Below are 72,089 nucleotides of genomic sequence, written 5' to 3'. Positions count from 1 at the left end.
ATGTTTGCTGCCAGCATCTCTAAGCTTTCCTACCCAAATATCTGATGTAAAATAGATGCAGAGAAAAACACTCTGGATCCACATCAGATTCCTGGGTAGAAACGACTGTGTCCGCACGTCTGATCAGAATGATATTTCCAAAGCTTGTAGGCAATAAACAAAGTGTCATTTTTCTTCTTACTGGATTGGTTTTCCCACATTTGACCTGTGTCAACATGTCTTGTGAACATTATTCATACACAGCCCGTATAAATAAACTGCACTGCAGCCCTTTGGCAGCTCAAATATTAGACACTAGTTTGAATGCAGTCATATCCAGCAATTCCTTATCATAGCTATTCCTATATCATATATTATTTTTATGTGACCGTGATATGAAATCAAAGATGAATTGCGTCCCTCATCTGCTTAAAGATGTGGCCAATTGGAAACATAGTCAGTCAGTCATACTTTTATTCATAATTTAGCTCATTTCAGGTATGTCATGTAAACTGAAAACTGAAATTAATAAACAAATAACTATATTTTATTCTTGGAAAAAAAATACACTTAACAGACTGCTTTAGTTCTATTTTATCTATAAAGCTCCACATCACAACAACAGTCGTCTCAAGGCTCCAGCCTGATAGGAAGGCAGCAGTAAGGTAGCAGTTAAATAACCAAGGTATGTAAAAGAACATCTCTGAAGGCACAATAGGTCAAAGCATGAAGCAGATGGGCTACAGCAGCAGAAAACTACACAGGGTACCAATCCTATCATCTAAGAAAGGAAATTTGTCCACAGTTTTCAGCTGGTTTGATGAATCTTGATTTCTGCTTCCACATTTGATATTGTGTAAACAATATCAAAGTATGGATCCGTCCTGGTTTGTATCAACAGTGTATTGGTCGCTTTATGGAGTGGGGGATATTTTGTGGAACATTTTGGGTACCTCAGAATCAACTAAGCAGCACCACAGCCTACCTGAGTGTGGTCTCTGACCATTTATCACCAAAGTGTCCTGTGGCTGCTTCCAGCAGGATAACATGCAAATTCACAAAGCTCAGACTTGTTTCGAAACATGACAGTGAGTTCAATCAAATGATCTACACAGTCACCAGTAGATCCAGTAGAACAGTTCTCTGGGTCAGAGGTGGTTGCCAGACTGTTTCAGTCAGCAGTACCTTTAATAAATACTTATCATAGCCAAATTATACAGAAGAGCATCTCTGAATGCATTATAGATGGAACCTTAAAGCAGATGGGCTACAGCCGCAGAAGACTGCAGCAGAAGAGCATGAGACTCAGCTGGTTATCATATAACTTAATGCCACGGCTGAGTATTATTGCTGACTATGGCCATGCATTCATGACAACAGTGTAGTCGTCTTGTATTTTCAGCAGGATAATGCGGCCTTTCACAAACTTTAATAGCATGCTGGTATCTTTAAATGGCCTTCACATTCATCAGATCTCAATGCAAAAGAATATTTTTGGGATGTGCTAGAACAGGATATTCACATCATGTGCAGCTGAAAAATCAAAAATCTCTGGCAATATATATATGCTATTATATATATATATGTGTGTGTGTTGCAAAATAATGCAACTCACTCAATTTCAAGTTGTAGACAATTTTCTCTGTGTTTTCATTTCTTCTAAATGAAAGTAATCTACATAGTCTACTTTCGTGTGCCTCTTTATAGCTTCTCTAAACACACCATAGTCATTTAACGTCAAGAAAGAATTCTGTGTTGAAAGACCAGCCATTACACATATGGTACATTCTGTGATACTGTAAACTGATTTCAGTTCATTTTAGAAATTACACCATTTCTATGAAATAACAATCAAATGCATGTAGTACTGTAAATGGAGCACGAAGGAAAAACTGTAGCAGTGAGACATTTGCTGTGTTTCTCTGGCAGAGTTAAATAAATAACTCTTTCGCCTACAGATGTTATAAACTTTACAATCTCAGCCACAGTTTTCAAGTTTTCAACCGCTTCTTTATTCGGAACCGGATGTCTTGGGCATTCCCCCCCCCCCCCCCCCCCCCAAATGAAAAGAACCAAGCATATGCTACTGCATTTAAAGGCACTTTAATAAATCTTTGACAAAGCAAACCTTTCAGGCTGGATTTTTGATCACGGAAACTCATGCAGAAGTCTACAGTATATTTAAGCAATGTGAACACTTGCCTTAAGATGTGAGAGAATCTGCAAAATTAGGGGAGAAAATGATCCTTGAAGCCTTCTAAAATTTCGCAAATAAACACATTATTGAGATAAACACTGATAAGGTTTTGTTCCACAGTGACTGCATTTTAATCAAAAAAGATTCTTACGTCTACGAACTGATTTTCAGAATTCCACATTTCTGTAAAAGAAACAAAAACAACAACAACAACAAAAACAATCAAGCAACATAGACACTGTTCGTGTTACTGCATCAGGATAGGTGTTAAAATATCTTCTCTTTAGTGGCATTTCAGCATGGAAACTCTGTTGCTTCTCAGTAATCAGTGTGCATTTGAACCAGATACAGCTCATTTAGCAAGAGGCCATAACCTGACTGACTTGGAGGTCCCTGCTTTGCATTGCTCAGGAATGTCCAGCATTCCCCCAGGAGGGACAGACCATTCAGCTTGCAGGCAAGTATGCTATGTATAGGTTAGTCCAGATGCCAGACAGACATTTAAGGTTAATAAAGTACATAACAATGATTTGCAGTTAAATGGAATTGAGCCTTTAATAAAGGGGAGTGAAAAAAAGATTTTGGTTTTATTTTAATAAAAAATGTATGAAAGTTTATAGTAAAGTTAGTACACATACATACCTAACATATTAATACCAGTATGTGGCACTTTTAATCAGTGTTAGGCCAAAGATTTATTTTTAAATTCAGGGTATAGCAGATGCATAAATAATATGATTGAAATGAAGATGATAATTTACTGAAACTTGATTTATCTGTGTGTACTTACATCACAACTCTCTTCCAGTCTGGATAGTGTTAGCATGAGTGTTATGCAACTTTATCATTATTTTGTCCTGGCTGATGAGTCACCAACTTAATATTGTCAATCACAACACCATAAGAAGGGGAAAAGTTAGTATTTTGAGTCCCATCTGCAGATATGCTACATTTAGTAATACTCAACCTAGGGGAGTCTTTTTTCTAAAGTCACAATTCACCTCTCCAAGCAGTGCTGGTTGTTGTGGGATTAAAAGGTCTGTTGCATAAACTTATAAAGTCTGAATTTATTTCCAATACTCCTCTTTCCTGTGATTTGGAGATTTGATATTTAGTTCATTGGGAAGATGGAAAAAAAGAAGAACTTTGGATTTGAATGGACTCGTTGCTTTGGTAGAGAAGGGAAGAGAAGGGTAAAAACACATCTGTGATTATACTCACAGGGCCATCAGCCACCCTATAGGAGGTATAGTGCACAAGCTTTGACCGCACATCCTTCTTGTACCGAGACTGCTGGTGACGAATTACAAGGCTGAAATAATTTCCTATGTGTCAGTGTTAGAAGAAGTCTTCTTTCGTGTGACCTCGCTTTTTCTGTGTTTGCAGTTGAACCATATTGATATAGCCAAAGAATAAGGGGTTTCTAATTCTTCTGCAAGAATGAAGGTAGTGTGTTATTTGCCCCTGTTAAAAAGTGCCTCTCTTTCCAAGTAGAAAGCCTTGAAGTCTTGGCCCTGCTTAACTCATACTTACTGTCTTTTAAAATGCATTATCTTAGCAAAGAGAAGATAAAGCCATATATATATATATATATATATATATATATATATATATATATATATATATATATATATATATATATATATATATATATATATATATATATATGAAATTGGTGACAATTTGTCACACATTCCATAAAGACATTACGGTAAGTCTGGTAATTTCCCTGGTTGGATACATTTTATAGAGGAAGCCACAAAATAGTACTCCATGACTATTTATGCTGTAAAAAGAGAATTAACCTCCAGTTTTTACAAGGAGTGATGTAAGTTTTCCTGCTCCAGCTTGTCCCACTTTTAATTCTCACCTTTTCTCTCTTCTCCTGAGGCCAGCTCACTGCTGTCGCGTCTTTAAGATCAGAAAGCATAAGGAGTGCTAAGTTATGTCAGCTGGGTGAATGGAGGTCAGGTCTCCCCACGGCGACACATGCACAGGAGGACCAGACCCTGATGACTGGTATCCACATCAGCCCAGGAAGCTCTGTAACAGCTGCTGACACCAACTCATCTGTCACGCTGCTGCTCGACTTCCCCTGTCTGATCCAATTAACTTGTTTTCAAATACGCTTCACTGACTCCCTCTATATGAATTAGGACTCATTAATTATCATTCTGATGGCAGCTTCATCTTATTTTATGAATCAAAGCGCATGTAAGTGCCAAGTAATTTTTACCGTAGTGTTTTTTTCTTTGTGTAAAATTTAGAGTGACAAATGTATTCATATTTTTGTTAATGGTTTTAGAAATGGTTTTGTGAGGCAAAGCATATGTGTCACAAGACTTCTGACAGATCACAGGTCTGATGCCAGATCACAGCCGTAGCAACATGTTGTCAGATCATTTTCAGCACTTTGCAATACACTATCTAACAAAACAGAAGCCAAAATAAAAAAAGAAATATGTTGATTGCTCACCAGAAGTCGAATAGCTTCAGCCGCTAATCACGATGTAGACAAACAGTTACTCCACATATGTTGTATTTACCACTTTCTGTGGTTGGAAAAGAACTAAAGCTTTACTGTGGTGTGTGTTAAAGATCACTGGAGATAACAGTTTGAATGTGTGTTACGCTGGTGTATGAGTGTCCGCAAGTGTTTGTACCATATATCCCAAATGTGGAAGGAATTAAAGATGTCTAACCGCACAACATGGGCTCTTAAGGAAACACATTCAGCAAAACTTTCATATGGCTTTAATCTGTTTTCCCTGAAATGACTTCAGCTTTATCTACATGTATGGTAGTTTTCTCATCTAATCTGCTTTCCACCAAAGTCACACACCAAGACCTTTGACAACTGTAAACATGTAGAAAATGACTCTGAAGCTAGTGTTGGCTACAATTCCCCTGATACGATCTTGTCATTTCTATGTAAACAAGGAGCAAACGTTTTGCCTGTTTTTTGGCGTTTTTCTTTTTTTAGTAGAAATGGAAAAATCTGCTTTTTAACCACAATGATGGAAAATTGTCAGCTCTGAGTTGGCTGTTTTTATCTACCATAATTACCCTCAGACAAGCCAGGCATTCAGTAGGTCTTTAAACACATTTCATGTGTTAGATATCTGAGGGTGCTATTTGGACCTATCTGTCAGTCCTCATTTCACAACAGGCCTTCATAGTGTAGCTCCCCCTCAGCTCAAATCAGTGCTCTCAATCAACAGCTTCCAGATCCATGAGGAGACACGCATTCAGCGTTTCTGTTAGCGTGTGCATGACTAAATGTGCCATATGATTCAAAGGGTAGAGTTAATGTGCTTTTTGTATATTTATATGGAGCAATGAGGGTTCAGGTCTTCATTACTAAAATGGTTGTTTAAGAACAGAATTACAAGCTGTCGTTATAAATGTCTGATGCTGATCAAACGTATTAACACTAATGTGGTTGCAAGCCTCAGACAATTTTAAGTTCTCAAGTTCTGATAAACTTCTAAAGGCTAAATGTTTTCATGATGGGTGCTAAACCTTCTCAGTAGATTCTAATGAAACCTTTTAAAGTTTAGTAATGTTGAGTAAACAGTTTGATGTTCTTGCTGAAAGTTAAAAGAAGGGATGACTAACAATGCTATTCTGAGCTAACCTGTTAGCTTAGCATAGCATAAAAAACAAGAAACTGAGTTTTTCTGTAGAGTTCTTGCAGTTTCCATTATTTAGTTTAATATCTATTTGATTGACTTAATTAGATAGAGCTTCAGAGGTGCTGGTATGTGCGTTTTGATACCTTTAGGCAGACCCAAAAACACCCATCAGAGTTTATGCTAAGCTATTTCTGTGTCGCAGATCTTATACTTTTGTATATAAACTTGCATTTTCTTTTAGCTTCCTGGCAGGTATTCTATACATAGCCAACGTTTCTGTACTAACCTATGTATAGAATACCTGCCAGGAAGTTAAAAGAAAATGCAAGTTTATATACAAAAGTATAAGATCTGCGACACAGAAATAGCTTAGTTCAGCTTGAGCATTATTCAAGCTAACTGAATGAAGAGTGAGGTGGACAGTCTTTGAAAGGTGTACCAGGTGAGCATTTTTATGTACTTTGTTAGCCCTTTTTGTGTCTACACTTAGCCAACGTTTCTGTACTAACCTAAGTGTAGACACAAAAAGGGTTAACAAAGTACATAAAAATGCTCACCTGGTACACCTTTCAAAGACTGTCCACCTCACTCTTCATTCAGTTAGCTTGAATAATGCTCAAACTGAACTAAGGTCTTTCTGTGTCTCAGATCTCATACTTTTGTACAAAAACATACCTTTCTGAATCTATAGTAAGTATTGCTACATGCAATGTACCACAAGCAATACAAGTGGTCTGCAGTCATAATGTTGTATGATGACTATCCTTAATAGTCACCACCTTACTGGAAAGGAGACAATGAGCCAATTTTCAGCGAGCAGGAGGAAGATATATGGTCAGCAAATGCATCCATTTATATGTGTTAAATTGTCATTGTCACTGTATAATATTTTAATATTACAACATATTTATTGAATATAATATAAAATGAAGCAAACTTCATAAAGAGTTGAACTATACTTTTGGTCAACCAAAGATGTCACAGCCACCAATATTAGGAGAGCAGTTGTTTTCTAATTTATTATATCAAATTTATAACTGCAAACTCATTTTCTAGTAAGTGCGCAGATTTGCAAATATGGAATTAAAAAAAAAAAACTAAAATTTTTATATAGCTTTGGATTAAATGATGTCGTATGTATTAATAAATAATGTTGTCATAAGCTCAGTTAATGTCATCTTTGGCATGTTTTATGTATCAGGGTACTTGCAAGAGAGTATTGGAGCAGCTTAAAAAATATTTTGCAAGATTTTTCTTCCAAGAATTACATGATTATGCTGACAGCTGCTATTTATCTTGGCTGTAAGTGAAAACAGTGAAAAAAGGTAGCCATCAAATTGAATCCAAAATCTGTTTAAGGGAATATGGCAGGACGGAAGATCCTGACATCAACACTTTATGATTTCTAGACACAGAATATTACCTAAATCTGTCTTAACCTTAACCCTGGTATGGTGTTCGGGTCTGTGAGACCCGTGTTCAGTTTTTTTCAAAAGAAAAATTAAACAATTAATTATTTTTTCACGTGTAAATGTGTTGTGTCTTTCCACTCACTCCACTTGATTATAACTGATTTATTTATAACATTTTATATAAAAGAAAAACGAGAAGCACATTAATTCATAAATGTGATCTAACAAAGGTAAAGGGAAAAAATTAACCATGTTTGCTGTTCATATGTCTTGTAATTGGGATGAAGTAAACATCTGTTGAGTAATTTAACATAAAATTGTTTGATAGTGTTAATTTGGAAAGCCAAAACTCTAGCGGGTCCGCCAGACCCATGAACACTGGCTGAGTAACAAAAATACGAACACCACACAAGGGTTAAGTGAAACCCTGATTCAAGGCTTGCGGGTAAGACACAGAAAAATACTAACATTTCATGCTCTTGCAGAACTAAATTAGTAACACTCTATAACCACCATCAAAAAAGTCTTTGTGTTATGAGGATGTGCAGTTATGACACTTTTTATTTTATCCTCTTATTGCTCTTCTTCCAAAGCTTCCTGCCACAGAATGTTGCCTTTTTTATGATTTTAATGCTGTTTTGGGAATTAAGAAATATTGCTGCTAATATTTTTTTATTATTGTTGTTTTAAGTGTTATACATTAGTCTTGTTATGATCCTTGCTCATCTGTGAAAGATACATAACAACTAGCCACCAGAAATGCCAAAAGAATGCTTTTTAGCTTACTTTAAAAAAGTAAAGCTGTTATGGAACGGCTGTGTGCAGGCAGGAAAAGGACCCAAAGTGCAGACTCAAGACAAATGTGAACTTAAACAGCTTTAATGCTGAACTCAAAAGGGTAACAAGGCTGGTGAATGGACAGGTGAACAAGGTCCCGACTGGCGTGTGAAAGGAGAGGAGGTCCATAGCAGCGTAGAGGCAGGTGGAGAGTGTGTGTCTTGCTGAAGCAGCGATGGGGAAGATTTAGTGAGTGAGAGAGCAAGCTCACCAGCACTGACTTGCTCTCTCCAACTTAGTGTCCTTAGCAAACTGAGTAAGCTGAGGGTTATGCCTAATGATGGCATCTACTGTACTTAGCCCGACTGCCATAGTCCGTAAATCCTGTGACTGGGCAATGCGGTTGAGCAGACTCACCATCCGCATTATCTCGGCGTTGAACTCTGAGGAAAAAGAGTCTGTGGGGTCCATGTTCTGGTCGCGATCTTCTGTTATGTGAAGGTTGTGTGCAGGCAGGAAAAGGACACAAAGTGCAGACTCCAGAGACAAACGTGAACTCAAAAGGGTAACAAAACTGAGACTACAAAACACACTTACACAGACCGAACACACAGCAAGATAAGGGTAGATCACAACATAGACACAGAGAAACACAGGGCTTAAATACACAGAGGGAGCAATCAGGGAATGGGTAACAGGAGGGAAACACAGCTGGGGCAAATCAGGCCTAACGAAACAGGGGAAGCAAAACCAGATACATTAACATCAGACATGGGTCGTGTCCAAATTCCTGAGGCCGCATTTGTAGACCTATTACGTCACAGCGACGCGCCGAAGGCTGTCCAAATTCGTAGACTCCTCCGAATGTAGCCGACAAATGCGTCCTCCTTTTCCCCGAATTTTAAGGATGGGTCGGGTGTGTCCTTCGTGGCCTACCATATCCCAGAATTCATAGCGCGGCCCAGCCAAACTCCAGTTTCCAACAATGGCGGCCGCTACTAAGTTTTAAAATTACTCATACTAATCTTTCTGGGTCACAAAATAAACTTTTAACATTTTTTCAGGCGAGGAAGTAGCTGTGTAAACATCAAATATCTGCTCGGTTTATCAAGATATCGCATATTTGCAAAAGTGCTTCGACGTTTTCAGAGGCGTCTGCTACCCACCAGCTCGATAGCTAGCCGGGAGCTCGAGGGTTACTGATGCGGCCGAGAACGGCACAACTCCCGGCACATCATTTTCAGATCACCGCGGACTTTCGCTGCTCGGGTTAAACGTAATATATAAGTCACTTAGACAACCTAAAAATGTTATTGTTGGGCTTTTTTCAGTGTTTTGTTTGTTTGTGAGTAAATCGGTTTGGCTGAGATTAAAGTTATTAGATAAGATAAAATAAAACTTTATTAATCCCCTGGGTGGGTTCCTCCTTGGTTTTTACACAGCTGACTAAACGTCAAACAGAAAACTGATTAAACAGAAGTATGAGACAGTCGAGAATTTACGCCAGTGTCCTGTTATATTTTAGATAGCAAGGAGCAGACGGCTGAGTTTATTAAACTCCACCGAGACAGCGGTGACGCTAATCAGAAGGCTAGACCGTCCAATTTCACGGCCGTTTACTTCCGGCCTACCCGACCTTCTGAGGACCCGGCCCACGTAGACCGCGAAGGCCGGGTCCTCAGGAGGATGCAGCCCATGAATTTGGACACAACCATGGACCTTCAAAATAAAGCAGGAAACAACACAGACTGAACTAAAGACACAGACTCACACGCAGGGACTGCAACAGAGGAAACCGAGACGTAAACCATAAGACAGAACACAGACAAAGAAACCAAAGACTAGAAATGATAACTAATATAATAAACTCAAACATGGGTCAACGACCCAGGCGTCCTAACAAAAGCATCATAAAAAAATGTTTGTGGTTTGACAATTCTCTTGTTTTTGCTACACCTTGTGACAGAAATGTTACCTGTCAGTTCAATCAAGCGTACTAACAGAGAATCTCACGTACTGTAATGTCAGCTGCAACAAAATATGTCTGTCTTCACATAATCTCATAATGATTTCTCACCGTGTGCTTGAAACTCATATTTGCACTTGTTTTAAAAACATGAGGAAAAAATGCAAACCACAAGCCATGACTAATCCTGCTTACCAGACCCTATCCTAATTGAAAAATAACTGCGATGTTAAAGCCAAGATTTTCCACTGTCATGAACAAAACACAAAGTAAGGTTATTGCTGTTGTTGTTTTCAGGCATTGTTTTTGAATTGTCTCCATTATTAAGCTCAGGTTGAAGATGAGGAGTTTCCATGTCCAATTAGGCAGACTAGACTAGTACTTTTATATTTCTTACCTTCAGAAAGCTTTCATTTACATCTTTCATATTACATGTCAACGTACACACACAGGGCGAATGAGAATTGACATACACCCTGATGCATTTTTATCCCATGCAGGCTAACTCATTTGAGGACCAGAGGTGCGTGGGTTCTTCTAAAGACAGTTCAGAGTTTTTCTTTTTTCCCAAAGAAATAATACAGAACAGGAGCAAAGACATGCATCGCATTAAAGAAACCATAAAATGAAATTAATCCTGCTGGGAAAAGTTCTTTTACATCTGCTGTTAGTGTGGCGTATATTTCCCAGCATGGGAAAAATTCACAGTGTACAAAAATGCAAAATTTAAACGGTCACACCGTCAACTTTTATAGTGACATGCATGAAATAGTTTCTCTTTGTCCTATGAAGCTATGCAAATCTCATCACCTCCCGCACAGCATGCCCCCACAACAAAGCGTATGGATAGACTTTAAAGTTCCATTTGCAGACTTTTTTGTAACATTTATGCATCCAAAAGATGGAGGTCTTTCTTGTTTTGATATTAAATAGATTTGTGAATTAAAAATGAGAAGAAGTTGATTGTTACGTTTTAGTATTAAAGTCCGTTCAGATACTTTTGTCTGACTCTTTCTTTACAAAATCCTTGAAAGCAATTGCTAACAAACAGAAAATGACTCAGAAGAAGTTGCAATTTTTGTAATAAGTACAGAGGAAAGCAACGAAAACTGTTTCCATCGTTAGGAAGCAGTTATGCCATTTATGATGCACTGAATTTACCAAAATCAGTCACTTGTTAAGGGGTTTGTCAGCAGAAACACAACAGTAATGCTTCATGACATTTACAGCTAAATTTTTGGCAAGTGAATCTTTGCATGCATGCCCCTGATTGTGACATTTGTTGTGTTCCTACAAACACAATTTAAGAGAAGGAACATTTCATGCAGTGCTAAATGACCAAAGGTAAAAAGACCTGATAATAATGGTGTTACAGTATTGCCTACTGTAATACATGGTTCAGTGTGTAACCTCTAGTTGATTTCTCTGACTCGTCACAGTTTTCACAATAAATACTACGTTACCATGTATGTTGCTTATTATAACATATTTAAATTTAACATTACATTTGAGCTTTTGTTATACTTTATTCTGCTCCATAAAATGTCCAATAGTTTGATAACAACAATGGTTATTTTAAAATAAACCCATTGTCTCTATATGAGGTCATACTTTTGGTTCAAAGATAATGCATAGTTTCAAATTCAAATTCAAATTCAAATTCAAATTCAAATTCAAATTCAAATTCAAATTCAAATTCAAATTCAAATTTTTATTTGTCACGTACACAGTCATACACAGTACGATATGTAGTGAAATGCTTGGACAACTGCTCGTGACCTAAAGAAAACAAAAAAGGAAAAGGCTATGAATAAGAAAGGAAATAAATATGAAAAATTAAAAAGGGTAAATTTAACTAGGAAGGAATAAAATAGTTTTTATACTTATCGAGTCCAAACAATCTCAAATAGCTAAGAGAACTTTAAATAAATACATCGCAAACAAGATCTCCAGTCTCAGGAGGTTAAAATTAGAATGGCATTAGGGAAAATGTGTTTTTCTTCCATGCTAATGAGAAGCTAGATACCACTCGCATATCAATTTGATACTACAGCCACAAGCTATAGGGCTTAGTACAACAAATACTGCAGATGCAGGAGAAATACTCTAAATTTAGCGGAGGAAATACCAAATAAATGGATTATCTCCCAGAAAGAAAACAAATATGTATATGTTCTCTCTGGGATGTCTATGGCCATACGAGACACAAGAGGCAGTTTTTAAAAAAAGTATTTTTTGTCATTGGGGATATCAGATCAGACTCTTTTTTTTCTTCCATACAAATCTTATTCTCATGATTTTACTCTGCACTCTGACGAAATTAATTAAAAAAAACCCTGATTCATATCTACATATGCCTTTTTCTAATAACAAGGACCGAAGAGCTTTGTACGAGTTGAAAGGAATCTTTCAGCTTGATAAAAAGAAAGTCAAGACAACTTAATTAATCACTGTTGGCTTTACTCTGGAGGCATAGTGTAATTGAAAGTGTCCTCGATTCACAGTTGTCTGCTAATGCAAGTTTGAAAGAGGGCTAGAAAGCCCTGTTATAGAACCAAATCTAAGGCTCAGCAACACATACTGATGTTCCAAGGTTACGTCTTAACTTCTGGAAGAAAGGTAAATTCTCTGTAATGACTACGCCATTATTGAGCATATGGTGAGCCATTCATCTCTGTCCATTATCCAGGGAGGAGTTTGCCACTAACGGCACCAGAGATACCGCTGCTGAAGGACAGATGTTATCTTTCAGTAGCTATGCTGTCTTTAAGTGACAATAATACTATCATTGGTCTTTTTAGTTATTTGGAAAATATTGCTATTTATATACATGCTATTTAAAAAAACAAAACAAAAGAAAAAATCTGACCCATTCATCAACAGCAAACCCACAGTGAATTTTTATAGAGTTAAATACTTATATACTTATGACCTTATATATTTATATGGGAGACTGAATTTACATCATTATTTAAAGGAGACTATTTGTTATTTCTAAGTCATTATTCTTTCTCAAGAGTTGCCCAGAATTCCAGTTTTTGAGGAAACATTTTACATTCGTGATGACATACATGGTGCAACAAGTGCTGCTTAAATAGACAAACCTGCTCAGATTGAGCACCTAATTGTGCAGTTGTACCATGTTAACATATCTATAGATCTGTATAGATCTGTGGATCTTCAGGGAGGAGGTGGATGATGAAACCGAACGAGGGAGTGAATATTTGGTGTGGGATATTCAGTCTGATCCAAATCGAATTCTGGAGTCCTCGTGTGTGAATATGTAAAATAAAAAGTAGAAAGCAAAGGTGAAAACATGTGATCACAGGTCTCTGTGCCCCAAAGACATCTGACACCTTACTTATGTCAGCTTAAAGCTGTCATCCGTGACACACGGGGTCTTCAGTAACAGTTGCAGTGTTAACGGGTGATGTGTTTTCTGCCCTCGCTTGTATGGATGCACTTAGCGTTTGCATTTTATTCTGTGCTAACAGGAAACATCTTGAAACGCAGTACTTTTTCATTGCATGTTTTAAAGTGATGACAGTCTGAGGAGGCAGGTTTTTGAAGCTTGTGGTTTTTTCTGTCGGCTTGAAAGAGTTAGCGTTGCTATGTGTCTTCACAGTATGCTTAGCGGTGGCCCGTTTCACAGAAATAAATTGAAAAGGAAAATAACGTGAGAAATATTTCAGAGAGAAGAATATGTAAGTTTTAAATCACATCAAGACTTTGGGGTTTCTAATTGCCAGTCATCCAACCAACAGCAAAGTGATTATTATCACTCAAGAACTCATCCCCAAGACAATATTTTTTCCAGGAAACATCCCTGTCTTTCCTTTTCTTTTCATTTAATGTTACACAATCTGTATGCCACTGCTATATCCATGCCATTTTAAATATCCCCCCCCCCTTTAGTTCTTCTTGTATATTCTTGTGCACAATTTTGACACTTAAGTTGTTTTCTTCTTCTAACCTAAACCCACTCAGAGTTTTTCTTGGCTTCAGTTTTGCCCCTTTTGACCCAACCTCTACTCAGTTATTGTGTCTTAAATGCTACCATCTCTGCTATAGAGATTAAATTTAACTCCCGCTGCTGGCTCTCTGCTAGCGTAACTAAACTCACACAGGGAGGAAAAAATAAAGGAATGAGAGTGTTGAGACGAATGAGAACTATGAGTGATAAGAGCCACGAGGTAAACAGAAGTAAATGCAACTCATTATCTCCTTCTCTTGTCCCCCATTTTTGTTTTAATCACTTGAGCGGATGGGGGAGAGCAGACACTCCCCAACTAACTGCCCATTGGCCTACAGGCATTTAGAGGAGATTTTAACAGTTGTAGAGGGAGGGAGAGAGCGCTGGCAGTGCAGAGATCCTTGACTCGTTGGCCCTGGCCTGTCAGCAGGTGGTAGAGAGAGAGTTGCTGAGTGACACTCGGTCCGTCAGAGAAAAGTCAGAAAGAAGAAAGGTAGAAAGGAGAGAAAGTTAACAAAGCTCCCCCCAAGGGTAAGACATATTCATATTCTTTTCATTTTTAAGTGCCATTTCTAACTTAGATACGTTAACTATATGCTCCTTTTCTTTTTTGGAGGATTCAAATATTGCTTCACTCTTGCTTAGGATATTTTTATTTGTGCATTTCTTTTTGTCTGTTCTACCTTCCTTTAGCCTTTCCCTTATTTTTAGAACCCTGTTTACCTCTTTTTTACTCAGAAGGTTTGAGGGGCAATAATGAGACATGACAGCAAATGAGCTAAAGTGAGACCCAGAATTTATCAAGTGTCCCAGGACTGAAGCTGTTCTTGCGTTAGTCTGGGCTTGCTTTGCAGGACTTGGTTTAAGAGAAGGTTTTGTAAAACTTGGTAAGCGATACAGACTGATTTATGATGATATTTGACACGATCAACAACTTCCTGTGAGCATTTCATGCTTAATTTGCATAATCAAAGCATACTTAGTGTATTTCATTGAAATATGAAGAACATGCGTTCAGGTAAACATTTATAAATTAAAAAAAATAAATAGACAGATCGTCGTAACGTAGTATAAATGTGATCAGTGTGATTATTTTCCCATCAGAGTAACTGTGACAGCCTCAGTTTTTCTAACGGTGTATTAAAAATATTAATTTCATATCATGAATATGATTGTTGTCATGACAATCCCGTGCTGTTTGACAATGAAGCTGCCATCATAGATTTTCCTCTATGATAATAACAAAAATTATTAGTATTCAATTATGTGCTGAGGTGAGAAATGTTCTCGCAGGACTGTTGATCCAGTAGATTTACCTTTAATGCTACTGTACTGGCACCGCGAATTCACAGAAGCCCTCGCAAAATGAGCTACAGATGTGGGCCTTGAGCCATGCAAAATGATAGAGAGAGAGAGAGACCCACAACCCTGAGTGGGTGGCTTATAAAATGTGTTCACATTGCATAATGTTACTGCTTTCATGGAAACATCAGTCATTTTATTTACTCAAACCGCCTGAAAATGACCTTACTGCAAAGCTACTGAAAACACTTTTATTTTTAGAAAAGCTAATCTATGTCAGGTATTTAGCTGCTTTATTATTGCCTTTTCACTGGGTTCTTCTGTCAGCCCACTGAGGGGAATTAAGTCTCTGCGGTTCTGATGAAGCGAGGTCCTTATCGAGGTCTCCTTGTGGTCTATGTATCAGTAGGAGACAGACAGAATCGTGAAGATATGAGCTCTGCTCTCAGACGATAATTGCTTTCAGCTTTGTTTTATTCATTTTCGTTTCCATGTTCTGTCTGCGAGTTGCCGTGTGTGAAAGGAAGAGAAGAAGGGAGAGGAACGTCTAGAAGTTTGCAACCACATGAGGCACGACCTTACCTCTTCTCATCCTCCGGCTTGTCGGTTTGTTCCATAGAGATTAGTCAAAAGTTGAAATCCGGTGAAACAGTCAGCCTTTTGTCTGATATTTAATGGCTCTCTAGAGAGGATAGGGCAAATGTGCAAAGACTGACCGGGTCTTATTCTACTTCACATTTCTCTCTCGGAGTCTTTATTCCCGATACAAGCTTTCCTCTGCAGCTGTTTGTTTTTCTTTTTATGTGCAGTTGCCTTTTCTCCTCTTTCTCTGTATTCTTGTGGCCGATTGTTTAACACGGTGAGGTTTCAAAGGCTTTGACAGAGAAACACACAAATGCACAATCATCCCTTACAGCTTGTCAAGCAGCCTTTAGTGAAAAGTGTCTGCCAGTCCAGACAGTCTTGTCTCAGGTCGAATACATTTCTCTTGTTACCGTTGGAGGGCTCCTCCAGTGCTTCTGGAGGCCATAAATACCAAGTTTCATAAACAGGACACAGATGGGCAGAGTGAACAAATATTATATCAGCAAACACTACTAACACAGCGTTGCTTTCAAAGGAAAGTCATTGTCAGGAAGGACTGTGTTTACGAACACTCTGAATTAGGTTTGTGTTGGCTTGAAAGCCATAATGAAATGCCGAATGACCCATGTGGAAAGCCCATCGGTTTCCCTGCTTTATCCTGCAGTCTAGAGTCATTACTGGCAGTCAGCTGAATTATGTTTCCAAATCAACTGGACGCCAAAGCCAGAAAGCTCACTTTTACAATAATCGAAAATATATCATGGTTTATGTCATGGCAGATATTGAATTCTACACCTTTATTTAGATCCCATCTGTTTCATTCATTGATATTTAATCTTGCCTGTCAGTTTACTTTTAATCACCCCCTCTTCCACTTGTCCATTAGTGGAGTGAATGATTGGTACCTAATAAATCATAACGGCGTATTTGTTCTATACTGTCCTTCACATTTATACATTCATATGCCAATTATCCATCATCCATCTTCTATTTCTCTCACAGACTGTAAATTAAGATGGGATTAGTCACTCTGATGTCAACCAGCAGTACTGAAACATCTACATTAGTGTTTTGGCTTCCTCATTGTTGCCTTTTGGAGCCAAAAGTAACCATATTTGGATGACAGGGAGTTGTTATGTGACTTTAATAAGGTAGGTGAGTTAATAAAATACTTGAACTTCAAACAGCAAAACTGGAACCCACAGTCTGCACTACAAAGCGTACAAAAAATTTCCTTTGCTACAAAATGGACAGCAGTTCGGTAAGTTGAATTAGGAAGGTGAGGCCTCGCGGACAGTACCTTTCAATCAAAACACATCACTAGCTTTATGGAAAGTCCAACAGGATGAGTTGCAAAGAAAAAAAAGGTAAAATTAGCTATAGATAACATTTTGTAACAGGCTTTAAACCTGCCTGTGTTTCAGAGCTGAAAGTGCATCAATGTGCACGCTTACAAAGAAGGTCTGGAAAATGAAAAATATGAAAACACTGAACAAACTAATGTTTTCACTTATAATTACAGTACCATCTGGAAATTCCAGTCTTTTTAAAATAGACTAGCTCCTGATATTTTAGGTTTTTTGTGGTCCAACTGTTCAGATTTGCTCAAACCAGCATGAAAGTTGAATCAAAATAGCAATATTTTCATTTATGACACTGAGAATTTGATGTTAAACGGACTATACATGTTTTATGGTGCAATACTGTGAAACCCTAGATTACAAATGATATAACTTTCAAAACTTGACACAATTACTCTTCGCAGTGTGATTTGTTTTATTAGTGTGTGCTCAAATACGAGACTTACACAGAACTGCTTTAACTTTTTAAATACATAATTCAACTAGCCAGTCCTCAGACCTTTTTTGAAGCAGCTATCTCAAATTACAGATCGAAATTTAACATTACAATCAGAAAGACCTGTGAAAATTTCAGGGTTCTATCTTTAATACTTTTTGAGTGATTCATGTTCAAACATGACCTCAGATGTCAATGAAAAAAAAAGAAAAGAAAAGAAAAAGAAAGAAGGTGGGTAGATGAGACTTAGGACAAAAATAAATACAAATACTACAAAAACAGTGTAACATATGAAACTAAAATTTCACAGCAAGCAATATACTGCATGTGTCCAAACTTTGAGCAGTAACATTTTTTGTGCAAAATGGTCAAGCAGTGTTGGAACCAACACTTTTCAAAGAACTGCAGTTTTGTCACACTGTAGCACTGGCTCCGTTTTGTTTGTTTTTTTTAGCCCAACTGGTGTCCATCCATCCATCCATCCATCCATTCAAATGTAACTGCCCCACTTCCCTCTTTATCCCATTTCCTTTCTCCATTAATTCCTCCATCTGTCTGTCTTTCCAACATGAGGACAGTCTCAGCAGTCAGACACGACCCTGTGCTATGCTTGGAAAGTCACACTGCAATCTCCTCCAAGAGAAATAAGAAAAGGCCTTGAAAAAGGCAAGCATCAAATAAAACCTTGACAGGGAGCTATAAACATGCTTGTTAAGCATCTCTGTGAGCCCGTGCTCAGTGCTATTACACACCATACTATACCATCTGTAATGTGGCTAACTGCTAGAGTGTCAGTGATTCCAACACACAACTCTCCATCACTTCTTCTCTTACCTATTCACTCTCCCTCACCCACTGATCCATCTGATTCTCGATCCTGTTTTCCGCTCTCCATACCCCTCACTTTATTTCCATTTTCCTGTCTTAAGGCCTTAATCTCAGTTTTACAAGCCTAAGATTTGGCCATTGACAAAAGACCTTCTAAGGTCTAGTTTTTCACCACAGCATAGGGTAAAAGACACAGCATGTCTGTGATGTCATAGCTTGGATTGTTTGCACAGGCACCGGTCTCTGACCTCAAGCCTTTGACCAGCAGTAGTTAAATACACAGCTAAAATAACCAAGCTGGATATACTGAGTTTGAACTGGTCATGATAATTACACGTGCATTTGCCTCCCTAAAAAAAGCACTGGGAATTCTGAATCACAAACCTACTTGAGTTGTGTGCATTCATTTGAGCTAGAACTCATATTCCAGCACTTAACTCAAAATAAAATGTGTTGACTCGATGAAGAGAAGCTTTCCACTTTAGAGTTTGAAAATATGTCACGTATAACAGCATGTAACTCAACTGTAACTCAAAATGTCAGATATTGTCATATTCTCAGTTTCCTAGGATCCCTGCTTAGATTATATGTTAATCTGATAATGGTGTCATCGTGGTATTGGCAGGTTTTTAGTTCTGCTTGTTGACAACTTAATATTCTGGCCAATGCTCTCTCTCAATGTCTAATGGGATTTTAAGTATTAGTTTCTCTGTCTGCACATTATTTTTTAACTTTTCCAGCTGTTTTAGTCTTTGATGCTCAAAGAGAAAATGTTTTGATAGATTTCCAAGTCATTCATTGTTTCCACTTCAAAATTTCACATTTTGAGCAAACACAGGAATAAATCTCAAAATAAGAGAGCTGTTTTTGCCCAGTTCTTAGAGTTTATAATTTATAGTAAAGTTGAGCTAAAACACTGAAATAAAACTGAATAATAGTTATTTTTGTATATCGTGACATGCCGGAAAAGCCTGAGAAATATTTGCTGGTTTTATTTGTGCAGTAGTATATTTGGTCCTGTATTGGACCCAGTGGAGCCACTCAGTTTACATGAATAGTATAGGCCTGTGAGACTGAAGCCATGTATACACTCTGAAAGCTGCTGTTTCAGCTCCTCCCCCTTTAAGCAAACCTGATTGGCTGCCCCTCATAAGCAGAGGGTGGGGTTGCTGTGCTCACAACCAGAGCTGTATGTCTGACCATAGTAAGGAAATTTTGGTTCATATGGATTATTTGCACATACGCTGACCTCAGTAATTAAAACTTTATTTTGCATTTATCAAGCATGACACCGTTTCTCCTTCTTTCTTCTTCACTTGATTAGAGGTTTTGTGTTTCCATAGACCACATGAGCTCAGCACAGTTAGCTCATGTGTTCCTTCAAGCCACCTTTTAAACTTTTGTACCATAAGGTTTAATTCAAACCAAAGTCCGGCAAAAGGGCTATTGAAGCTTAAGCAGGATTTCTATTTTGAAAGCATGTAATTTAGCTTCCCGGGGAAGCCGCTGCAAGGTTTTAAGTTCACATGACATCACTGTCATTAGACACAATGACATCATCACCGAGGACAAGCTTCTGCATTCGCTGAAGCTTTGAAATGCCTGACTGAGCACAATTTATGGTTTGCGATCTCTGCCAAAGTGATGACTATTCACTTTCTACTGCCACACTGTTGAATGAGAGCTCCATTACGACACACACATGGTGACACAATGGTTCAGGTTTCTTGTGATTAAATATACAGTAGTCTGCCCCAGTGAATCTAATGTAACTTATGTATTTCTGTCCTCAGCTCTGTATAAGACACTGTTGAAGGTACAAATCTGTGCCTTTGTCAGCCACGAGACACAGGTTCAGTCAGGCGCAACAACAGACGCCTACAGTTTCAGGGGTTTGTTACACACAGTTATTGCCAAAGATACAGTCTGTACAAAATGTATAGTCCAGCACTAAAAAACAGATGGGATATTTCATCTCCATATGCTTTTGCTCATGCCAATGTGAGAGTCCTCGAAGTAAATTTGATGTACCTCACACTGAGCTGTGAGGTGTTTAACGTTATTGTCTTTGATTTCAAACACAGACTAGCAGGCAACTGTCTGGAGGGCCCAAGACTCCTAGGCCCCCAGTATGAGATATAATTTCTGTTTGACTAACCACACACGCACGAATTCTGCTTTAAAAACTGGTTTTAAGAGATTTGGTGTTTAAGTTGGATTTTTCTCTTATGTTCTAAAATAATGTTCTGTTCAAAAAAGTACATCCTTTTTCAATTACAAGGTTTTACATGTCAGTTCATTATAAAATCAAGCCAAAATACAGAAGCAGCATATGAAAAATTAAGTCCACACTTTCTGCTTAACAATATGAACTCAGAACACAATCCGTCCATCTATAAGCTGTTGAATCATGGGGTATGCTTAATTTTTCACTTATAGCTCATGCATTTTGGCTTAAATAAATAACTACAACAAAAACAACAACACAGCTTGATTTTAAAACCTACTCAGAATGAGCTTATTTTTTTTATGTGCTGATATGTAAAACTACAATTCCCTTTTCTGTGACTGTATGAACAAGACAAAGCTGATACCATTGGAGTTTCGTTTTTTTTATAATAATGGATTGGATTTATATAGCGCTTTTCAAGGCACCCAAAGCACTTTACGATACCACTATTCATTCACTCTCACACACTGGTAGAGGCAAGCTACAGTTGTAGCCACAGACTGGGGCAGACTGACAGAAGCGAGGCTGCCATATCGCGCCATTGGCCCCTCTGGCCAACACCAGTAGGCAAGTAGGTAGTAGTGTCTTGCCCAAGGACACAACGACCAGGACAGAGAGCCCAGGGATCGAACCGGCGACCTTCCGGTTACAGATGCGATTCCCAACCCCCTGAGCCACGGTCGCCCGTATGCTTGAAGATATGTAAGATGCAGCACTGTTGTTAAAGGGAAGATGATTATGAGGTAGTTAGTATTTTTTTCCAAGCTTAGCTAGTAAGTTCTACCACATTTTGTACTCTTTTCATAAGAAGACTTTTTTGTACACGTATAATTCAGAAGGGAGTACCCCCACACACATGAAGCAAAACTGTCTGCCATGTTTCCATGGGCTTCCTCACACTCCTGGGATCTTCAGACCATAGAACACACACGTCGAGTCCATATCCAGTCATTGTTAGACTATGTGCAACCTCTGCTAACAGAGTCCATGTCAGTTCTTTAAGACACTTCATGACATTTTCCAAATCTTGCTGGGCCAAAGGCAACAAATTCTAATGGTAAAAAGATATATTCAGAGGGAGTTTTGAAACTGAAGATCTAGTAACAATTTTACAGCTGGTCCTTATCCAGTGATTGTGTATAGGGAAAATGGTTATGGGGTAACTGTGTGTCACAAGATGAACGAAGTAGGTGGAGTAACAAAGTATGACAGCTTAACCAAACTTGCCAGCAACAAACTCTCAGACTGAAAGTGAACAAGTTCCCGAATGTTGATTTTATTTTTGCATGTCAGAGCTGTTTTATATGTTGAAACATAAAAAATAAGTGACCTCAGTTGCACAAATACACTGTTAGAAAAAACAAATCCTAAAAAAACGGTAATATTCCGGCTGCTGGGCGCCAAAATACTACCGTAAAATAACAGAAAATAACTTTCTCATGAAAATACAGTTATTTTCAGTAATGAAAATACAGTTTGTTGTGTGTGCTAATTTTACATGGGATTCTGCCTTTTCCAAGTGCTGGTCAATGAATGTGGCAATATGAATCATAATACGTAAATGTACAGAAATATACAGTTAACAGTTGGTTTAAATAATAATGGATTGCCCTGGGACAGACTGACAGAGGCAAGGCTGCCATATCGCACCATCGGCCATCACCAGTAGGTGAAGAGTCTTGACCACGGACACAATACCAAGAGTGTCGAAGCTGGGGCTCGAACCGGCAACCTTCTGATCACAAGGCGAACTGCCAACTCTTGAGCCACGATGGCCCTAAATGGCAATGATAATAATACTTATGTGATGTAACACAAGCTTAAAGGAATCATGTTATATACTTTTCCATAGCATTACATTTGAATTCAACAGTTCAATCTTTCAAATAACGGACAGATATTTGTGAGATCATGATTTGTGAATGTATTTTAACAATCTAAATATGCATATGTACAGACAGATACATTTAATAATCATGACAATTATGTTTTATTACATTACAGTGATTTAACATTGATTTACATTTGAAATGTCTATCACAGTCTATTTACGTAACTTTAGAAGAACAGAACAAAACTGTAAAATGCACAGTAAAATACTTTTATATTAGGATTTTTTCCTACAGTGCAGCCATACCCGCGACCTTGTGGTTGTTAGTTCACATTCATTGGCCGATGCTTAGCGTCATGTTATTATGTGTCCCAACATCCAATGGCATGTCACATTGTTTTCATGGCCACACCCCAGGTGCAGAGGCCTATTTCTGTTCAGGAATGTGGTGAATACTTTGAGATTTATATTAATTGCAATTCCTACCTCTACATTTATTATTTAAAATATATAATTAGCACAGCATGGCCGTGCAATGTTTTATATGTTTTTTTTTAGTTTTTATTCCTATTAATTATATTTTCACTTGTTACCTCTGAATTATTGAATCAGATCTAGATGACATGAAATTTTTAGCAAAATTATAATTCAAATACTCATTTAATTATTGATTATTCTCATTAATTTTCGATCATTTTATATATTTTTCCATAGTATTACATTTAATAATAATAATGGATTGGATTTATATAGCGCTTTTCAAGGCACCCAAAGCGCTTTACATTTGAATTTAACAGATCATTCTCTCACATAACAGACAAATATTTGTGAAATTATGATACATTTCTGAATGTATTTTTACAATCTAATGTACTAAAAAATATATTTAAAAAACAAGTAAATTGTGTTGTACTATATTTACAGTGATGTTATGTTATTTTACCTTTGACATGTAAAATCACAGTCTACTTATGTAAATTTAATGATATTCTAGAAAGACAGTACAAAACTGTAAAATATACAGTAAGATACTTTGACATTACTATTTTTTGGAACAGTGTACCACTAGCAATGACCGCTAGACCCCTGTGGAGGGCCCTGTGCCTGCTGGCCCTACTCTGCACATGGTCACGCACAAGTTCTGCTGACACCCAGCCAGACCCCTCAGCTGCAGAGCAGGAAGTCACCTTGAGCCACATCTATAAAATTGACATCCCGGGGAGCACCAGCTGCAACCTACAACACATATCAACACAGGATGAAACAGGTCATAAGAAAGATATAACTGAGAGATTAAGAGTGAAGAGCAACAGATAGGTGTAGCAGCATGAACTTAACAAAGATATCCATTTTGCAGGTCTGCAGATGGAGACCACAAAAAATGGAAACAATGACATTATCTTCAGACACAACATCAAGCTGCAGTCACCCAGATGTGACTGCGAGGAGTCGGAAAGCTTTAAGTCTTTGCTTTACAGAGTCAATGGACTCGAAGAAGAAGTCAACTACCTTAAGACCCAGTGTGCACAGGGATGCTGTGGTGCTGCAGGTAGGCCATGACATGACATGATAGACTAGGCTGCTGGGGACTTTCCATGATGAACTGAACGTTTCTTCTTCACTCACTTCTTTTCACTCCCGCTGTGTTGGCGTATCTCTTTATCAAGGCGTGGACAAAAGCTGTAGTGGCCATGGTACCTACCAACACGACACCTGCAGCTGCCTCTGTAACGTAGGATGGGAAGGCCCCGACTGTTCTGAATCCTCCTGCCCAGATGAGTGCAACGACAATGGCAGATGCGTAGATGGCCGGTGCGTCTGCCATGAGGGCTACACCGGAGAAGACTGCAGTGAGCTGACATGTCCAGACAACTGCAATGACAATGGCCAATGCGTGGATGGCCAGTGCGTGTGCTATGAGGGCTACACCGGAGAAGACTGCAGCGAACTGACCTGTCCAAACAACTGCAATGACAAGGGCCAGTGTGTAGACGGGAAATGTGTGTGCTTCTCACACTTCGCTGGTGAGGATTGCAGCAACCAGAAGTGTCCCAATGACTGCACAGATAATGGCCAGTGTGTGAACGGCAAGTGCATCTGTGATGACGGCTTTTACGGGGAGGACTGTTCGTTAGGTAAGCTTAACATGATTTCTGTTGATGCTTTGCAAACTTTAACACAAGGGCGTCAAACTTAAGGCCCGGTGGCCCGAATCGGCCTGGCAGCGACTCCAATCTGGCCCAGTGGACGGCTTGAAAATGTGAAGAAGGACATAGGAAGACATTTACTGAAATTTAATAAAAACCTTTTCAGTAATCTGACACATTTATCATATAGCTTCACTCATCCAGCCTACTAAAGATCAAAGTAACTAAAAGACATAGCTTGGGGAGTTTTGCAGAAAAATCACAGTTAAAAAAAAAGAAGAAGTGAACTTTGTGTGCATCGAGGTGTGGATATTAACTTTATGTGACCCAAACTTGCATTTTTCACTTGAGACTGAAAAGTCACATTTCTACAGTCACCTCTATGGCACTAACATTAACCTGAGAATTTTAAGTGCTATGTCACGAAGCTCGGATGCTACAAGCAGCTCAGGGACCGTTAAAAAATATAACACTTGGCCCTAATGACCTGTTCACCTTCATATAAATTTCCATATGCATCCTTTTAGTAGCATTTTCATGCCCAGACTGAATGATTCTCAAGAGCCAAAGCAGTGCAGTCTGGGCTTTAATCATCTATCTCCTACCATCTGTGTGATTCATGTACAAGTGTCCAGGGTCATACATCAACTGAATGGCAATTACCTTACAAGTAATATCAAGTCATATTCATATAGGTGCAGCTACAGGGCAGAAAAAACTTTTCAACCAGCCTGTTTTAGTATTTGCTGTTACATCTTGCCATCAGCCGCTTAAGATCCCTGCTCAACAGCTGCACCTTGCTCTGCTAAAAAAAACGAAAGAAGATATTTTTACTAAAATTAAACTAGTCATTGGAGCCCAGCTGTTATCTTCACAGCTTTCTTCACAGCCCCTATAGCCTCCTCCACTGGCTCTGTACTTTTTGGTACAGTAATGACCTGCAGCAGAGTCCCTGATGGTGCTTGAACTTTAAGAGCTGCCTCAAAAGCCAGTAAACCCCTACAGTTAACTATTAGCCAGCTCAGTGATGCTGAAGGGTTTCTGACCAAACCTACTATGGAATTCAAAACATATTTCCAGACAGTTATTTCAGAGATATCAGCCGACGGGGCGCTTTCAGTGGGCTGACCTGATGACCACTGCATTTTTGGCCTCCAGACAACCTATAACATCAGGTCACATAATACCACAGAAATATAAGAATACCCATCAGTCTTTCAGGGCTTCATCTGGCTTTTACCCTGCAGAAGAATCTCACCTTTCCTGATAAATGCACTGCTCGCCAAATCACTGTTACTGTGCTGCCCGAGGAGCAGAGTACAAAATTGCATTTTACAGCAATTTAAGGCCAGGAAAGCAGAAACGTGAGCAGCAGCTGCCAGGCATGAGCACTGAATTCCCACTGTGACAGTCAATTCTGCAGAGATATTGAACATTTGGCTGCAAGTGAATGGCACTTTTATTTTTTCATAGCATTGATCTCTTACATTTGAAATAGTATTCTATTTATACGCTAACATCTGTCTATGGTTGTCTTGGCATGTTTTTCCTCTGTATTTAATCAAGAGCACAAAGCATGTGTTTTAAAGCCCTTTTTTTTTAAAGTCAACTGGATCCATCAAATGCAGCTCCGTGAACCATAAATGTTTCAGACTTCACAGTAGCAGGTCAGAAATGTCAAACCGTAGATGACGATTCCATTTCTTCAAGCTGTGTTTCATACCACAGAGGTAGAGAACAGATCTGTAGCTTCGTGTTTAGGTGCTGTTGAATGGAGTCCAACATCAACAGTGCCACCGTGTCAGAAGAAAAGTCAGGCAAGAAGGGAAAGTGGGAGGTAAGAAAAAAAAATCCCTGTGTTGATTTTAGGTGTTAGCGGTAATAAGAAGGCTGAGAGGAAGAGCACAAAAGCAAAACAGTTGGCGCTTTCTTTGTTTTATGTGGCTATTTGCCATTTCAACACCTGGCTGATGGATGCCAATCTGTTTTTTGGACGCTGATGGGAACAATACTCTTGAAGTATGGGTTTAGATACAGTTTCTGTCCTTTCCAGTGAGGCACACTTTAATGTTTTCTTTTGTGTTCTTAACCATCAAAGGCAGAAGCCTCATGGCTTAGAAATCAGCAGCCCTTGCACAGTAGGAATAGTTTTCTTAGCCTCAGTTTATGTCAATCCAGAAGATTTAGTAAAAATGCAACCAAATTTAATGAAGTAATCTGAATATAATACAGGTGAGATTATTAAAGCTTTCTCAACATAATGCAGATGGTCTGTATTTAGCTTATTATCCTTTATTTTTTCGCGGCCTCTAAAATGTTTCCTTTTATTATAAAGCACATTTAGAAAAGTTGACTTTAAACCATATTTAGCCATTTTTTCCTTACCAGTTCTCTTTTAATGAGCTGGATCAGGATTTCCTCTAAAATATCAAGCTACAGACAGGAAAGATGATAGCACATAAAAAATCAAATTTCTCAAAGAAGTCCAGACGTGTCGTTTCAGTAAAATTTTCTTCCTCTGATAGCATTTTGCTGATTTTCAAGCCGAAAAGGCAGAAAATCACCATTATTTTCTGCTTTTCCAATCTTATTATGCAAATGTATTCACACCAGCTGTTCTGAAATAATATTTAAGGGCAAAGATGGTTGATAGTCATGCCTGGATTAGCAACAGGAGAATTTTAACTGTTCTTTGATGGAAAAAGACTGCTGCATTTGAAGAAAAACATCGAGCTTCCTGACTTTACCTTGTGGAACAGCATCTAAATCTTATGTGAATTCCTTGCTTGCCAAAGCTATAGTGGACCACATAACCACTCATTTCACATTTCTCATTTTCCCTTGTAATAAGCTTTTACTTGCACGCCATGTTTTGCTTTTTCTTTTTCTTTTTAAAAAAATCTATACAGTCTGCCATTTTATTTCCCTCTATCATACCCACAAAAGCTCACCTTGCCTTTAAAAAGCCTCACTCCCCAACACGGCTGACATGTCGTCTTCTGTGTTTTGGCTGCGGTTTTGGTTTGTTTTTACTCTTAGCTCCCCCACCATGTTTTTCCAGAATGGCCAGAGAAGCACTTTAAAGGAGTCTTTCTTTCCATTTAGAGTAAAAAAACAAAACAAAACACCTATTTTGCCGTGTTCATGATTTGTTGGTTCTTTGACAATCAACTGAAAAAAAAAAGATTTAAGCCTTTTGGTAGATTGAATAAGTGTAGGTGTTATGCAGCACAGTGAAGGTGTTTGTGGGGACTGATAATAGGCTTTATTAGCAAATTCAACATAATGCAAGGCACAAAGAGCTGAAATCCAAAGACGAATGTGAGAAACACAAGACAACCAGGAAACACAGGTTGTTAAAATAGATGTCCTGACAGAGCTCACGGCAGGGAAAGCAAAGACAGGAAGTAAAAGCACAAAAAACACACAGGGAAAAACAAAATAAATCAACATTTGGAAACCACAGAGCTGTACTACAGTACAAGGCAAGACTAATAAGATAGCAATTTATGTCAAACTTAAAGTTTTAAAACTTTAAGAAAACCCAGTTTCACAGAGAAAGTTGATAAAAGATCACAATGATATGTGTTATCTCTGTCTAGGGCTTGGGGTTTTGTTGACCCAGCTAACTCGAAGAAAACCTATCTATGTTTAATTTCCTTCATAGTACACCCCCCTCAGGGCCTTGTAGTACGAAGTGAGTTTAGCATATCCAGGTTATGCTTTCATTATCTGTATTCACTTATCCTAACAGTCAGGTGGTGAAGCCCTTGTAGGCTAGGGTCGATTATCCTGACCCTAGCGGTCAAGCTATCAAGCTGTTTATCAACCAGGAGTTTATCAATCTAGTTGGCAAATTCATATGAACGTTGTTGTGTTGGCAGCATCTGTCAAATCAAAAAAATATAGCTAAGTGTACGGCAGCAGAGCAACTGCAAAGGAAGCTGAAACCATATTATAGGAACAATATGAAAAGGGCTTAAAGCAGCACAGCTGCTGTAGACAATGCAGTGTTCAGTAATTTAATATTAAACATGTCGTATGAATGTGTGTGTGGTTTGGTTGGTGAGAAGAAAAAAACTTTAAACCCTGCCACTATCCAAGCTCTGAGGTCTGGGGGATCTTTTACAGGACAGGCAGTGATTTAACACCAGTTAACCCAAGGTTAACCCTGAAGTTACATGGATAAGATGAAATCCTGCTTCATAGTGGAGGCCTTAGGAGGACAACAACAGCTACAAATAGACAAGACAGAGGAAGAGAAGACAGGGAAGCGAGCAAAAAAGAAAAATTAAAATGCAAGCCTGAACAACAAAATCAGAAAAAGAACTTGTGGACATGATAGCGGACTTGTTGATAAAAATAACTGTTAAATTCTGTTAATTCCTGACTTCTGTGTATGTCTCTTTGTTCTCTCAGTCTTGGCACCTCAGGGTCTGCAGGTGGTCCAAGTGACTGACGTCTCTCTCCTGGTTGAGTGGGAGTCCGTTCAAGGGGCCGAGTATTATGTGTTGACATATTATCCGAAAAATGACGAGGGTGCGCAGGAGCAGGTAGGTTTTTCTACTTTGATCATTTCTGTGTCAAATACAGGTTGTAGCAAAAAAAAAAGTATATTACCTATTTCATCTTACAAACTTATTCTCATCAACTGCATATTAGATTTCGGTCGCCAACACAGAGAACTCCTACCTCATCACAGGACTGACTCCTGGGGTTACCTACATTGTCCAAGTACATGCGGTGGTTAAGGGCATCCAAAGTGAAGCTGACGAGATTGAAGCCACCACAGGTGAGCACAGATGGCTCTGATCAGGACAGAAAAAACAAATACAGAGCTTTAAAATTAGTATTTTTCAGACTAACAGACATTAGTGCTGTAGCAGAACTGGGCGGTGTGCAGCATGTTTCCTTTAAATGAGCTGCTGGTTTAAAGTGAAAGCAGATGTTACCTATTAAAGACTACCGTGGCTTTGAGGGCAGGTGTGGCCTGCAGGTCTTAGGGATTAAGTTAGATTTTCTCGGGATAAAATAGTTGCATTTGAAGTCAAACGTAATTGTGTATGTGATTTGGCATTAAAAGACCATAAATGCTATTCTGGTAGAGTCCAGGAATGAAAATATGGACCTGGCATGGATTGATAACCTGCCTCACTTTCTCTGTTACTTTTGTAGAATGAGCACGATTGTTCCTGTATTCGTCTTTGTCTTTCACAGAAATTCTATGGTAAAAAAGCAATGAACAGACTGAAGACTTTAATTACTAAGTGTTTCATTAAAGGCTGGCTTGTTAGCCTTTAATTCTCAAGGAAATGGCTCCATGAACTTGCTCACAGATGTGGCGGGACACAGATGTGTAGAGAAAGAGATTACTTGACAGGATTGATGGGAGACGTGCAGAAAGTGGGAGTGTGGTTAGATTGGTTTACCATGGAAAACCTCACAGAGCATAGCTTTCACATATGGGCATAAGAAGCCACGCCATCATCTGGCTTATTGTTGTGTGAGGCAGACTGGTACATACTTTTTGTTTTAACTTCAAACAATGATCTACTTCAAAAGAGGGTTTGGATGGATGTTTTTAAGTTTTCTTTTGGGAAGCACAACAGCTGGCATGAAAAGAAGCTTTTCATTTGGTAACGCTTGCTTTGTTTGATGGAACTCACTTTTTCCTCATGAAATTGCAGAAGCATATCTCTAGTTAACGTCTGAATTATTCAGAATATTCTGAGAGATGGGAGGATGCAGTGGCATACAAAGTTCTGAATGATCAGGCTTCATCATATCTTAAAGACCTCATAGTATCATTTCATTCCAACAGAGCATATCTCTCTAAGACTGCGGGCTCATTTTTGGTTATTTGATTATCTAAAAGTAGAATGGGAGGCAGAGACTCCAGCTATCAGGCCCATCTTCTGTGGAACCAACTCCCAGTTTGGGTTCACGATACAGACACGCTCTCTACTTTTCACATCAGACTTCAATCTTCATCCCTCATTTATGCTGCTATAGACTCAGACTGTGAGGAACCATTCATGATGCACTGATATCTTCTCTATGCCCTTCTTTTTACTACTCATACCAGGATACCAGGATTGCATGTCCTTAACTTCGATCCTCTTTTTAGTGGTTTTTCCCCTTATTCTGATTTGTTTTGTTTTGTTTTGTGTTTTTTGGTTTTTTGGTTGGGTTTTTTTTGTGGTTTGTGCTCCTCCTTTTCTGTCATCTCGTTCCCATCACCTCCAAATCTATAGCAGCTGATTCCCCATCCTGGGGAACATGGGGATCTGATCATTGAGGTTGAAGCATTTTGACATGGCGGCTGCTTTGAGCTGTTACTGTTGTTTTAAAGTAATTACATACAGGTAGAAGTGAAAATGCTCATGTGACATGTAAAGTTTAAAAATAAAAGTAAGTCACAATGTACACTGTGTAAAGTGTAGGCGGCACTAAAGCATTACTATGATGTTTGATTCTTGAGGTGTAGTAGATGTCACAGCTTTACAAATAGCTGTAAAATGTTAGTCTACAGAACTGCTCAAGGATCGTTCTCGACTATTGAACCCCACATGACTGTGTTTAATTTGTGTGTCCTGCTGGGTGATATGTTAAACTAGTTTATCCTGACTTTATTATGTGAATGCTGTGACTTTAAATGTGGGAAAGCACAGAGTACGCAAAGGTTACTTTAGAAAACATCAATAAACCTTTATATGCACTTTTCTAAGATGACGCTGGCGATGTCAAAAAAAAAAAGAAAAAAGAAATGCACCCATGAGTGATTTTAATATTTGTTTCATGCCAAATACAAATATTTGTCTATTATTTGGTTATAATATCTTGCAGATGGCCAGAGGCGGAATTCTTGCTTGGCTCTCTTTCCTAGAAATGTCACATTTCAGTGTGCTGGGAGATCACTGTCTAGCTCGGGGACATGTGGAAGCAGAGCAAGGCAGATGCTTCTGTTTGCAAAAGCTTTAAGGCAGACTTCTAAGTTTGAGCTTCATGTCTGTACACTCAGTTCCACCTAACCTTGTATCACCTTTCCCAGATGTCTCAACTATTGATGGTATCCGAGTTCTTGGCCAGACAGAGGTCTCTATTGAGGTGGACTGGCAGAACCCTCAAGCTGAGATGGATTACTTCAGGCTTACACACACTGACCCAGAAGGGCAAGAGGAGGAGCTGAAGGTACAGAGGAGCCAAGAGGCGCGCACCAAACACACTATTGTGGGTGAGTCTTACAAGTTTGTGAACAATGTACAAAAGTATTTCTCGAACTGTTGTGCTATTAGAGTAAGCTATGGGTTCTAAGCTAATCAATAAGAAGTAAATAGTCCCGTAACCTTGTTTCTTGAATCTTGAATTGGACGCTTTTGGACATAAATCTTGAAATAGTCATCCAATTTGATTTAAAATAATCTTCTGGTTTTACTTTGCAATTTATATTGTAAAAGTGCTACAAAAACTTACATATACAGACACAGTTACTTTAAATATTCAGTTCAAATTAAGCTTTAGGGTAAAAATATTAATAATGTTGGAATATAAAACATGGAACATGACATCATCTCATAAACACACAGTATACAGCAATGGTAAAAAGAAGGTATGCTCTCTGTCCGTTCAAACGTTTTACATATCACGAAACAATAAACAATTATTTATTTATTATCAGATCTTAATTAGGTAAATATATAACTGAGATGAACAGCAACACATGACATATTAAACATCATTATTTAATTCACAAAAACCAAAATGATTCAAAAGCCAAAGTGCAGAAAAACTAAGTTCAGGCTGACTGTTTCAGCCAAGCTTTAACTGTTGAACACACGGCCTCACATTTCTTGATTTCTGTGGTATACAGAGGAATTCCTGGTCAAATCAATGACTTCAAGGTGCCCAGATCCCATGATTCAAAAACAAGTCAAATAATCAATCCATGCTATGACTGGTTTTCACCAAACATGGCTCTAGGCATCATGTAAAAACATCTCGACATCGTCTGATCTGTCCAAAGGACATTGCTCCAGAGGTCTTGTTGTTTGTTCAGATGTAACTTTGCAAACATGAGCTACGCTGCCATGTTTTTTTTTTTAGAAAGAAGACTTTTTCTTCTGCCAAGCCTCCAAAACAAGCCATGCTTGTTCAGTCTTTTTCTAATTGTACTGTCATGAACTTCAAATTTAACATGTTAACTGAGGCCCGTTTGTCTGAGAGCCAGCTCTTGGGTTTGTTGCATTGTACGGTCTGGCCTTGGGAGGGGAATTTGCTGGATGTCCACTCCTGAGAAGATTGGCAGCTGTCTTCAATGTTTTCTGCTGAATCATCTTTTTCACATGATGCACTTGGATTTATTTGGAAAGGACCTTCTCAGGCTGAATGTTTCCCCTACTTGGCATTGTATAAATTAAATACACTACTTCTGCGATTTGGCTTAAATTTTTGTTAAAATAAATAATGACAAATAAATAACTAATGACATGGGTTTATGTCTCATATTTTCTAGTTCATTTGGAGTTGTATATGACCTGGTAAGGAGCAGAATTTCTTTCATATAATTTTCTGATATGTAAAACTGATAGAGGGTGAATGTTCTTTTACCAGGAAAGTGGATATAATATACATTTCATGTAGTCTAATAGAAAAGGGATCCCATAATTTAAGGATTTGATTGAGAAAAGTCAGAAAAGTAATTTCTACTTCTACTCAAGATTTTCCTCAAAGTTTGTAAATCCCTTGTTTTGGAGCATTATATCAGAGACTGATGGACATTTGCTTCTTTTAAGACTAACTGTCTCTTCCCACAGGTTTGTATCCAGGAACAGAGTATGTCATCTCAGTGCAGGCCATTAAGGGAAACAATGGGGGCAAAGCTTCTTCTGTCACCGGTGCCACAGGTCAGTGTCAACACATCAGCATTCACGAGTTGTTGAATCTCATACTGCTGTGCCTTATTATCAGTTAGCATAAAGTGGGCCCAATTTTCTCAAAATTGACTGCTGCCTGACATTAATTGCATTGAGACTGCATTTCTGCGACCACTGGAGAAGTCTGACTGTGGATGACACTTAATATAATAGATCAGCCACTCTTGGAACAGAAAAACATCAGAGAAACAGCGAGGAAAACCATATTCCACTTAGTTTTGAATTGGGTGTACCACCAATGAGTGCGCTTAGCTCTTGTTGTGTCACCTATAATTCACCTGTGGTCAGATGCTAAGAGGAAAAACACATAATCTGTCAGACACAAAAAATGCTATGGAGTATTATGCAAACTGCTGTTACCATCCTTACAGAGCCAGTGATAACATTACAATGAATACAGCCAGCAAGAGGCAGGATTGTGGGTTATGGATGGAGGGCTGGAATTTACAACCTAATAATTTGAGCAATCTTTAATGGTTGTGGTGAGCTTGGTCACAGAGGGGAAACATGATATGAATTCTGTAATGACTATGAGATGCTCCCTGACAGTCAGGGTGAGAAGGTCCATGATTTACAGAGTCTGGTGTTGTTGGATATTAGCATTTTGGTCTTAGCGTGAGTCGGACTGGTTTTAGGACGTGATGAGGAATACATTTTTACTCTTTACTTTCACAGCCATTCTTGACATTAAGTTGCTATATAGTTATAATTTAACAGACCGCCAAATGCTCCACAGTGGCACATCAGGTTTTCAGTTTCTCCCATTATCTTCTTTTCTGTCTCTCATTCACCTTCCCATCTTTCCTCCTCTCTTTAGAGATTACTCACTTCTAAAGCTTTCTTCAGTTTGAAGTCTGTTCATTTTGGGTGGGTGAGTTGTTATTTTTGTTTTTTTAGACACTGAGGCAACCAGTTTAATGGTTTTTAGTCATCAGCCTTAGCAAGGTATTTTCAAGACTCACCTCTCATCTTTTGAAGACAGTCAGGTACTCAAGAACTCATGTCTTCACTAATCTTTTTTTCTGTGTGTATGCCACTTACTTTTGCAGCAACTGCATAAGTGTGTGTGCGTGTATGTGTATGTGTGTGTGCGCGAATGGGCTAATCTACACCAGACAGACAGTGGCTTGTCTCCACTCCAGCAGCTACAATCCTTCATTTTAGGTGTAGCACGAAAAGGCTTAGAGGTGATTGAAGAGGATACTCCTCAGCTCTGTCTGGCAGAGAGGATGTGCTAGTTTCTCGATGACTGGCATGGCGCAACAGAGAGCACAGTCACCTATTATCTCGCCGAACATGCTGTTGCCTTTGGGCAGCGGGGTTATACACGGGAGGAGATAAAAGGAACATGAGGGGGGGAATATTGAAAATACACAAACAGAGAGGAAGCTGTAATAAAGAAGAATAAGACACTAAGTGTTGGCATTAGAGCTAAAAAACCAGAGTCGAGTGATAAATCAAGATATTTATAGGGGGAATTAAGAACAGGAATAGGACAGGATATAAAAACAATGGGTCATAAAGAAACAATTTATGGGACATTATGTAATGCGTTATTGGGTAGGTACTTCTAAGACTACAGCTGCCATCTTACATATTGTGTAAGCGCCACAGTTGAAAGGTTTCCCCACTGTTGCCATCTGTCCTATGTGCCTTCTCATAGTCTCTTTCGCAGTGTCTGTCACGCATCACAATTGGCATCCTGCTAAACTTATTTTGCTGTGGCTCCTTTTATAGTTGTTTACCTTCTGCACTACTGATAACAAGGTATTACATAGCAAATAAAAGAATGACAGTGGATATTTATAGCTGGGCCTCGTTATGCACTTCCGGTGTGACTTTTATGTTGGATTTATGTTTATGTTGCGGAATATGCACAATTTTTGACTGAATGTTTTCATTTTATTGCCACCAATGACAACATACGAAAAGAGAAACTGAGGACCAGACTTGTCATCCTTACTATAACCTGTCCAAAGCTTAAGAGGCATATAAACACATCATACCACAGCTGCTACTGCTGATTCAGATTCAATAAAGTCACCACCAAGGCCTTTATAACAAAAAGCAGATGGCTTGACGTTCGAAGATGGGTTGAATTTTCCACTCAAATGTGTCCATCGGAGGTTTTTGAGCCAGCTCTTTGCGTTAGACAAAATACAAAGAGCTGGAAAAATGTCAAATGAAAATGTGAGAAGAGACATTTTATAAAAGTAATGAGGATTCAAAACAAATTCCCGAAAGGTCAAACTGGGAATGACAGATTTTGTGTAGAACTACTCTTCGTGTGTTGATTCAATTGGAGCAGTTGAACAGCTCTATGCACCTATTAAGTGTGAGAAAAAGATAATGTTGTTTGTAGGTATCTTCTTAATCTTGGTGTAGGTTATTGCATTAGTAGCATTGATGTTTGAGCCTGTTATGCTCAAAAGTGTGTTGTTGTTTTTTTACTTTTTCTAATATTCATAATAATTGTAATTAATTTTAATTAATTAATTTTTTAATTAATTTTAATTTATACATTGCACAGGTATCTTCCAAAATTGTTTAAACATGAACAAAAGAAAAATCAGGATCTTTTAGCCATTGTCCATTGAAATTTGGGCAAATTTTCTCAAACCTACTATATAATTTTGCTACAAGAATTGTCCCTTATAACACAGAAAATGCTCTATTTCTGCCACAGATTAACACAGACAGTAACACAGATTGATTGCTTTTATTCCACGTTTAACAATCATGCTTCCATGAGTGGTCAGTGCCAGAAGTTAGGCTGTTGTGTATAATCTGAGGGCTGAACTAAGATCACAGTTTGTTTTTCCCTGAAATATGTCCATGTTAACAGTGTACTGTATTTTCTTGTTGGAACATATTTGTATTATTTTACAGTTACAGTGGTGTTTACCTTTAACCTGTCATTCAGAAGAAAGAAAAATTGTTCTCTTTGTGTATTTGTTAAAACTTACTTACGGCTGCCACGTGGAGTGAATAAATTATGAAAGGATAGTTCATAACGTAAAAAAGGGAGTTTCACACAATTCATATTATATGTAAGGACAAAATATAGGTATGTTGATAAGTCAGTTCTGTCATTAAGAATTATGAGTTACTTAAAGCACATACAAGTCGTTGGGCAAACATGCTAATAAACTCAACTAGGGCATAGATCAAGCCTGACATATTGTAGTCTCTGAATGAATGGAGCTCTGTTGCTCCATATGTAGCCATACTGTATGGCTTTCACTGTACAGTGAGGCTGTGAATCTGTAAGGCTCTAAATGATGAAAGACAGCCTACTACTGAGTGCCTTGTGGTCAGTGTCTGCTGAACATGTCACCCATAATGGATAAGTTGTCCTCCAAATGGCCGTAGTCGCAGCTTGTGTTGTGTAGCCATGTAGTCACTGACGCTGCACAGCTAGTGGGGTAGAACGTTTGGAGTAACTGGATCCATCATACAGAGCAAATGCAGGCTTGGAGCACGTAAGAAAACGTATCAAATAACTTATAGAAAATGTCAGACGACTGAGGGATTGGACTTGTTTGTTCAGAGGGGAATAAAGAACATTAGAAAAAAGAAAATCCAGTGGTGGGCAGTAACTTTAACACAAGAGAATAGAGATAACGAACACATTTAGTCAGCGTACCAGTGTATGATTCTGTATTTTCATTTGTTCTTTTTTTATATGCTGTACTTAAATAGGCATAGACATCTGCAACCTTTCTGCACTCATTCCTGGCTGAAGAATTGTGAAAAGGTCTGACTTTTATAGTTATCATCATATTTTGCATTAGCTCACCATGATGAATTCTTCAGGAATTGATTAGAATTGTAGTAATAATAGGAGCAATAAAACACTATAAACAGACCTCACTACACATAAACTATGCATTACTGGCAAACTGTACATACAATTGTTTGCAAAAATGACTCATTCTGCAACGATTTTCCCCATTCAGTGTTGTATAGTATTGGTATTTCTGCTGTCAAATTTCTACTAATGTTCTATTAATCTTTTAAATACTATATTCTGTTTATTCTACAGTCGTGCATCACATTCAGTTAAATCATGTGGTCGCTCTCCTGTGAGAATCAGATATCTATTACAAAGCACAGTTTGTACATTTGTTCAACCAAGGTATTTCTCTGGTTTAATTAAAAGAGGTTTTTTTTAAATTAAATTAGAGGTGACTTGAGATCCCCTCTCCATCATAAGTTCTGATTCAAAGTCCTGAAGGAGATATTAAAATCTTCTTTCGCAGTGCAATCTAATAAAATTAGGGGTGGGTTTTTATAATCGATTCATCGATTAAAATCGATTCTGGCTTGGATGACGTAAAATCGATTCATTAAAATCCTGAATCGATTTTTTAATATAAATTTATTTTGCCCAAAATGCCAGAATCTCTGGTGACATCTCACAAAATTTCAAGAACCACCAAACAGTTAAGACAGTAAATGAGAGCAGGAACACGGATTCTGCACATAGACTTAAACACACAGCGCAACCCGCGGATCAGAATCAGTTAGATGTCGCCTTTCTCACGGTCGGGGCTGAAAGCCGACAGCTCGCTGATCCTGATCTGTCGGCGGGTCCGCGCTTTGTGTTCACGCCCTTTATGCGCCGATTCTAAAGCTGTTAGTTTGATCTCTCTCCAAACAATACTGACCGAACCAGCAGCAAAAGAAGATCCAAACGCTTCACATAAAATCGTCATGAATTCACTCTGACTTTTACTGTTTTGCTTCCACCGCGATGCACAGCTCTCTCTCTCTCTCTCTCCCTCTCTCTCTCTCTGTACTTCAAGAACAGTTTCCCTTTCTTCATTATTCGCTTGCTTGTTACGCACAAGTCTACTGTTGTTTACAGCGCTGTCGCACACTGTTTTTTTCCCTTTTACATTCTTCCGAAAAGAAAACCTCATTTCTGCTGTTCAATACTGAACAAATTTAAACTTTTTAAAATTATTCAAAATGCAAAACGCTTAACGTGTCTCTAATAAAACTGCTGTAACTTCAGAGGTAATGTTCATATGTTGATTAATGGTTTTCTTTCGTTTTTGATGTACTGCAGAATATTTTTATAAATCCCAGGCCAGGAAAACCTTCATGTTTTTCTGTTTTATCTTCAGCTACTTTGACACAAAGGCATCTGCTGTGACGCTCACACCTTTGATAAAGTCTTGCGTGTGTCAGCTTCCTTTTTATTGATACAAAAATATGTAAATGTACTGATCTGAATTATAATATTTCTGACTGTCAAAATTTCCCAGATTTAAATCGAATCGAATTAAATCGAATCGTGGATCGAATCGATTCGGGACCTTGTGAATCGGAATTGAATCGATTCTAGAAATCAGTGACGATACCCAGCCCTAAATAAAATGTACATGATAACTGATCTGAAAGTAGAGCCAGGGCAGATTGTCTAGCGCGCCAGTATCCAAATCAATTTCCAGTCAAAAACCAGAGGTTTATCCACAATGTGCATGTGGAAGCAGCTAGAAAACTCTGCTGGCCTATAGATTTAATTGGAATCAGAGTCAAGCGGAGTAAATCCTGGTTCCAGAGACAATAGCCAACTGTGGACACACGATGGCAGTAATTTAAAGGCAGTAAGACAGGTTCTATGGCAAAATGCTATTTAAGATGAAAGGAGAGAGACTACGGTAAGTTCATTTTTTTTATAGTGATTTTCTGATTTTATTGGAAAGGCACTGCCAGCCTTGCTTGCCCTAAATGCTACCGCTATGTTCTAAAGGAGCTTTGTTCAGGTCACATAGCAAATAATTGAATAATGAATGATGAAAAGAATGAAGATATTCAAACTGATAAGTTCTTTCAAGTGTTTTAGATCAATTCAAAACGAAAAACATTTTTGCACTAACAGGCTTTATATGTTGTGCCACATGCATCATATGTTATTGCCTCACACCTCACAGTTACTGCCAATTTCCAGAATGCAATGACATCTCCCTGGTGGTGCATACTGCCACTTCCTGTTTTTAGGTCATGCAGTTCTGGTGCAGAACTGACATTATTAGTCATTAATTTCAAAATGTTCTTAAATGTTCAACACTAAGCTTGTTTAGTGTTTTTCAGTTAAGGTGCTTAGAAAAGTGAATGACCTCTCATTTCGAGGCCTTGGAGGAAACACACAGCTCTAATAAAAAGGAGCTATTATAAATTCTTTCTGTGGTTTAGCTCATGACAGGCTGTCAGGCAGTGCAGCCACAAGGACAGGGAAGTGACAGAGGGAGAGGAGAGGAGAGACAAAGAGGGGATATAGAGTTAGACAGTTGCACACTTCCTTTCTTCTCTTGGATGCATCATCAATCAGTTTTCACGATGCACACTGCACACTGACACAAGAACGACCTCGACTCAACTGCTGCCACAGAGGAATAATCCTAAATGATGATTACTTTTACATTTCCCTTCACTTCCTTTGTGTCTCTCCTACTATGCCTCTGTGACTTTATTTCCAGTCTTACTTTCTTTGTTGCTCTCCCTCTACACTTTCATGATGAGTACCTCGACCGACCCCAGAGCCCATCCAGACAACACTCACAGCTTCACCAGAGTCTTGTATGCATCCTTCATATTTCCTCGAGCCACCGAAACAGAAGCTCGATGTTCTGGTCTGCTTGTCTTTCCTCTACAGCTCATGCATTACAGTGCAATGAACAGATCAGTAACCTAGGTTGCTTTGATGTTACAAATTCTCCTTTTGTTCATTTTTTTTAATCTTCAGCATCCATTAATAAAACAGTAACAGGCTTATGTACATTTCTGTTGGATAAAAATGTGTATCACGAATGTGCCATGTTACAGCCTGACCTGCTGACTAAAAAGGCGAGACAGCCATCAGTATTTGAACGGGCTGTTTTTCAAGGGGTCGGTGAAACCTTTTAGAAGCGCTTGTGAAATGGTCAGAAAATGCCTGGCCGAACACATTTCCTGTGTCACAATTTGTTGGTTTTGTTTCCAAAACCAACAATTTGAACTTCACCTCAATTTTGCCAGCTGTGTTGAGGTAAGAAAGTCAGCAATTTGAATGTCTCTGAAGCTGTCTTCAGTTTTTATTGTTTTTATTATTCTATTTTATTGTCTCCCCCACTCTTTTTTTCACTTTCTGTGCACACATCAAGAAAAGCACAACACATTGTCGGTCTTCCAGGAAAGACTGTGAAGACTGCTAATGTCTGATCTGACAGCATCATAGTGTCCTTGCTTCAAGGAATGTCTAGAAGAATGCAGGGCTGCAATGTGGTGTTAAATCAGCTAAAGTGAACTAATGGGCAAGAAGTCTGTCTATCAAATCCATGCGCAACTGGTGGCTAAGTGGGTAATTATAGACTACTTACATGTTTCTAAGAAAAAAGAATAATGGTGTCTGCAGAAGTTAGATGTTAACTTCTTAAAGTCCTCTCTGTATAACCCTTCAATTTTAATGTTCGGTTTAACAAGTGTTAAGTACTGTCTATTAACCACAGAGATCTTTCTGGCTCTTTCTCATCAACTGATGTTTGACTGTTAGCAACAGCCCTCATCACCTCATCGGTGGAGTTACTGTGACTATATCTTACACATTTGTGATGCTTTCAGTTTTGAAAAGTCTGCCCAGCATTCATACACATAAAGTACACCACAATAACCCTTAATAAAAAATTTAAAATATTTGTAAAAATATAAAACCATAATAATCAAATCAAAGCACTTTTATTGTCACATCACATGTGCAGGTACATTGGTACAGCACATGCGAGTGAAATTCTTGTGTGCGAGCTTCACAAGCAACAGAGTTGTGCAAAATACAATAACATAAACAGGCAAAATATACGAATGGCTAAATCTGAAACTAATAAATATATGTATAATATATAATAGTATATGCAAAAAAAAAAAAAAAAAATTTCTGGATGTGTATACTAAATGTTTTTCTACGTGTGTGTGTGTGTGTGTGTACACATATTTTACAAATTAAATAGAGTCAACAATAAATAAAATATATAAAAATATACAGAGTTGAATATGTGCAAAACAGTGGCATTACTGTACAGTATGGAGTGCATAATGTTGAAGTTCCAGTAGTGAAGGTGAGGTGTCTATGACGTGTTCAGCAGTCTGATGGCCTGATGGAAAAAGTTGTCTCTCAGTCTGCTGGTACGGGACCGGATGCTGCAGAACCTCCTTCCTGATGGAAGTAGTCTGAACAGTTTATGGCTGGGGTGACTGGAGTCCTTGATGATCCTCCCCGCTTTCCTCAGGCACCGCTTCCTGTAGATGTCTTGGAGGGAGGGAAGCTCACCTCCAATTATCCGTTCAGAGCACCGCACTACTCGCTGGAGAGCTTTGCAGTTGTAGGCGGTGCTGTTGCCATACCAGGTGGTGATGCATAAAATACACTAATAATTACCAATAACTAAAAAAATTATTGGCTATTATATTGGCTATTATAAAAGGCACTGACAGAAAACCCAGGTCATGTATTTATGAGGATTTACTTCAGGGTTATGTTGTTTAGTTTTGTAAAGTTTGCCAATAGACCCTGGCTGATGTTGTCCAGGTATTCTACTTTTCTTATTATATAGAGTTCTTTTTTTTTTCATTATACAACCTTATCAATATTGATTGCCATAGTCTACAGCTATATGTTTCTGTAGAGACCAATGGCAGTGATGTTGTGAACTCTCTAGGAACTGACATTAATAGATGGATGACAACAGTTTTTTTCTTTTTTTAACTTAACAAAGACAAAATGGAAAATCTTTTAATTGGCTCAAAAACCAAGTTTATTTATAAGTGAGCAACAACAGGTGACACAGTAAGATTTCAAGTAAAAGGTCATGGCATTGTTTGACATTCTGATTTGAGCTTTAAACCCTGCATTAACTCAAGGCAGCTTTCCTTCATCTTAGAAATATCGCCAAAATATGACTCTCCTGGCTCGCCACGACTCAGAATTTTTTTTCATTTTTAGTAGACTGGATTACTGCAATTCTCATTTTGTTGGACTTCCTAAAAAGATTATCAGTAGACTGCAGCTTATCCAATACTCTGCTGCAAGGTTATTAAGTAAAACGAGAGAATAACAGAGCACATCGCTCCAGTTTTAGCAGAGCTACATTAGCTTCCAGTATCTTGCAGAACTGCTTTAAAAATACTCTTACTTAAATGGCATTGGACCATCTGGACCATCTTATATTTCTGAAAGTCTGTCACTTTATATCCTGGCTCGCACTCAAACATCCTCTGCTGCCAAACTCTTAGATATACAGTATTCCTCACAGAGAGAAATTGGGGATGCAGCTTTTGGTGTTTATGCCCCCAAAATCTGGAACAGACTATCTCAATATACCGAGGAAGCAAACTGTGCCAATAATGTCAAGAAACTCTCAACATCACACATTTAAATCTGGCATTTAGCTAGTGTTTACATTTAATAAAAATACCACTTCACTGCTTTACCTTTAAGTGAGTTCAGCAGCCGTATTTAGTATTCTGGTTCAGAACGTGCAGTTTCTCTACAGTCCCGTCTGCTTCTGTTCCTTCAATGTTTATTTTCTTTTTCTATATTTTTTATGTAGAATTTCGTCTTATTCATTTAGTATCCACGTGTGGGATGTATGTGGATGCATATATGAACATATTTCTAATGGGTTGTTTGACTTTTTCAGCTCTTTTTGATGCTTTTTTTTCTTTGCTTTTTTACGTCTTCAGATATTGATGCTCCAACAAATCTCGTCACTACCGAAGTAACAGAGGACACTGCAACAGTCTCCTGGGATCAAGCCCAGGCTGGAATAGAGGGATACATGCTGAGTTACACTTCTGCTGAGGGATCCAGTTCAGACATCTCTGTAGCACGTGATAGTACCTCATACAGGCTGATAGGCTTGAGGCCTGGAGTTCTCCATACTGTCTATATCTGGGCCTATAAGGGAGACAAAGTCAGCGGAAAGAGTTCAACAGAAGCTGAAACAAGTAAGTGCTGAAAGGGGAAACATTACAGTAGAGACTGATTTGATTATTTGGCTGTCCGTCATTGAAGACTCCCACAGAGGAATCATATTTTGGAGGTCAGCTAGGAATATCTACAAAGGTAAGGCAGAAAAAAGAAACTCTTATCCCCTCTTTTTTTTTTTAACAATGGTGCTGAAAGTGTAAACAAATGCTTTTATCTTCTGTCTCTTTTTTACTGATTGCACAATAGCCTTTGATTGTCTGAAAAGTGATCAAAAGCGCAACTGTTCTTTGCTGCCTTTGAACTTGGAGCAGTCTGTGAACTAAAGTAAAGGTTGATTTTAGGGTCTCTTTTTCTTAAGCTCCTTTATGTACGACCTTAAAAAACATACAGATAATTGGTCAATTACTACCTCTTGATCTTGTGCGTGCTAGGTTGACAATGTGTGAAAAGCATTAATATAGACATCACACACTTAGCACACCAGCCCCTCTTATCCATCTGCCAAGAGTGGAACTTGAACTCTGTGTGAAAAACGCTGTTTAACATAATTAGGTGGTACACCTCATTTAAAAGCAGCCCAGTTTAGCCTCGGGTTGAATGTTCATAAGAAGTTTGAGCAGAAGCATTTTGCTTGGTCAACAGAGCAAGACACTTCTCATGTCTCTTAATCTGGCTGTTGTGCAGATTAGCAGCTGTTGCTGTCTGCTGGTATTGATGTTTTTGGAAGAAAGTCAGCAGAACAAGAAGTATGAGTGCTTTAAAAAATATCTTTACGCATCAGGATCACAATGACTGTGACTGCACAAGCTGGTGAAACAGGCTGAGCTAGTAATAGAATTAGTTTTCCTTGACAGCATAGTATGACTTTAGTTTCTTAACAGTTCTTAACAATGTTTTCCTGCTCCTAGTAAAATGTATGCGATGTAGAATTTCCATGTTCTTTGCTTACAAGTAGCTCCTAGAACCACTGCTTACATAGCAGTGTGTCATGCCGTCAAACTTGGATTCAATAAAAAATGTGTCAAAATAGTTGAATGTGGTATTTTTGGATACCATTGAAAAGATTTTTCATATATGTCATATATGAAAAACAACAGGTTTATATAAGAGGTGCTGTTGTTTAAGGCTAGAGAGCTGCTAAAGCTCACCACAGAGTATAATCCAAGTTTGACATCTATTCCAGTGTCTTCTGCTTCTAGATACAGGTGAAGCTCTGCACTGCTGATTTTTTTTAGTTCTTCTGTTTGCAACAGCTGTGATTACGTGTTTTTACCAGTATCTACTAACTACAACTCCCTGTGCAGACCTGGATGCTCCTACTAACGTCTTCGCCCAAGATGAGACAGAGTTCAGCTTCAGGGTGCACTGGGATCCCCCTCAGGCAGAAATTGATGGCTACATGCTAACATATAGCTCTTCTGAGGGCTCAAGTGAAGAAATTGTAATTGGGTCTGACAGTACTTCATACACGCTGACTGGCCTGAGGCCTGGGGTCCTCTACACTGTCTACATCTGGGCTGTCAAAGGGAGTAAAGCCAGCAGGAAGATCTCGACACAAGCTGAGACAGGTCTCAGAAATTTAACTTTCTTTTCAAACCTCAGCATTAAATGGTTAATATCAAAGTTAAACAAAACCCATTTCCTTGCCTCTTACATGATAATATATTTTATGTTACGTATAAAGATACAATATTGTCCAAAAGTCTTGAGTCATCCCTCATTTTTTTAAAATTTTGCTCCGAGTGAGGCAGACAAGAGTTATTGAGTTATTGAGCAATAGTTCCCCCTGGCTTTATTGGTGTCTATACATGACACATAACTGATTTTAAATTGTATTTTCAGGCTCTTTATTACCACCAGCCTGTTGCAGAGACATATAATTCGTTCCCATTTCTTGTTTGAATCTATGAAAAATGCCAAAGATAACACAGTTTGACAGGCATAAAATATAATTGCTGAACTACCTGTTGGACAAAATCTTGGCATATATCAGGTGTCCTCAAAAATATTTAAGGAGAAAAGAAGAAGTGGTAGGCTATCTAGAGCAGATGAACAGTACCTGAAAGTCCTGTCTTTAGGAAGTAGGAAACACACCAGCAAAGTCCTGCCACAGGATCTGAGAGAGTGTCTGGCCCTTTAGTTTTGGTCAGCAAAGTGGAACATGTTTGCATTTCTCCTTCAGATTCATCTATTGTTCACTGAAGCCTCGTCAGAAATGGTCTCAGTGGACAGGTGGCTGTCAAGAAGCGATTCTTAAGGAAGGGAAACAGGGAGAAGACTGAGGAATGTTAAATCACAGAGGAATCAGACTGCAAATCAGTGCCACAGGGCTTAGGGAGTGATGAATCAAAATTTGAATTTTTTTTAGTAAAATCATCATCAAAACCTCAGGAGTCGTACATCAGTGAGTGTCTAATGCTGTGTGTAAAACACAGTGGATCTTCTGTTGAAGTCTGGAGAACTAATGCTGAAAACTACTTAAAGAAATGACAAGATAGTTTGTCCAAGAGAGTTCAGAATGTGTTGAAGAATCGAGTTGTTCACACAAATACTGACTTTATCATTATTGTTTGAACATGTTTGAGTAAATCGCTAACCCTTCCCAATTCCTCCAAAAGTATTAATTCTAAATTGTCAGCACTGGTCTACCGTCACCTTGACATACAGTTTTCACAAGGTTTATCAACCAAATAACTGGATTTATTATATTCCTTCACATTTTTTAGATTAATTTAATTTGTCACCCATAATATTCCAGATGACTGTAATATTCATCATTAGAGTTTGTGTATTAATATCTTCCCCTAGAACTGGACGCGCCTGCTAACCTCTTAGCAGAAGATGAAACAGAATCCAGCTTCAGTGTTTCATGGGATCCCGTCCAGGCAGAAATTGATGGCTACATGCTAACCTACACATCCTCTGAAGACGGCTCTAGTGGGGAAATCCCAGTGGGGGCAGATGAGTCTGATTATTTGTTGACTGGTTTGAGGCCTGGGCTCCTCTTCACTTTTTACATCTGGGCTGTCAAGGGAGACAAAGCCAGCAGGAAGATCTCAACACAAGCTGAGACAGGTGTCAGATGCCGGTTTTGTTAAAACAAATTGTCTGACTAGTAAATTCATGTTTAATACCCTAGAGCTTCAGATGCCCCATAATTACAGCTTTTCTGAAAAGACAGCAAGTCAACCTCCTTGTAAACCTTAAAAAAATGTCTCTCAGATGGTAGACCAATCAGAATCAGCTTGTTTGTTTAAAGCAATTTTCCAATGTATCCATTCATCAGTTCATCCATCTACTTGCCAACTTCTTTGGGTCAAAGAAGCCCAGACATCTTTTTCCCCAATAACTTACCTCAGCTCTTCCTGAGCAGTCATGTGCCAGCTCACAGCATGTTCTGGAACAACCCAGCGATTTCCTCTGAGTCAGTCATGCCTGCAGTGCAGGGAGGCACTCTGGCCTGCTCTTTCCCATTGACTATTATGCTCACTATTCGGAGCAGTTGCTCCTTTTATAGTTCCGTTCCAGTCGAAGGACCCTTCCTTGATTCATGCAGACTCAGATCCATTCAGGTTAGCCAGCATATTGGAGAACTTCATCTCAACATCTTTTATTCAACAGTATGTTAATTTCACTTGCTTCTCAGCATCTTTGATTGCAAGGGAAGCATGGATTGAAGAGTTCTCTTAAAGCCATTTTCAGTCATGACATAATGTATGTCAGCAGTTTTTGAACTGCGATGATCACGAGCACTTTTCTTCTTCAAACTACAGCACCTTGGACCTATAACATAGGAAAAAACAGATCCGAAACTGAAATGTTTCTTGACAGAAAAACAAGACATTTTCAGCAATATCAGAGGAATATTTGACCAAAAAATCTCAGTGCATCATCAAATATAAATACCATATTCAAGTAATAAGTACTCTCCTTTCTGACAATCAAACAGGCAGTTAAATTTAAATTTTTAATCCTCTTCACAAAAATCAAGTAATTTGCCCCCAAATCTGTCTTTATTCTGTTCTCTATGCTCTTAATCATGTTTTTGTACAGAACTGAATGTTCCTATTCACCTGTTTGGCGAGAGAAAATCTTAAGTGGATCATCAGACCACATTAAGGCAGGAATCAGTAGATATAATTTTAGATGTGATGAAAACACAGTTAAAGAGACCACTTAGAAGCTGAATAGTTTCTAACTGAAGTCCTGACTCATCATTTCCTTTAAACCACTTTGGGCCTGTGAAATGTGACGCAAACCAGCAGGTTTCTAAATGGACAAAGTGAACTTAAAAAACATCAGTATTCATCACGTACTCACAATCATGATACTAATGCTTGTAGAAAATTCAAGCTAAGTTGTTTCATCCCCCTGATGTAGTGAAAGATGAAACAACACATCTTGTAGTTTGCACAAGCAGTTCTTGAAATGTGCATGAGTAGTGCAGTAAACCTCTTCTACTAACATCTTCCTTTAGAACTGGATGCTCCTGCTAACCTCTTAGCCCGAGATGAAACAGAATCCAGCTTCACTGTGTCATGGGATCCAGCCCAGGCAGAAATTGATGGCTACATCCTTACCTACACCTCTTCTGAGGGCTCTAGTGAGGAAATCCCTGTTGGGTCTGACAGGACCTCTTACATGCTGACTAGCCTGAGGCCTGGAGTTCTCTACACTGTCTACATCTGGGCTGTCAAGGGGGACAAAGCAACCAGGAAGATTTCAACAAAAGCACAGACAGGTCAATACAATATGAACAAGTGGATTTTTTCCCCCCTTTTGGCGATATTGAAACTCTTCTTTCTTATGAAACATTGAAAAGGGTCATTTTTCTTCTCTTAAATTTGTTGCAGGCTTGGGTTCTACTGTTAAATACATTGATGCATTTGGGCAGAGCAGCAGGATGTTGCAAAACCAGTTTCTCCTATTAAAGTAGTCCTTAATTGAATGTTTACATGAGCCAACTCTGAGCTTTAACTGGCTGTAAATGCTGAAAATACCCATTACTTTTAAACAGCGTTTACCTGTTTGTGGGTCTGACTCTCTGTTTGGATGAGAAAGCCCCCCAAAAATCTACCCAACTAAATTTTATGACACTTCATGGCAAGATGGAGAATGCCCAAAAGAATAAACAATGGTGCAGCTCAAGATTATTTCCTTGATAATGAACAGCAACATTTGAGTGTCCTTTTGTTATGTGTCAGCAGTATTGCACAAAAACAACCAGTCAGAATTTCTTACAATTTCCTAGAGAGGCAGAGGAAGACACCATTAAATTGTAGTTCATCCAAAAGCAATTTATTTAGTATTCTTTCTTACTAGACATGAAAAGCTGCAAAGGGTCCATCAGTACCTTCTTTTAGTAATCAGTCCCAGGTGTTTTCAAATGCAAAAGCTCAAACATGTTATTGCTTTTATACCGGTAATAAAAAGATCCGAACCTGAGACCAGTAAATTATTACTAAAGTACATATGCCCTAGTTTTGGGGGTTTATTGGTTGGAAAAAAAGGCAAAAAGGCATCACGTTCTCTGAGCAGCTGCAGATCATTCAAACTCAGTGAGTTTCTGATGAAGAGACCAGCAGTTTGCACCGACTTGACTGCTGTGGAGTTGACTAGAAATCTTTTTACATTTCTTTCTGATGACAAACAGTATAACTTGTACTTCTTGGCATAGCTTGGTATTGAGAGGGATCAAAGATTAAGTATAGCTGGAGATTTTTAAATGAACTAACATGCAATCACAGAGTCAATATTTGTTTGTTTGGAACCTCTAAAGTATCGAAGACCACCTCTCTGACTGGAATATGATTCCCAGAGGCCTGGGAGATCAGGTCACATGGCGGGCCTCAGAGGTTAGTTTGAAGTAAAAAGCAGCAGCACGTGGTGATCGTGTTACAACAGGGGCATCTTTGTGATTCACAGATGATCTGTAAAATCATCTGGGAGCACTGAGTGAAAGCTGGGTCTTTTTCAATTAGGCAGAAAATGACCGAGTTTTGGATGATAAACTTTTCTCGTCGTAACTCGTCAGCGGGCAGAAGGCCAGTGTGGTGCTGTGTTCAAACAGGAGCGTTACTGTGTCAAACGATATCATCTGGGACACATAAAGGAACATGTTATTATATTTGTGACTTTATTGGACCTAGTAAAAAGCACCATTATTATGTCATTTAAAGCTGTCTCGAACCAAACTGTTTCACAGATTTGTCAGGAGCGTTTCATTCTCCTTATGATACCCAAGGTGCTGCTCAAAATGTCACTCTTCACGCTGTCTTGCCCTTTTATTTACAAAAAAAAAGAAGTAATTTTTTTAATACAAACAGAAAATGGTTTGGGATGATTTTGCACCTTATGGTGGCATAGACTTCCCCTAATTTCTTGATCCATGGGAGGTTAAAGCTCCAACTGCTCTAACAGGCATCTCGGTGTCAGACAAATTATCTCAGCTTCTGCTTCAGGTCAAACTCCCAAAGCATTTAAATGAGAAAGCACAAGTATTAGCTTATCTGCACAGGCAAATTGTAACTGTGCAGGTAGATGGTTGTCATATCTTGTGTTGTGCTTCATGTGGAGAAAGTCTGAAAATCTAAATTGCCAATTTAATCGGCCTGAATCAAAAGCTCTACATTTTAGGTTCACAGAGGAAAATAATAGACAGACGAATGATTAACATTATCAGTAAAAATCATGTAAAAGTACCTATTGTTTATAGAAATCATTAATTTGTTCTTCACAGTTTAAATTTTTGGGCTAAAGGCTTGTAAATGGAGCACACGTTTATTTACCAAATGAAAACATGATATTATCAAATGCATTAATGACTAAATGACTGCTGAGCTGTAATCCACTTTGATTTGCACTCATACCCACCAGACATTGATTCTCCCAAGGATCTGAGGGCTGTAGATGTGACGCTGGACTCTGCTTCTTTAACTTGGACTCCTCCTCTGGCTGACATTGAGGGTTACATCCTCACCTACAGGGATGAAGAGGGAAACACGGAGGTAAGTCGCCATAATGATTAGCACCGATGAGTTTGCACCATAGAGCACGGTATTCACACTTATAATATTCAAACGCACAATTTCTCACATATTATGTTGTTTTCACTTCTTGTGTAACTTTAGCAGCAAAAAAAAACAAGACCTGAAGGTGAAGGATGAAGGATGATTCCTCTTATTCTGTACTGGTTATAAGCAGAATCTCTGGGCAACATGTTCTCCTAGTCTCAGTCATTTAAATGACATTTGGGAAATTGACTGGGGCTAAAGGTGCTTGTTAATCTTAATCTCTGTAGAACACTGACCTCTTGTGGCAATAAACAAAGCAAACCTGGTAGTAATCAGCTTCTTTTGTTGCTGTTTGCTGTCTTTTTAAAATTGAGATCTAAGTAATTAAACCTAACACAATTTACTTTTCTGTTTAGTCCGAAATGTTAAATCCATAATGTGATGCTATTATATTCAGTGTTCTGTTATATGTTTTCATCAGACTGTTGAAAAGCAGCTTCTAGCCAGTGAGAGCAGCTTTGCTGCATCAAGTCTTGAGATGGGGAAGAGGTACATTGTCACTATTATTGCCTACAGGGGCAACAAGAGGAGCAAGGTGGTAGAAACCATCTTCAAAACAGGTTTGTGCCACGTCACTTAACATCTCGTACTCTGTTAAAAATCATCGGTATGAAAAAAACTCTAATAATCTTCTCACAACATCCCCGTCACCAGTTGGTCTCCTGCACCCATTCCCCATGGACTGTGTTCAGATCATGAAGAACGGCAATAAGAGGAATGGTGTCTATACAGTCTATATTAACAATGACCGCTCCAAACCTATAGAAGCTTACTGCGACATGGACACTGATGGAGGCGGCTGGCTGGTAGGAATTTTTGATATGATATCAATAAAGAAGCTCACGGTGTGGAACTTTTGTCTAACAATGAGAGTGACTACATGAACACTGGCATGTGCGTGTCACTTATTTGCTCCTGGGTTGTATTATGGGAAGTGGATTCATTTCTTTTGGAGTCTGAATGGGCCATGGGACTAAAATGGTCTCACCTGATTCTGTTTAGATTTTTAGCTCCATGCCTGTTTGAAGCTGCAACGCTAAATCAAAGGAATCCCTAATAAAGGCTGATCAGTTTATTGGCTGGTCAATGCTGGCAACCTGTATTAGTCTCGCTTTGAATAACAAAGAAACAGTGGTGAACAAACTGACCCAATGCTGGTTATGTGTATAAAAATTTATTAGACTCCAAGACGTATTTTCTGCATCAAATCTGGAAATCCAGTATCGATTGGGCTCAGCTCCCTAATGATAGCACTAAATAGTTAGAACAAACCATTTGAAATGTTTGTGTAACACTTTGAGTGCTTTCCACTTTTAGGTGCTTCAGCGCCGTAACATTGGCAAGCTGGACTTTATGAAACGCTGGAGGCAGTACATTGCAGGTTTTGGCAACTTAACCGAGGAGTTCTGGATTGGTGAGCACTTCAGTGTTTTGGGAAAGAGGGCTTTTCTGCAGACAGGCATAAACATGCACATTTGAGCATTAGAGGAATGTCTAGTGTGTTCTTGAAATTCTCTGCTTGTGTTTTCCCTCAGGTCTCGATAAAATATACGAGCTTACCAACACTCCTACTCAGTATGAGCTGAGGTTTGATTTGGGTGTGGGCTCAGAGAGAGCGTATGCTGTATACGACAACTTTAAGATTGCACCAGTCAAGCAGAAGTTCAAGCTCACCATTGGCAAATACAGTGGGACAGCAGGTGACTCTTCCTCCTTAACTATAGGCAACATAAAAGGCTGAGGCTGTTCAGACAAATCAAACAGCCTTCAAGAATTATATTCTCTGTGGCACTTAAATGGAATGAGTTATAGCCAAAAGGGGATGGCGAAAATAGCAATGAAACAGACAGGGTCAGAAAATAGAAGGGTTTCAAGCGGGAGGCACCCCACCGGTCATGCTGTAGGATGCTGAGAAAGAAATGTACCCAACAGTAGGTGGGATATTTGTTTCAGAAACTTACATTCAGTCACTTATAGACAGTATCTATATAGGGATGAAAGCAAGGCTTAAGTGGGCTTTGAAGCCAGACAGACACAGACACACACAGCGAGAGCTATGCTGTGTCTACATATAACTCAGTGTGCTGAAACAACATGTGCTACAGAACTGAATCACCCTGAGTTTGGCATTATATTCAATTTCTTCCATCTTACGGTAATAACGGTGCAATCCTAATTTTCTCGATGATCCCCAGGTGATGCCATGACCTACCACCAAGGCCTCCCCTGGACTACCATTGATTCAGATAATGACATTGCCCTGACCAACTGTGCTCTGAGTCACCGTGGCGCCTGGTGGTACAAAAACTGCCACCTGGCCAACCTTAACGGCAAATGGGGTGAAACCAGGCACAGCATGGTAAGTGAATGAGACTGTAGCACCTCAGCAGCAGCAAACTCTGGTTTATTGGACTCAGTGTTGATTTTCTAGTTTTCTGGATAGCATACACAAAAACACACACACGCATATTTAAATCAACAGTATTGTGCAAATGTCTTGAGACTCATTTCTTTATATTTCTTTAATGAAAATGGGAAATATGTGCAGTGATTTATTGAAATGTGCAAACATTCATACATGCAGAAACAGCTAGTGCATTGCTAATGAGCTTGAAAATTAATATTTGATCTGAACACCTTTATTCAAGAAATCGTTTTTATCATTTCTTTAAGTAGCCTTCAGAAATAGTTTTCTGGGTGTTTTTGAAGATCATTCAACGCTCTTCTCTGGATGTTTCTTCCTTTTGTTCCATTCTATGTCAAGATGATCCAACACCGCTTCAGTAATGTTGATGTTCGGGCCAGATTCATCTCTCAGGGCCTGCATATATTCTTTGTTGGACTCATATTTCTTAAGGTCATGATTGAAGATACTGCTCATCTGCTGTACAAAATCTAGCACCTTTATCTTTTGTGCTCCATTTGTCCAGATGGGCAACATAAAATCTAAGCTCTGCATTAAGTCACACTTTTACTGTATGATCGTTATACCATACCGCTTCACCAGTTGGTGGAATCATAATAGACTTGTATTAACACTGTAATTACCCTAAGACCGTGACCAGTTAACAACATGGGTTTTCTGGACAAGTCCCATCAGTCCATCTCTACCATTACATTTTTATGTTTATGGCAAACATTACTGAAAGCTTGCCTCCTAAACAGTTTAGGAGTTTTACTATACTGAAGAAAACTTTTGGATTTCAAAAATCTTTTTTACTCTTTTTATTTATCAGTCCTCTTCAGTCTGAAAATATGTAATTTCATAGTTACTGTCCAGCTGTGACCCGCGATGCAGAGCAGGTTATCCATAAATCTGTATTAGTGGGCACTGTGCGAATAGGTGAATGCAGCTTTTGGTGTAAAAGTACTTTGAGCAGCCAAAACTATTGGAAAAGAGCTCTTTGAATGCAATCCATTTTCCATTTCCATTTTGAAGATCAGATGCATTTTTAGTTGCCTTTCTAACCATTTTTCACAGTATATATTACAACATTGTCTGTTAGGATTTAAAACAACACACAAGTACCGCAACTAACTGCTGTGAAGGAAAAACACATCCCTGTTATTTAGGATCTTTACTAAGCATCTTATATGGAAACAACAAGAACAAAAAGAAGCTAAAAAAAAAAAGCTTTCTGGGAGGCTGCTCCCTGGTCAGCAATCAAAGACAGCTTCACCCCAGCCCACTTCTACTTGTTTTGGATTGTTGAGGTGAAGCAGAAATGGCCAACATCCATCAGAAGTGATAAGAAAACACATTTCTCACACCAGCTATAAACCATAAGTGTTTTTACCAGGCTGCTCGGGTAACAACAACAGTTATTATGTCTAAGGAAGACTGATACCGAAGGAAATGCCAGGGGATTTCTCTGCTCTTGTCGAGATTTCATCCATAATATTGCCGTTGCAGATGTCTCCTGCAATGTTTGTCGGCAAAATGCAATAACAGTCAAAACAAGTTTGTACTCACATGAAATGAAGCAGCGGTAGGTATTTATTACTGCATGTCATTCCGCCTGCCTGTCATGCCACTTGCCTCTTTCGCGACTCGATCTCTCCGCTCGCTGTCTCCCCCTTTCATTACGACTCTCCTGTCTAAACATACGGCATTTTTCCTCTTCCCTACTTTGCCCCAATCAGCTTCTCTCTCAATCTGCTGTTTTTGCTGTCAGGGGGTGAACTGGGAACCGTGGAAGGGCCACCTGACATCCCTCGACTTCTCTGAGATGAAGATCCGACCTGTGGGAGCCCTGTCCAGCAGGAAGAGGCGATCGCTGGCGGCTAGGGAGAAAAGCAGAAACACAAAACTCCAAAAGAAATAGAAGAGCACCTGTGACCACATCAGCCCCATCAGCCTGACATCACACAAGCTTTTGGTGTTTCTGTACATATGTACACATGCATGTTTTAATACTCTAGACTAGAATACCTACTGGTCTCCCTCACTGTGTGTCTCAAATCTTGGACAATATGTACACCTTTTAGAAAAAACGAATACCTTAATATCTGTTCATAGAAATTCAAAGATTTACTGTGACTGCAAGAAAGTGGCAAATGACAAACGTCCTTTGACTTTTTTTGACATTAATTGGTTTTGTTTATCACTCAAACTTGAACCTGTTTATATTGCTTGTGTTATATTTGCTTATTTCACATCCTCCAAAGAAATTGAGTGCATGGTAGAAAACAAAAATAGCTTGTCTGTTGTTGGGTTTTTTCGTGGATCAGGTGTAGACTATTAGAGTTAGCACCCTGTTTATTGATTGTGAAGCCAGCTGGCTTCGTCGCATTAAACTGCCACTGTGCTTCTAACACTGTCACATCACATCAGTTTGTGTGGGACAAGGCCGTCAGTAACAACGGATGGCTGTCTAGAGACGCCAAAGTGCTCCTGCTTTACATTCAGATGACCGAGACAGCTAATATCCATCGATGTGACGTGCCTTTATCAAATGTCAATAGGAATGAAGTTTGTTTGCCCCATCCTCGGGAGCATAATGACCATACTCTAGTTTTTCAATCTGGAAAGCTGACAGAAGTTATTAATACGTCTTTGACTTTGACTTTACTTGATTACTTTTTTCTCTTTTTTTCTTCTTTTTTTACACATTTATATTACAAACTTGGTTTAGGTGACAAGGACTGAGCACATCAATCAACTTTTCTCCTAATCTGCCAGAAGTTATTTGATTTGCAGTCAGTGACTCTCACACATTACTTTCCCCTAAAAGTTATTGTGATTTTTTTTTAACTTCCAGCTAATCCTTAGGATCAGCTTTGAAGGTCAGAAATGAGGAAGTAAAAACCTGTTTATCCATATTTTATTTACTAATTGTATTCTCAAGCTGACATTATAGCTGCTCTTTCATATTAATGCAATCATTCAGGGAATAAAACTAAAACATTTTTTATATGTGAAAATCTTGTTTGTTTTTCTCATCTCAATATAGCGATGGCCTTATGGGATATAGGAAAGCAAGTAGTACTAAACCTTTTTTTGCTTTGCAGATTTTAATGAGTTGCTTTGAAAACTGAATATGTTACCGTGGAAAAGCCAGACAAAATGTTATAGTTATTCAGTATATTTGGGTGTTTCACTGCTGTAAGAAGATACATAGCAACCCCCCAAAAATCTGCAGCCACACTAGAAGCTACATTAAGTTTTATGCAGACATATTGAAGCAGTAAATGCTGATGCATGCTTCTTTAACTTTGTCTTATAGATTTGTCTACGTATATATGCATAGTAATGGACTTATTAGTTCTTTTCATTTTTATTTAATTATATTTTTGCCTGTTCATTGGACCTGAAGTGCTCCATTAAAGGACTTTCTGGAGACAAATCTTGTCTTCAGCTAATTTGTATTTTTTACAATAAATTATTCATGTTAATTTGGGGAAATACAGGCACCGAGCAACTGACTAGATACACCCATTCAACTGTTTTTTAATATCTAATGAGCTAATCACACAGCCATTCAATGCATTTAACATGTTAATTCTGAAGTCGAGCATAAGAATAAGGAAGAAAAGGTTGATGTAGGTGACTCTGATCGTGGCATGGTTGTTGGTCCAAGATGAGCTGGTCTAAGTGTTCAGAAACTGCTAACCTAATGGGATTTTCCCACACAACCACCTCTGGGGTTTATATGGAATGGTCTGAAAAAGCTTCACAGCATACCCATCTTCTGATAGTTCCTTTCAGCAGAGAAGCACACAATGTCACAAAGCTCAAATAACCTCAAACTGTTTTCTTGAATGTGAGAATTAGTTCACTTTACTCAAACGGCCTCCATAGTCAACAGATCTCAGTCTGACTGAGCACCTTTGGGAAGTTGTGGAGCAGGAGATTCACATCATGGATGTGCAACCAACAAATCTGCAGCAAATGTGTGATGCATGTCATGTCAATATGGACCAAAATCTCTGAAAATTGCTTCCACCACCTTGAATCTGTGCCATGAAGAATTAGGACAGTTCTGAAAGCAATAGGAAGGCCAACCCTGCAGAGAATGGATGGATGGATGTTCAGTGCTTATCACTCACCTGTTTTCCTTGTATTGATGCTTAATTTTATCAATAAGACATAAATAAAACCTCTCAGTCAGACATGAATTTGCTACGGCGTGACTCTGACCTGTGAAACTCAGCTGTTCTTTCTTTGGTACCACACCACGCTTTCATCATACTGAGTTGAGCAACTACATTTGCAGGAACTGATGATTGTTTGCTGTCTGGTCTCAGAGCAGTTTCCCAATTCTCTATCTCATAATCTGCAGACAGAAGCAGCCACTGGCTCTCTGCGCAAGAGCTGTTTTTATCAAGCTGCTGAGGGTGTACGGAAAGGATATAAAAAGGTCATCACGCCATTTAAACACAAAAAGATACCGAAATAAGATATAATCTGTTCAAACAACAATGGAACACTTTTGGAATGAGTAAGTGAAAAATGTCTTGGGGTTTTTTCCCCCAAGTGTTTATTCATCAAAACCAAATAAGAGTTTGAGAAGGCTGCTGACAAAAATTTTGCCAGCAAATATTTCTAGAATAGCAATTCATATCAACTTTGAAATGAAAGGTCTCACAAAAGCTCATTGATGCGAGAGGCCTTTTCAGGCACAGTGATTGCAAATTACTTTAAGGAGATTGGTTCCTGCCATTGCTTTACGGGGCAAGTGGTTTGCTCAGTGCCAGGATAAACAGAGAGGAGAGAAAACACACTTTGCCCTGTTTGTCTCTCTCTTTCTGCCTCTCCCTTCTACGTTTGTGCATATATATAGTGCAGTATAAGGTTGCTGACATACACATTTGTCTGAATTTTGACACTTATGCCTTGGGTTCAGTGTGATGTATTTTTTCCATGAGAGAACCTGGTACCGTGGTAACAAGTGGGTGTTTGTTTAAAGGGGTGGAGTGTGAGCAGTTCATGGAAAGAGAGAGAAACTGCAAAACAGAAGAAATTTGAAATTCAAGATAGCCACTGTCACACAGCACACGGGAACACTAACAATTTCCATTGACTCATTTCTGCAACACTGTGGATTCTTTCTTTTTCTTTCTTTCTTTCTTTCTTTCTTTCTTTCTTTCTTTCTTTCTTTCTTTCTCTTTCTTTCTTTCTTTCTTTCTTTCTTTCTTTCTTTCTTTCTTTCTTTCTCTTTCTTTCTTTCTTTCTTTCTTTCTTTCTTTCTTTCTTTCTTTCTTTCTTTCTTTCTTTCTTTCTAGGGAAACTGAATGTTTATTTAAAGCTCATTATCAACCAGGGATCTATAAACCCTCAGAGCCTTGATTGACTCTTTTTGAATCATTAAGCATTCTCTTACTAACAACCAAACCCTTGGTACTAGGCATGATGGATCCATGCTTTCATGTATGAACTATAGCACGAGTTTCCTGTTCTTAGCTGACACGAGTGGCGCCCATTATGGTCTCCTTCCATCTGCTCCAAGCTTTGACATGTTAAGCATTCAGTGATGCTCTTTTACATACCTTAGTTACAATAACTGTTTATTTAAGTTACTGTTGCCTTGCTATCTGCTCAAAGCAGTCTGGTCACTCTCCAGAAAGATTCAGAAAGCTACTTTCACTCAGCAACTTCTGCTCACTGGATATTTTGTCTTTTTTGGGCTATTCACCACCACCAACAAATTGTTGGTGGTGGTGAATCTTGTTGGTGGTGGTTAATCTTGGCATTGTTGGCAACAATGCCAAGATTAACATTATTTAAATAACCTTCTGTAGGCACCAGTCTATGAATGATTAAGTTCATGTTTGGTTTATGATTCAAAGATTAGTTACATAATTAATCATTTCAGGTTTAATACATTTGAACATTTAAGTTATGTTCACATAAGATAATGAAATGTCACTGTTTAGGATCTAAAAGAGGTGCCCATCACTTCAAGCATGTAAGTGCAATGGCAGCATGTGTGGTTTAGGAAGAGGAGGAGCTTGGACGTAGAGGTTAGGAGTCTTGTGGTTTTCTTACCGTGTACACATGTTGTTCTGGATAAATATCTTATTTTTTGGAATGTTCATGTTTATTTTAGTTTGTAATAAATAAAACAATCAAGTCATAATTCAACTAGAAGCATTTGTTTTGGAAACCGGGAACATTTTTGAACGTGGTCTATTGGAAGTGTCCCTACACCTTCCTTCCATAGTCTGATGCTCAATTTTGACCTTCATCAGGTTCTTCATGTTGACCGAGTGCATTGAGTTGCTTTCATGTGATTGGCTGATTAGACACGTGCTTTAAGTTGAACCTAACAAAGTGACCAGTGAGTGTATATCCTAATCTCTCAAGTGTTACCATTTACATTTATGACAAACTTCACATATTATTTGCACGAATGTGTTATGAGTTACATCCAAATACTCAGATGAAGTGCTCGCTTGAAATGCTAAAAACCTGTCATCACTGCAATTTTTGTGTTTCTTTTTGCCTTGGCAAAGTATACAGTTAGTTGTCAACAAAGTGGTTACACCTCCTGGCAGAATGTGCGGTGCCTTATTTCTTAATATATTTTCACATCTCTGTAAAAAAAAAAGTAGCAAGTTGTCAAAGATAGTACCCAACGATACCTCAGGCTTTAAAAGAGCATGTTTACATGTTGAGATTCAAGTTATGGTAATACTCTGACAACACCAAAAATCCGGATCCGTGAGACGTAACTAATCTGTACAAAGTGCACGTCTTTTGTCAAACACGAATTGCTCCTCGAGCCAAACAGATTATGTGCATCAAAGATTTCTTAGCTACGGCTTTCAAATCAATGATGAAAATTATATGTTCACGAGGATCACTGCGGGCAGAAGTGCTTATTAATTGCTTTGCTTCAGCAGCTTTCCGTTTTCTTTGATTGCAGTTCATACCTAACTAAACAATGGTCCAGCTTTTAGTTGACTTTTTGCTGCAATTTGTCGCAGTAACGGTGGATGGTCCTGTTGTGTAATAGAAAACTTTGCAGTACGGAATCATTCACGGCAGGCGTCATATTCTATGTTTATGCCCCACAGCAGGGATCATAGTCTATGTTTATTTTATCCTCACATTTCACAGTCCATCATACTTCCTGTGGTCTCTTCAAGCGCGGTGTGTTGACACGCTGCAAAAGCGATCAGCAACTTCGTTTTCATTGGCATGCATATGTGCTCCAAGTAAACGCATTGCTTGTATACACAGTGAATTTTTGTAAGCATATTGTCCTGGCAGCCACACTGAATGAAGACGCCTGTGCAAACGAAAACATAATGACTTCGTGTCAAAACCTAAAGGCTCCGTTAACTTCAATTTAAATTAGAAATAGAAAAATGAGATCCCACAAAGCTAGGAAAATACTTTATTTCTGTCCCTGTCATCTCCCATACTGTTTTTATATGCTTTATCATTGTCTCTCTATATATCACGATAAATTATGCATGCAGAGCAACCAACAAAACTCAGTCATGCACATAATTAAAACAAAAAGAATCACATCAGCACTTTTTTAACTGTGGAACAATGCAAACATGTCTTAAGTAAACAATGTCATGCATAATTAGACGGGCGGAAAAAAACAACAACATAGTGCGATCTTGCAGGAAGCTATCCACAAGGGTAGATCTGACGCTGAAACAGATGACAAATACTCTCACCTCCATTTCCTCTGATCTCAGAGAACTGAAGACAATATACACTATGTGTTATTTCCCCTCCCCCAACTCCTGCAGCTAATTTAAACAGTGCTTTGAAAATAAATTATCATCTGTTTAAAGTGACGGAGGTCAAGTCTCTGCCTAACAAGTGTTGAAGAAAAAGGCATGGATGTGTGGACATGAGCGGAAATAAAGTGTTATCAGACACTCGAGCTTAATATATATATATTTATAGTACAGAGACATGAAAAAAAACAGCAAGCCATATTTGGAATATGTTACCCATGGCTGTCCTGTAAACAATTTAATCGGCAGGCAAATGAGCGGGAATGAATTTAAAATATGATTAGAGTGTGAAAAAGTTCAATAAAAACCATAAACATGTATTTTCTTTCTATATTTGCCACAGTGATAAAATTAATCTTTGGATCTTACTGCATGTGTGTCTTTACGCTAGTATTTAACGGGAAAACCATGGATTAACCTTTAATATGCTTTCAGTTTAAAGTACGACCCAAGGCAAATAACAGAAAACGAGACATAACTACTAAACCAGCGACCAAATTTTAAAAAAAAGCACGTAGTACCTCTAAAAGTCTCTTTTGGTCGACAAGAATAGATTACCACAGACCCGCCAATTTGTGAATTCCTGTTTCACAAGAACTGATTTGACTGATTACAATGTTAGTAATTATATCTTATCTTTGTCTTTGTATTATGAAAAGCTTACCATCTGTCATAACCAACCATAATCATATTTTTTTCTGCAGTGACTATTCTAACCTTACTGATAACTCAAAGCTCAGCTCTGTCAGTGAATACAGAGATGTCGATTTTTTGCTTGTTAGCATTAGCACCCTGTTAAATATAGAATTCCTGGTGTACCTTCATAACCAAGCAGGAAAGCAGTGCAATATACTAAACTGTAGAAAATACAAAAGAAACCTTAATACAACAACTGTGGCCATTCTGAAGCCTCTATCCATATTTACCATCATTTTGTGACCATTTGAAGCCTGAGGGTAAACTAACTTTTAAATGAGGGGACACTACATGCTCATATGTTCCACTGATGGTGACCAACATTAGAAAATACACATCATGTTGTATTAGATAAGACTTTAAATTAAATGAGACCATAAACTCAGTTTTAAGGCACTTTCTCACTGTCATCATTTTTTGGGATCTGGGAATCTGGAAGCCATATGCTAGTTTTTTACATACAGTCTGTGATAACTGCGCTCTTCTGCCTGCCGGGTCATTAAAATATGCTGAAAGAGAAAAGGGGAGATTTGAATATGTGAACTTGTTTTTATGAGGGGACCGTTCAAAATGAGACACAATGAAGCTGGAGCACAAAGAAAAATAATGTGGGCAACATGTTTGTTGTGTTTTTGATAGAACGGATGAGTATATACAGTCATGGTAAAAAGAAAGTACACCCTCTTTTAATTCTAAGGTTTTATATATCGGGACAGTGTGGGACACTCAGTTGATTACTTGATTAATTGATGACCAGCAAGTGTGGCCACATCTATGAAATCTGCATTTGTGTCAGTTTTACAGGTCTGAACCATACAGGTGATCTTATTAAAGCAATTGTTGCTGCCTGTGATTCTGGAAAGGGTTATAGGTCCATTTCCAGATTATCTGAAGTCCATTGTTCTACTGTGAGAAAGACTATTCAGTGGAAAACATTCCAGATAGTGTTCCCAGTGTGGATACCCCATCAAATTCACCCCAGACTGTGCCACACTAAGAGAAACAGCTAAAACTCCAAGAGCTACACCTCAGACTCAATTAGAAAAAAACTAAAAGTATGGCTTAATTTGGAGAGGTTGCTAGAAGAAAGCCTCTTCTCTCGATAAATAGCATGGCAGTCTACTACACTGCATCTGAATAAACCACAAGATTTCTATAAAATGTCCTTTGGACAGATGAGACCAAACCACACTTGGTGAAAACTGAAACAGCATATCACAACAATCATCTCGTGAACTGTAAAGCATTTGTGATGGTGATGATTTTGGTTTGTTTTGCAGCCACAGGACCTGCACACCTTGCAGTAACTGAACTCTGTAAACCAAAATATGTTGAAACTGGGTCATGCAACAAGAAAATTAACAGAAGAACAGAAGCAAATCTACAGGAAAATGGCTGAAAAAGGAAAGATGAGGTGTTGCACTGAGGCCAGGAAACCTCAGTGAACTGAAGCAACATTGTAAAGAAGAGTGGGACAAAAATCCTCAACAACAATGTGCGAAATTGAGAAAGTCACACGATTTCGACAACGACTACGTCAAGTTGTTGTTTTTCACACCTTGCTTCTGCATTTTTGTTAACTATATAACCAGATTATTTTTTATGATTTCCATTTATATAAAACCTTTAGCAGAACTTAAAGAGAACATACTTTCTTTATGTCGATACAATTCAATTTTTTGGTTTTTAAAGTGTTTCAGTTGTGGAGAAATATCTTTTAGCAAGTGCTGGGAACATTGACCGCATGGATTCTCTGTATCAAGTGAGCAGCATTAGAAATCTTCAGCAAAAGCCTCCTCGAGAGTCACCATTACAACAACCAGCTGCTTCTTTAACATGCATGTATATTTTTGAGATAGCTGCATTTCTAGATTGTCAGGTTATTGTTGGAAAATGGGGAATTCAGTTTTATTATAAATTCTTGATTGATGAAATTATCATGTTGCCTATCAACTGCTAGCAAATTAAGGAAATTAGCAGAACGCTAGCATCCCTGCATTTTGTCTAGACGCAAGTGTAAACAAATATATTTGCCTCTTAGCTTCTGTAGATCATTTGGCTAAATGATCACTCTGCACCATTTGTCTGTTATGAGCCACCGCTGTGTGGGCTAATCCATTTGGAACAGTACGTGACGGGATTGACCATTATGTGTATTGTGTGCTTGGACTGATTAAAGTTTACAGTGGAAAAATATCCGGAGTGGTCACTGACTCATACCACCTCATGAGACAGCTACAGCTTCATTAACTCCTTCATTAACTGAGCATATTGAGAACTCTGGAAGTCCTCACACCAACAGGGAGCATCACAGTAGCATCCATGCTGGACATACAGTTTACATTTTCACCCCGATTCCAGTCTCTAGAATCAGTGCTTATATTTGTTTATGGATCTTACTGAATGTGTGACTCATATTCTGGTATTTAAGGGGATATCCTTGGATTAAGCTTCAATATCCTTTCAGTTTAAAATACTAGGAGAGGTTAGCAAATGACAGAAAACAGGAAGTTACTACTCAACTTGTACCTCTAAAAGTCTCTTCTGGTCAACAAGAATAGGTTACCACATAAAAAACCAAGTAACCTGTGAATTCTTGTTTCACAATTACTGATCACTACTTTAGTAATTACTGTCTTACCTTTGCACAGAGCCAGACAAGCTGTTTTCTCTTTGTCTTTGTAATAAGAAAAGCTAACCAGCTGCCGACAGCAGGTGTATATTTAGCATGCAGACATGAAGCTGAATCACGTACCTCTCACAGAGAAAGTAAAAGTAGTAAGAATAACTCTGAACAGGTCAAACTATTCCTTTAATTTTTTTCAGTCTTTAACATCATTTTACATTTTTATTTATGATGTAAGAAGCCTGCCACAGTCAGCATTTAATAACCAGTAAAAACTGTAAATTTTACTTTGACAAACACAAACCACGATGACGTGTTCGGCAAAAAACCCCGAACATGGCAGTGTGTTTTCTTGTTAAACGTCTCACTCTTGCAATTATTAGTCATCATACGTTGCCTGTGTTTTGCAAGGCAAGCTTTCATATTAAACTCAACACGTATAGTTTCTCTCTGTGAACATAAAGCAGAAGAGACAAACCCAGATTTCCACATGGGGACATATCTGTCTGAGCCGTAATGAAATGAGTGGGGCCGGTTTTCCCAGCAGCACTTGAGCAAGAAGATCAACTTAGTGCCAAAATAAGCTAATGCATAAAGATGATGATACTGCTGAGACGTTTTTGCTTAATTGGGCCTTGAGATGTCGTACACTTTCAAAACAAGAAGCCTTCAGGCACAATCCACTAGAAGCCCAAAACGTTTGATTATTTCAGTTTCTTTTTACTGGAACTTTTGAAAAGTATGTGAATTTAATTAAGCTAAAACAAAAAAATACTTTGAATACTGTTCTAACCCGTTTCTAAAAACGTTGTATACACGTGAATAGTGAGGACTTGATCCAATTAATCAGCATTATGTTTGTATCTCAACAGAATGGCAATAAAATACTGCTGGCAAATAATGTTTACCAGCAGTATCCATGTAAGCACTCATCAAACTTTTTAAAGAAATCCACGTGAAATGGATTTTGCAGTTATAAGGCACAATCACAAGTGTAGGGGAAGCTCTCAGCATGACGAAATATGCAAAGATGTATGCTTAGACAGAGATTTGTTTGTTTTAATTAAACGCACTTTTGACAATCTGAAATTGTCCACATCCGTGCTAGGAAGTTAGCCAAAAGTGATTACAAACAAACTTAATGCCAGTTTGACCTCTTAAGCCCCAACGCCCCCAGATACGAGGGTAAAAGGCAGGAGATCGCATTTGGGGTTAGGCATTGGGGCTAAGTGTGTTGTTGGTCCTCCTTCCAAATTTTCTGTGTGATGACTTCAAAACAGAATATTAAAAGTGCATATGGATCTGCTCTAAACCAACTTACGCCACCTCTTTCAGTCATATTCATACGTTTTAGAGGAATAAATGTTCAAAATTTCCATAAATACATGGCTAGTCATCATTGCTAACACCTCCATTGGTATGAGTATCTAGTTTCTAGTTTCCGGTGTTGTTTGTTTGTCTTTTGGTGGGGAGGGTCTCACTTTATCTTTTACAAATTGTCTTTTATTTAATGCTTATTTGGCCCTGAATAGTGTAATTAAAAAAAACACAGAAAAAAGCCTGATGAAAGTGAAGTTCCACTCCTGTGACAATGCTGTAACATCTTCAACAAACGGGGGGAAAAATGTCGTAATGAAGAAAGTTTCTTTCTGTAGGCAGTGATTTCAGCTTTTTAGATTGTCAGTGCCTTTTGATTTAGAAATTGAGAGTCAATCACAGTCTGCATTGCAGCCTGAATGTGAGTAATGCAGCTTTCTGAGCACTGGCAGACCCTAAATTGGCTCTCTCTCCAAAATACACACGCAGTGAATTTCACATGGGAGCTCTAAGAACAAAGTGCTCTCAATAACACTGTGCTTCTCTTACACACACACACACACACACACACACACTTGCAGTTATATATGTGCTTCTGTCTTCATATTTCTTCCTTTATGTACCAAACACTAAAAAAAATGCTCATAAAAATGCTGTAAACATTGTCATAAAACCACCGCACGACATCTTATGAATGAAAAGTGACAACGATATATACACTCTTTACATATTTCAACCACATCTGTGCCCGCTACTAGGTGAAGTTCATCCTTTTTGTTTGGTTATCAGCTCAGCAGAGTCCAAGAGCATCCACGGTTTATGCTTTTCGGGATGCTCCATCAGCTCCTTTCCATAAACTCGTCAGCAGTCTCAGGTCAAAGAAGGGATATTTACTCCATGGCCAGAGCGACCCGGTCGGGCGTCATCGGCCCCGGCTTGACCGAGATCCACAAGTCTTCGGTATTGGCAGAATTTTTTTTCTTCTTTGTTTCTGACCTTGAAGACGACACGGCGTCGCCGCAGCAACAACAACAGCAGCTGTTGGCATGACGACAGCAACAGCAGTGACAGCACACCACCACCATTGTGAGGAGAACAAGCAGGGGAAGCGTCAGGAGGACCACCAGGCAGACTGTGTTATAGGCCCCCTGGTTGTGTTTTTCTGAAGCAAAGTGCCACAGTTGGTTGAAAAAATCCTGAATGCTGTCAGTTTTCCCATCCATGGCTTAGGATACCGGCGTGTAAGCCCTTTAAATGAGACTATCTCACTGTTGGAAAAGTTTTGCTAAATCCTTTAGAGAGTTGAAATAGTTGTGAGACAGCAAATGTGCATGTTAGGATGCTGGGGTACTAAAATGATAAAAAATATAATGTCCCTCTGAGCCCTTTGGGTGTTTGGATTAAGGTTAAAAAACTGCCCAAAATGAAATCGTTTCCCTGAGACTCTCGTCCATCCAACGAGGGCTGTGCTCTGTGTGTTAAATGAAAACACCAGAAGCAAACACCACTGATGCTTTCTGCTTTAAAGTGCTCCTTTGGAGAAGGCCAAAGCCCATTTAAACAAATCCACAAAACCAAGAGGTCACTTGGTTAGAGAAGGCTTTCAATATGAGGATTCTGATCTCGAGGAAAGCGGAAGTTTCTTTATCCAGGTCGACATTCCAGTAATTGTTTTCTCGAGTTTCCTCTTGTCCTCCTCCCCTTTAACTTTCAGTCTGACGAGCTGTAGAGAAGTGACTTAATGTGGATGTATCTGCAAAAAAAAAAAAAAAAGAAGGTTAACATGAAAAGAAAATTTGGGTCCAGGCAGACAACCGGTCTCCCTCACTCTTTCCCTGCCTCCCAATCTATCTTTCTGCCTCTGTCTTTAACATCTCTACTCCTGCACCCCACCCCCCATCTTGTCAATGTCAGCTTCGGATTTTTTTCAGCTTTCCCTTCATTAATATTGCAGAGGGGCATTCATGATTCAGGGCAACTCTCTCTCTCTAAGAGTCCCACTGAGGAAGACAGCGGCGAACAGAGAGAGAGAGTAAGAAGGAGTGGAAGAAATGGAGGGAGATTGTGTCTGAGGGAAGGTGAGACCGAGACAGAGGTAACCAATCTTCCTAAGAATCCCGCTGAGATGGAGAACGTGACAGTGTCAGAAAAAAAAAAAAGAAGCGAAGTGGGAGAAAGGTAGGCCAGAGAAAGATCTGCTATAGGAGGCTCATGAATATACAGGTCTCATGGATCCCAAAGCAGGAGATGGATGGAATGTGGCCTAAGTATTCCTAAATGTCTGAATTTAACAATTTTATGCTGGCCTCAAATAAAACCACCGCCAAATAGGAATCCTTGATGTAAGGAACTTCAATTGTCAGTCCTACATGGAAATAAAAGTCATATTGTTCCTTACTCTGAGACTAAAAAGCTATTTGATTAAGCCTGAAGCCTTGAGGCAACATTTTTATTTAAATGCTGTTAAACATCTATAGTTTTTCAGACACCATTTGACTCAAGTACGCTCCACAGAGTCTCTGTAGCTTTCGGCTACAGGGCTTCTTTGTATTCTGTTCGCAGGAAGGAAAAAGATTTTCATCTCACATTCGGTTGCTTCGTATGCAGAGAAAGAGAGATGAAGATGCACCTGCAAGTGGAGAGCAAATAGGCACGGCTTCCACCGTGCGTTGTGCCTCATGTGTGAAATTAGTTTACCCACAGACAGCCCGCTAACTTCCCTCCTGTTCATTTGCTCAACAGGAAGCTAAGCACTTAAAGCTAAGTAGCACCTGAAATGTTTAAGTGAGAGATCAGAAAGAGCAATCCCATTTCAGAAAATAGAAGCGATCCAAACCACCGCATGAGAAACTGTGCTTCATTTCTTTTTGGGTTATTAGAGACTCTTCGTGTTAGTTTGTGCAGTTTTGGTTTGTTCATAAAAAAAAATAGAAGCAAATGAGGTCACCGGCAAATTTAAGAAAAAACTAATCTAGATTTTGCTGAAGTGGGGAAATTTGGGTCGACTAATGAAGTAAAATGCACACAGTGCACAGACTGACAGTGATTTTAATGCCGCTCAGTGCTCCTCTGATGAGAAGAAAAACAAGGGCAGCGTGCGTCGTTATCTCGTTCTGCTGCGATGGTTTAATAACTCCACCAAATATTCATCTCCATATAGCAGCAGCACATAAAAGCTGTGCACAGGATTGTGCCTTATTTCAAAAATGTGCACCACGTTTGGAACAAAGGCTGCCTGCAGGCGACATGGAAACCCGCGCATATTCCTGAGAGCGATGGCGTCGCTGCCACATCTTTCCTGATTATTGGCTGCAGGTACATGTTGTTGTGATGAGCTTGGCTGAGCTGCAGCACCTCTGTGCACACTCTGATCATCCCGCCATTATGAAAACTCTGCCACCGCGGCGAGCCAGAGCCGCTGAGCAATAAGTTTGTCGGAGAGGGACAGAGATCGGGAGTGAAGCACGGAGGTGTGATCTAGCCGGTAGAAAAGAAGTGACTCACAATGAATCAGTAGGAAAGTCATTAAATAGAATGGACAAGTCACTGAGTGTTATGATAATTATAGCCTCTGGCCAGGAACAAAGAGCCCACTTTGAGATGCGTTTATACACGGGTGAACTATAGTTGAAACACTAGCAGAAGAAATACAATGCTTTATGATCTACGTGTCATTTCATCAACGTGCTAAGGGGATTAATCCAGTAAGAGAAGTAACAACAAACTGATTGCCACTGTTGTTTCGTTCTCAGCAGGCCGTTTCTGTGCAGTACTGTGAGATGACCGGTACTTGTTCCTAACTTAATGGCTATTTTAAATAGATTGTAGCTTTATTTTTACTAAAAATAAATTAAAATGAGTCTCACTCATGACAACATTCTTTCAGAGACTCACCGGCTGTTTCACTTTCTCATGACTTTGTCTTCTTCTTGAGGCATTCGTACACAGGAAAAGGCCCTTTCTGGGCCACACAAAGCCAGGAAGGGGCTGAGAAAAAATGTTATGATTGCACACAGTTAGCCCCTGCTGCTTTTTTAAGGAACACGCGTGACCTAAAAGACAAAGTTGCGACAGAAGGCATGGCAGGAATCTTTAATGACTTGCCCCGAGCACCGAGTCAGAGCAGTTCGCTCATCAGTCAGCATTAATTCACAGCGCTAGGGTGTGTTTGTTTTGACCTGAGTCAAGAACCAGTAAACAGCTAAACCTCTAGATTTTTTTTTCTGCAGAAAACATGATCTGTGTTTGATCTCAAAGTGCAGCTGTTTTGCTGTCGTAGCAACAGGCCCGCAGATATGCTTGACAGTGAACAAAAGCAAGTGCACAAGCCCATTACATGTCAGATGTGTCAGCTCAGTCCTAACTGGAATGAAATGAGCAAAGTGGAGGTCACACTGCCAGTAAGAAAAGGGAGGGGGCAGCCAGATGAAGCTAGTAAACATCATCAGTAAGTTAGTCAGCCCTTTAAAACTAAAGTGAGGGACAAAGTGAAAGTTCTTAGAAACAGACGTTTGAGTGGGATGGTTTGTTTTAAGGAGACGAGAGTGTATTACAGACGCTTTTGGCTGAAATCTAATCTAACCCCAGCCAAAACCAAGCTTCTTTTTTTTTTTTGGATGAAGAATGAAGATTGTCCCAAAAGCAGCAATTTTACCTGAGTTTAATCAAACAACAAGAAACATCAGCAAATACCAACTTAAGCCACAGCAGTATCAAAGTATTCAGTGGCAGTTAAGATCTCATTGAAAGCAGAACCTTACCCCGCAGGCACTTGTGAAGTAGCAGGTCAGGTCTCGCGTCTTGTCTAATCCAGTTAGCTGCTCTAACTTCTGTTGGTTCTGTTTTGGCATCTGGCTTCAGCTCTGGTCTGGTCCCCCTCACTCTGACATCGTCACTTTCTGTTCCTGTTTCCCTCGCTACCCTTGTTTCATCCTCCTCCTTTTCCTCCTCCTCCTCCTCCTCTCTGTGTAAGTGTGTGTTTTGGTCACAGCGTCACTGCACCCTGCCCACTTTGTATAAGAATGGGCCCTCTGTCTGTGCTTACATGTTTCCTACACACTGTGCTCAAGCGTTGTGGTTGCTTTACTTTACCCTCACTAAATGACGTCAGGCAGAAAGATGGAAAGTCAGATAAATGAAGTTAAAAAGTCTGATATGAAGTCACAGGAATGCCGTATTAAAAGCTGAATCCCTCCACAATAAGGCCTCCATGCATGCACTCATCTGAAAACCTTGCAACTACAGCGGAAGTTGCACGCAAGGTTGAAACATTTTGCATAATAGCACTAAATGACTGCTTGAACAAACACCGCTCCACCCATCTGTGGGCCCCGAAACAGGAATAAAAAGGGGGAACAAAAACTGCGCGAGCCTACGTTTGTGTGTGCTGTAAATACAGTGACAGAGGTATGAGCAAGACAAGAAAGATATGAAAGAAGGAGGTCATGTGAAGTGCACACACACACACACACACACACAGAAACCCACTTTTTATGCCTGTGGCATTGTGGTCGATGCCCTTTCAGTTCAGTCAAGCAAAACACGATTTTTATTCAAGTAAGAATCAAGAAAAAAAAAAGGGTTCAGCTGACATTAAAGAAAACTCTGTTCACTATTCTGATCAGAGGGTTGTTTTACTTTGACATGCAAACTGTAGGTCCTGTGCATTCATATATTATATGATGTGTGCTTATATACATGCAAAAATATATAAGCACACATTATATAAGGAGAATTAGTTCAAAGAGTGTCTAATGTGTGCAGAGCCTGGTCATGAACAGAAAGGAAAGGAACTTAACTTTTACCACCCTCTTAAGAAGCAGTAGTTGTGGAAGAAATCAAAAAGTTAAATATATAGATAGCTAGATGCAAAAGATGTCTGTGTCCTTTATCTGAAACATGATGAGACCAGATGAGTCGCCGCTCTTTTATTCACTGCTCATGGTGTATGTAGATGGGACGATTTCATCTGATAATCTGCTTCTTTTTTTTAAAATCATGCCTCCTGACAGGTTTCAGACTGCCTGAAGAAGGAAGTGGGCTCTTTTGTAGCTATGAGACATGGTTACGTGAAAACCTATGAGACAAGCCTCACCGTGTCTGCAGGTTTGCCTGAGCCATTTCAGACAAATAGCAACCAGGCATTCACACACACACACACACACACACACACACACACACACACACACACACACACACACACACACACACACACACACACACACACATACCACCACAGAGGGTGCCGTCTGATTGCCAGGGCATGCAGTGCTGCACAGTGAGACTCTATCCCGGCTGCTGTTGAGGCAATACAGTGTCCAGTCACCTCGAGCAAGCGTTGATTAATGACCTGAGTGCAGCAGCACTTCTCTTGATGGAAATCCTTCTTTACAGTAGTTTGTATGAAAATGATTTCTCTGTGTATTCCATTTGCTGCTTTTGATTGCTGCTTCAAACACCTGCGCGCAGGAGCCGCCTTTTCTTTTGCTTAGATCTACTCTTTTGCACAGGCACACTTTTAAACCTGCAGGGTTGTATTAACCTAGATTTTATGTGTGCTGTTGGATCTGCTTCTCAACCTTGAGACGACACAAGAAACAATCTGAAAGGTGT

General features: G+C 38.9%; 2 protein-coding genes across 5 annotated transcripts; one reads left to right on the top strand and one right to left on the bottom strand.

Moving 5' to 3' along the window:
- Window positions 1-14,313: 14,313 nt before the first annotated feature.
- tnn (tenascin N) lies at window positions 14,314-56,049 on the top strand. 4 transcript variants are annotated; one of them, XM_026150240.1, is made up of 19 exons: window positions 14,314-14,470; window positions 23,571-23,779; window positions 23,870-24,061; window positions 24,180-24,647; window positions 29,079-29,212; window positions 29,322-29,451; window positions 31,711-31,893; window positions 33,473-33,562; window positions 43,316-43,579; window positions 44,867-45,130; window positions 46,371-46,637; window positions 48,040-48,303; window positions 50,439-50,569; window positions 51,057-51,195; window positions 51,290-51,441; window positions 51,953-52,049; window positions 52,171-52,335; window positions 52,831-52,994; window positions 54,811-56,049. In XM_026150240.1, the coding sequence occupies exons 2-19, from the start codon at window positions 23,584-23,586 to the stop codon at window positions 54,958-54,960; spliced, it is 3,450 nt and encodes a 1,149-aa protein (XP_026006025.1). In that variant the 5' UTR covers window positions 14,314-14,470; window positions 23,571-23,583; the 3' UTR covers window positions 54,961-56,049. The 4 variants fall into 4 exon arrangements, with proteins under 4 accessions (XP_026006025.1, XP_026006026.1, XP_026006027.1 ...); XM_026150241.1 differs by lacking the exon at window positions 46,371-46,637; XM_026150242.1 differs by lacking the exons at window positions 44,867-45,130; window positions 46,371-46,637.
- A 4,937-nt stretch (window positions 56,050-60,986) lies between these two features.
- Window positions 60,987-70,384, bottom strand: kiaa0040 (KIAA0040 ortholog). The gene is made up of 2 exons (XM_026150662.1): window positions 70,238-70,384; window positions 60,987-67,230 (listed from the first exon to the last, which is right to left on the bottom strand). The coding sequence occupies exon 2, from the start codon at window positions 66,698-66,700 to the stop codon at window positions 66,368-66,370; it is 333 nt and encodes a 110-aa protein (XP_026006447.1). The 5' UTR covers window positions 66,701-67,230; window positions 70,238-70,384; the 3' UTR covers window positions 60,987-66,367.
- Between the last annotated feature and the right edge of the window lie 1,705 nt (window positions 70,385-72,089).

Source organism: Astatotilapia calliptera, chromosome 18, assembly GCF_900246225.1.
Source record: "Astatotilapia calliptera chromosome 18, fAstCal1.2, whole genome shotgun sequence".
Taxonomy (NCBI): domain Eukaryota; kingdom Metazoa; phylum Chordata; class Actinopteri; order Cichliformes; family Cichlidae; genus Astatotilapia; species Astatotilapia calliptera.
Note: the sequence above shows the minus strand (reverse complement) of the source record. Positions and strands in the feature narration are given on the sequence as shown.

What these genes read in the sequence shown, in the direction of transcription:
- tnn (XM_026150240.1), top strand. Translation starts at nt 23,584, where the DNA reads ATGACCGCTAGACCCCTGTGGAGGGCCCTGTGCCTGCTGGCCCTACTC. An exon ending in TTCAACAGAAGCTGAAACAA is followed by an intron (nt 43,580 to 44,866) that starts GTAAGTGCTGAA and finishes CTCCCTGTGCAG; the next exon opens with ACCTGGATGCTCCTACTAAC. An exon ending in AACCGAGGAGTTCTGGATTG is followed by an intron (nt 52,050 to 52,170) that starts GTGAGCACTTCA and finishes GTTTTCCCTCAG; the next exon opens with GTCTCGATAAAATATACGAG.
- kiaa0040 (XM_026150662.1), bottom strand. Translation starts at nt 66,700, where the DNA reads ATGGATGGGAAAACTGACAGCATTCAGGATTTTTTCAACCAACTGTGG.